This window comes from Podarcis vaucheri (genome assembly GCF_965113315.1).
Source record: "Podarcis vaucheri genome assembly, chromosome: 16".
Taxonomy (NCBI): domain Eukaryota; kingdom Metazoa; phylum Chordata; class Lepidosauria; order Squamata; family Lacertidae; genus Podarcis; species Podarcis vaucheri.
The window spans coordinates 23,334,197-23,405,334 of record NC_138754.1 but is presented as its reverse complement, the minus strand read 5'-3'; the positions used below and the strand labels follow the sequence as shown (position 1 = coordinate 23,405,334).

The following is a 71,138-nucleotide window of genomic DNA, read 5'->3' as shown; positions in this document are numbered from 1 at the left end:
AGCATCAATCGCCAGCATCTCCAGGTCTGGCTAGGGGAGACAGACCCTTGTTTAGAAACCCTAGAGCAGAGTTTCCCAACCTTTTTTGGGCAAAGGCACACTTGTTTCATGAAAAAAATCTCGAGGCACACCACCATGCCAGATGGGGAAAGGTCACTTTTTACTTATGTAAAAAAAAATAAAAAAATAGTAACAGCATAGAAGGTAATGGTTAGGCTAGCATCCCTCTTCCAAATATGCTAGGTTTTTATTTGCAGGGACTGTTCTACATGGGAAAGCATTCAGCACTGTCATTCTCCCATCTGCCATCTGAATTGGTACTATTCTGGGTCAACTTACTCTGCTGCATGTGTAGATGAAAATGGCACCAAATGTGGGGGAGGGGGCAGAACTGGTTTCAGATACAGGATATTAAGCATACACGTACTTCAGATTGAACTGGTTGCTTGCTTTGCAAGTTTTCATTTCCCAAATGACTGCCTTGGCAAGCGCAATACCTACCAGGCTCAACGCCGGTCTCGCGCTGCCGCTTCCCGCGCTCTCAAGGACCCGGGAGGAGGAAGGCGTGAAGGGAATCCCGAAGGCGCGAAAACCTCGCGCATGCACAGGCCTTCCGCCTGCGACAGCCCAGTAGGCTGGCCGAAGCGAGCGGCGATGGGATGTGGGAGGGAGCTCGCTCGCCGCCCCGCGTGTGCCTATGTGAGGCACGTTACAGCCCCGTGACGTCAGCGCCACCCAGGCAGCCAGGCAGGCAGATGGCGAGAGCCCCGCGCTGGGCGGCCTCTCCTCGCCGCCGCCGCCCTGCCTCTCGCCGCCCGACTCGCCCGCCTCCCTCCCACGGCACACCAGGCAACGTCTCGCGGCACACTAGTGTGCCACGGAACACCGGTTGGGAAACACTGCCCTAGAGGGTTGCTACAAGTTATGTGCCATTTCAACAAAACACAGTTTAAAAACAAACAAACCACTGTTTACACTGATGCAACCTCAGAGATGTAACAGAAACTCCTGACAGCCGAGAACTTACAACTGTAACATACTAAGAAATTAAGGTAAAATATTATGAATGGTGAATAAATGTTCTGATTGCTGTAAATCCATTGGTACTTTGCGGAAGAGAAAACCACTCCCAACTCTGCATGGAAGAAACTCAGATTATTTCACTACAGAAACCTCCTAATTCCATGTGAGTTTTAAATGCACGGGTGAGTTTTAAATGCACGGGGGTACTATGCAAGGCAGAACTCAATCCTGAGGATTTTAACAGAACTTGGGGCAGTACCGGGATTTTAAAAGGCAACAACAGCAGCCCTTGATTGTCGAGAGACCAAAAATTTAACAATGGTGGTGTCTGAAGAAATTTTATTTCTTGGCTAACTTCACACACCCCAACTGCAGCGTTGGGGACTCTAAATCTTGATGTGATCTATTTGGACTGGGCTGGGCTACGGGACTAAGAAACCAGAACATGAGCAATGAAATTATTTGCTTCAGATCAGTGGTTCCCAAACTTTTTCAAGCCACCATAAACTCATTCCCAGTGCCCCTGAGGGATAGCTCCATCCATAGAGCAGGAGGCTCTTAATCTCAAGGTCATGGGTTCAAGACCCAGGCTGGGCAAAAGATTCCTGCACTGGATTAGATGATGCCTTTCAACTCGATGATTCAGCACCCTATAAAATGCATTATTCAGAATAGAGGTTTGCATGACCCACTAAGGAAGATAAACAGCACAATAACATCCAAAACAGTAGCAGTTAATCGTGCCTTCATTCAAAATCCGATTTAAACTAAATTTAATTAATTCAACACAACTGATAAAACTTGATCCAGCGATACCAGCTTCCCAGAGTCTGACAATCATTTAGCAAGTCTTAGATAAGAGGCTTAGATTACCATCTTTAGTTAACTACTTCACTGCTCAGCAAACTCTTAAGATAGATGGGCTTGACGAAGGGATACCAGTTTCCCAACATCTGGGATAGGTCACTCAGCAGAGCATGAGACTCTTTTAATCTCCGGGTCATGGATTCGAGTCCCGCACTGGGCAAAAGATTCCTGCATTGCAGGGGGGTTGGGCTAGATGACCCTTGCAATCCCTTTTTCAACCCTACAATTCTGCGATTCTAAGTCACTTAGCAGGAGCCTTAAAACACCACCTCCAGGTGACTCCCTATAGGGGGCAGTATACCTCCTATTTCGGAAACAGCTGCTTTAACTGAAAGACTCAGCACAAACACAGGGACTTTCTCTCCAATTCCAGAATCCCAAAGCAAGGGGGGGGGGACTCTTGCAAGTGTGGAACTCCAGAAATATTTCCCTGTGCTGACCGACTTCTGGAGTTCCATACTTCCAAGAGTCCCCCCTCCCAATGCATTTGGATTCTGGAATTGGGGAGAAAACCCCTGTGTGTATTTATATATATTGGAAAGAGAGGGGCTGCCAGCCGACTGTGAGATCCAGTTGGAAAGGCTGATCTAATAACGCCCTGTAATTGTTTGCTTATTCTCTGCAAGGCGGGTAAGAGGAGGGTGTTAGTTAGGTTGTTTTTGCCAGCCTTTGCAAGCCAACTGTAGGAAGAAAAAGTAGAGGGGGGGGGGGTTCCATTTTCAATCCTGAGAAAAGGGAGGATTTTCCTTTTTTCCCCTTTAATTAACAAAAACACATTTTTCCCCACATTTGACTCCAAGCACAAAGTGTGGGAGTGCTTATAAGCAGAACATATTTAAAACCTTGGCCTGCAATTTGGAGGCATTGAAAGGCTTGCTTTGAAAAACAGGAGAAAGAAGCAGAGTCCCGCGGGCTCAAACGCCAGCAAGAATAGTCCGCTGTTACTACAGGAATATTACCACTTGCTCACCCAACACCTTTAGTTTGGGATAAGAGGCACACAGAGACCAGATTTGCCTGTTTGAGGCAGGGTTGGGTCTTCAGCTGCTCGTCCTCTGGGTTTTAAACAGGGTAGCACATTCTGCATTACAAGATGCTGAGCAAAGATACCTGCTGCCCAAACAAGGCTCACTCCATTTAACCCAGATAAAGAAACAGAAGTGTTTTTCAGTAATTCCCTGAGCTGAGTTTGCAGGAAAGCACCCTGCCTATCCTATAAGATCCCATGCAAAGCAAGCGTTTGGAGGCAATCCTTGCTATGTCCAAGTGGGGTCAGGATTGCATCTGCCACCACACACACCCCTTCTCGGCTCAACAGCACGACCCCTTGGTACAAGCACAGAGGACCCAGTCCTCTCCCCAAATAAGGTTTACTCAGAATGCTCCACACACTCCCTACAGCTCTCAGGTAAGTGGGCCCAATCCTGCAGTGACAAAAGAGGCTTTCGCACTTTGCACTCAAAACAATGCACTCTTGTGTTTGTGCATTCCCACAACCTCCCAGTAGACTCATATACACGCACGGAGGAACCCAATCCCTTGAGAGGAAGAATGTTCTCCCTCCCTCCCTCTCTCTCTCTCTCTCTCTCTCTCTCTCTCTCTCTCTCTCTCTCACACACACACACACACCCTTCCTTTGCTCACCAAAACAACCGCTTGGACCACATGTGCACGTGCCCCCCTACACCCCAATCCACACGTTCAATATACCATCTTGGTCCATCCCCACAACTTCGCAGCATGCACCCAATCCTGAGCGCACCTAACAAGGACCAATTCTGCCCCTTCCCCAAAGGGCTTCACCCTGCGGGTGGTCCACAACACTCAACACGCCTCCTCGGGCAATCTTCCCACAGCCTCCGTCTACACGTGCGCGGGCTTCTAAAATGGGGCTCGGCAACCTTCGCTCAATGAAGCCTTCTCCTCTCGAGACTCTCGCATCCCCTTTCCGTCCTCCTTCCTTCAACCCCTTGGTGTACACGCGAGTGCGCGTACACACGACACGCATACACGCCGCTAGGAACCCGACCCACCCCGTCCCGGTGGGTCACCTGCTTCGCTGGGGCAGCAGCAGCATCTTGAGCAGCGGGTGCGTGTAGAGCCAGAGGCCGCTGCGAGCCAAGCTCAGCACCCGCACGCGGGGCTCCAGGATCCGCAGGTCCATCGCGGCGGCGGCGGCCCGAAGCGCGTGTCTCGGCAGCGGCGCACCAAGCAAGGCCGGATCGCAACCCCGGCGCTCGGCTATAGGCGAAGCCGGGGCCGCGGCGCCGCCTCCTCTGCCAGGCCTGGCCCGGCCCACGGGGTGGAGTCTCGCCGGCCCCGGGAACCACCCACCGCCGCCTCCTTTCCGCCGCTTGGCTGTCGGCCGCGGTGGGCGCCGCTGGGAGAAGGAGGGGTGTCAGGGTTAAGGCAGCCCGTCTGCAAACGCAGGAAGCTGCCTTATGTCGAGTCGGGCCCTGACCCACTAATAAATAATAATAATTTTATTACTTATATCATCTGGCTGGGTTGGCCCAGCGGGAATCCTTTAGTACTGACACACCAATGGCTTTCCAGGGTTTTCAGCAGGGCTGGATTTAGGTTTGATGAGGCCCTAAGGTAATGGGGCCCTTTATATGCCCAGTTGTCCTTTGTCAACAACAAATTGTCGCTGTTTTTTGTGTTGAATATATGCTATATGGTAATTTATGGACCTAATAGGTATCTAAAGCCATTTGCACATAACAAATAGCAGCACAACACAACACAAAGCATTGTTGCTGTATGTAGGTTTTGTTTGCTATTTATCTTATATTTTGGGAATGTACATCCAGTTTTTTTAACCTTTAAATTTTTGGGGGGCCCCCAAGAGAGTGGGGCCCTAAGCTTTAGCTTATATGTAAATCCAGCACTGGTTTTCAGAGACATACCCAGCCTGTGCGCAAAGCAGATTCCCCCACCACTAAGCATTTAAGGACTCTTCCTTAAAAGTAAGATTCTAGTCCTCATGATCCTGTAAAAAAGAGGGCTGGTTTTCAATAGGAACCTATCAAACTGAACCATTCATCCACCTAGCTCAGTACTGTCTGCACTGACCGGCAGCAATGGTGCTCCAGGGATTCAGGTGAGGGACAGCCCTGGCTGGAGATGCTGGGGATTGAATCTGGGACCTTCTGCATGCCAGACAGGTGCTCTGGCACTAAGCTGCAGACCATCCATTAGGTAAAGGTAAAGGAACCCCTGACCATTAGGTCCAGTCGTGACCGACTCTGGGGTTGTGGCGCTCATCTCGCTTTATTGTCGGAGGGAGCCGGCGTACAGCTTCCGGGTCATGTGGCCAGCATGACTAAGCTGCTTCTGGCGAACAAGAGTAGCGTACGGAAACGCCGTTTACCTTCCCACCGGAGCAGTACCTATGTATCTACTTGCACTTTGACGTGCTTTTGAACTGCTAGGTTGGCAGGAGCAGAGACCAAGCAACAGGAGCTCACGCCGTCGCGGGGATTCAAACCGCCGACCTTCTGATCAGCAAGTCCTAGGCTCTATGGTTTAACCCACAGCGCCACCCGCGTCCCAGGCCATCCATTAAGGCAGAGGCAAAAGATTCCTGCAGTACGGGGTATTGGACTAGATGGACCCTTGTAGTCCCTTGCAACTACAGTATTATTCCTCAGTATATCTTAGGTCTGTATTCCATATTTCCTTGGCAATTGCAACACTTTATTATACTCAAGCCTTTTTTTCTTTCCCTTTTCTGGAACCTGTCTGTTGGGATTGAAATTCCATTAAAAATATATATATATATGCAAATAATTGGCAACGGGTTGGTGGTGGTTGTTTTTTACTTTTCAGCTATTCCCTGGAAAAGGGAAATCCAGATTAAATTGGGGAGGGGAGAGATTTGTGGACTGGCGTATTATTGATGCTGCCAACATCATGTAGAAGCTGCAAAAATCTTGCATCCACAAGAGTGCAATAAACACGCTTTTAGAAGCACCCTCGTTGCTCTCTTTCCCTCGAATGAAAACACTGAGCATGGAAAAAGTCGCCTCTCCCAAGTGTGGAAAATTTCAGCCCCGTGGCCAAATTTTGTGGAAAGTTACAGGCAGCTTTGATGACTGCTCAGTTATAAAGAGACCTGTTGTGCAACTGCCTGGCTACTAAGTTTTATTTCTGGTAAATCCAGGTTGTAGGATATGCTTTCTCTCCAGCATTCAAAAAGTCAAGAACAGCAGCTGTCTTTCCACTTAATCCTCAACACACCGCTACGTATCTATGTCATAAAGTTATAACAACACTGCCTTTGACAACCTGGTGCCCTCCAAGTGGCTTGCACTACAATTCCCATCAGCCCAAGTGCTGGCAATTCTCCCCACCTCTCTCCCCTATTGGGCAAGAGAGGTCCTCAGAGCAAAGCAGCTGGGAAATTCTGTTTTAATGCACACACACACAAACATCAAATAATCGTGTGTTACGAAAAAATTTAGGTGCAAGGCTGCTCAGTCACCCAGCTCGTCGGGCAGAGCCCATGGGTCCCTGCGGAATAAAGGAAGGAGTCCAGCAACCAACCGGAGCAAATAGCTGTAGACCAAAGTTTATTGCGCAACAGGTTCAAAGAGGAATTTTGAACCCCGAGGATGGGGCGACAAGGACTTTTAAAACTTTCCCACCATATCCCAGAATACAGTTCGTACAGCATCATTGCTACATCACTGACATGTCACAAAAGGGGAAGGGTAGACAGGGGTTACACTAGTTTAACCTTGGCAAACATGTCCGGACAAGTCCTTGGTACAAGATTAGCATAAGCAGACATGTCAGGGCAAGACCCAGGTATAAGATTAGCATAGGAAAACACCTCTGAAGTCCCACCACCCAAAGTACAATAGAACTTCCTTTGCATGTCTGGACTCCTTGGCAAGTCTGGTGATGGGATCAGGCTTTCCTTGGCCAACAACCAGCTCAGCAATTGTCACCTCTGAGCACTTCCTGGGGTAGGAGGTTTGCTCAGCTTAACAGACACTTGCCAGACTGTATTTGAAAAGGGAGGTGTAAGCCCCTACAGTCCAAAGACAATTGGAAAGCTTTCCCCATTTCCTTCCTCCTTGCAGAGAAATATTTGAGGTCAATTTGGGAGAGTCAAAATGGCTTCAGGATTGCTCTCCTGTGCTATTTCAGACACGTGGTTTAAATACTTATGTATGTGTTTGCCTTGCACATTTATGAATATTTATTCTGTATTTGAGACCTTAGAATTCTTATAACAGTGGTATGGAGGGTTCTGTTCTGTTCTGTTTCTATTATATATTTTGTGTTATTATCTTGTATTTTTATGCTGTGAACTGCCCTGAGATCTGTGGATGAAGGACAGTGTAATATTTATTTATTTATTTATTTATTTATTTATTTATTTAATCAATCAATCAATCAATCAATCAATAATCAAGGACCCCTTGGGCTTTCCTCAGAGCAAGACAGGAGCAAGTCAAAGCCTCAGGAGATTGGCAGATGATGGCCAGCAGCAGGAGAGCTGTGGGGGGAGCCATTTACCACATACACCCCATGTATGCCATCTGCCTAAGGCAATTAACTCAGCTTGTTGGGAGTTGGAACCATAGAATCAAAGTCTTTTCAAAGGGAGGGACCATGAGCGCCATCTCGTCCAACCCCTTGCAATGCAGGAATCTTTTGTGCAACACAAGACTTGAACCCACGACTGAGACTAAGAGTCTTGTGTTCCACCAACTGAACTATGTGTCCAACAACGTTTGGAGGGCGACAGATTCCCGCCTGCCCCGCAATCCTTGCAACAAAGCACAGGGTATTCTATAATTTGCAGTCAGCTCCTGCTGGACTGGGACGCGGATGGCGCTGTAGGTAAAACCTCAGTGCCTAGGACTTGCTGATCGTAAGGTCGGCGGTTCGAATCCCCGCAGCGGGGTGAGCTTCTGTTGTTCGGTCCCAGCTCCTGCCCACCTAGCAGTTTGAAAGCACCCCTAAGTGCAAGTAGATAAATACCGTATTTTTTGCATCATAACACTCACTTTTTTCCTCCTAAAAAGTAAGGGGGAATGTCTGTGCGTGTTATGGAGGGAATGCCTACGGGTGGCATGCCTACGGATTTTCCTCCTCTAAAAACTATGCGCGTGTTATAGAGCGAAAAATACGTTAGGTACCGCTTTATAGCGGGAAGGTAAACGGCGTTTCTGTGTGTGGTGCTAGTGCTGGTTCGCCAGCTGCAGCTCCGTCACACTGGCCACGTGACCCGGAAGTGTCTTCGGACGGCGTCGGCTCCCGGCCTCTTGAGCGAGATGAGCGCGCAACCCTAGAGTCGGTCACGACTGGCCCGTACAGGCAGGGGTACCTTTACCTTTTGCCTGCTGGACTAAAGGCTGCAAACAGCATGCACAGTTGTCTTAATAATTATTGCTATAGATTTGGAGGAGACCCCCCCCCAACCTCCAAGTGTTCATATTTTCCTGGGACAGTCCTGGATTTACAGAGGCCGACCCAGTTTCTGATTTGATCCTGGAATGTCCCGCTTTTCCTTAGGACGTCCCTATTTTCACTGGAGAAATATTGGAGGGCATGGTGTTATGAGAGCCCTGAGCCGATAAAATAAGTAACTATACAACCTTTAGAAGATATCTGAAGGCAGCAATGTATAGGGAAGTTTTAAAATGTGGCTGGGGCAGCTCAGTCAGAGGGGTGGAATATACGATACATCATAAAATTGTTGTTGTTGTATAGGACGTCCCTATTTTTATCAGAGAAATGTTGGAGGGTATGCTAAACCCTAGAAATTAATGCTAGGATTTTGATTATTTGGGGTGTGAAAGGAGAAATGCAAGCTGCAGAGGAATTCCTGGGCTAGCCTATGAAAAAAGGACCTAGCTCAGTGTTTCCCAACCACTGTTCCGCGGCACACTAGTGTGCCGCGAGATGTTGCCTGGTGTGCCGCGGGAAAAATTAAAAAATTCGAAAGATAGCTTCAGATCCGGAGAGGCGGCCTTCAGGTGAGTTTTAATTTTAATTTTCCTTCTCCCACTTAATGCCCCACGCTCGCCCGAGCAGCTTGCAGTCCTCGGTAGCCACGGCGACCCGAGGGAGGGGAGGGAACAGGGAAGTCGAGGGCGGCGACGAGCCGCGATGACGTCAGTGGGCCGCGCCGCCTCGCCCTGGCACGGTGTGAGAGCCCCGGCTAGTGGCACGAGCTTTGGAATAAGTGGGATCCGCGTGCGCGAGACCGAGATCGTGGGTAAGGAGCTCAGCCCTGGGGAGGAGGAAGCGGGGCCGCGCGTGCGGGCCACATCCCCACAGAGAGCGAGCCTCCCCCGGCCCACCACTCCGGGCAGGTCCACTCGCATGAGGGGGCGGCGATGGCGACGGCCGGCAGCTTGCCTGCAATGCCATCCCTCGAGCAGGCGAGGAGCCCGGAGGCTACCAGATGCAAGTCCTCTTTCCCACCCTGCTCGGGAGTCCAGAGCACTTGGTCGCATTCAGGATCTAGAGTGGGGAAGCGGGGCTTGTGTCTGGGCTGGACACATTGGGCTGCCTGTGCCGCTCGACCTGCGGGGAGAAATCAGGGTGGGAGTCACGACCGTGAGGCAGGGCTGCCAAGTGTGGCAGAAGAGGACACGGCTGTCGCACCTGTCCTTAGGTAGGAGCTTCTTCCGTGTCGACCTGCTGCCCTAAAGTCTTGGCTTTTTTCTTGGCTTTTTGGCGGTTGGCACAGAAGGAAGGCAAGGGGGAGGGGGGAAAATTGAAACTTACACTTTCGTGCGTCCCTCCCGGCGTGATGCTGCGCGCTGACGTCACGGGGCTGTAATGGTGGTGTGCCTCGAGATTTTTTTCATGAAACAAGTGTGCCTTTGCCCAAAAAAGGTTGGGAAACACTGACCTAGCTAAGCTAGGGCCATCAAGAAACAATACAGGGCCATTGAGGACCATTGGCAATGTGAGAAGTCCCTGCTTGCCCTGAAGTGTGAACAGAGACTGGGGGGGTTGGAAGGCTGCCTGGATAACAGGGTGTGAGGTGACAGGAAAAGAGAGTTTTTAGCAAGGTGTTCTGCAGGGAAGAAGAAAGGAGAAGAAAGACTGGGATCCATCTTGGGCAGGCTGTCCGCTTGCTGCCTGGGAGAAAGGCCTCGGACTCCAGGGCTGTAGTGAGGTTCAAGCCCCTCTTGAAATAACCATGTTGTAAGATCTGGACTCCCTCCATGTGGCCCAGTTGTGTAAATAGGTGAATAAACCATATTTCTTCAAGCTGTGACAGTCTCCACTGTGTCTTAATCCTCCGAAGGAACACAGACCCTGGGTGAGGGCCTGGAACCCCCTGAGATCTTGCTATTGCTTGGCAGAGAGTGGGTTGGCACCTAAGTTTTGTAACTTTATTATCATCGTTATTAAAGGCACTCTCACTCACCGGGAGATCTATGCCTTCTACCTAGAGGGGTTCAGGCAAACCTGGGGACTTCAGGTCAGACCTGGAGACCTGGCAACCCTTTCAAGAATGTCCTTTGTTTGCATGGATAAAGGATAGAGGAGCATGTGAATTCGTATGGAAACTACTCTAGTGTGCAAAGGACGAATTTACATCCAGTGTTGTGCCCACTCTTGCCTCTAGCTCCACCTGCCATGTGGCCCCTGGAAGACTCACCAGAAGCAAAGGTGGCCTCCGGTCTGAAAAATATCCCCTATCCTTATTTTGCAATTTTCTTCTGAACCGACTTCTTTTTCCTAATCCCTGCCACTCATTAATCATCTGGAGCCAGGGGGTTAAGCCAAAGTGGGTTACTTATTGATTTTGCACCTTTGTGTTGCCTTATCCCCTTGTCTATGATCAACCAGTTGCATTCTGACTGATGCCACCACCAGGACATAATTCATGCCCCTTAAGGAAGCAATTTCCAGAGGGGTCACTGCATTAGACTGCTGCAGCAAAAGCAACCCTCCAAAAGCATTGGGATTTCCTTGAAGACGGACACTTTTATTATAGCATAAGCTTTCCCGGGCTCGACAAGCTGCGCTCACGCTCCCATTCATTGGGCACCCCCTGAGTTTCCAGTGCTGAGGTTTTAATCTGTGTTCACATGGATAGCTCAGGTGGTGCTGACAACAGCAAGGTTGCAAGTTTGATCCCCATATGGGATATTTGTATTGCAGGGGGTTGGACTAGGCCAGGGGTAGGCAACCTAAGGCCCGTGGGCCGGATGTGGGCCAATCGCCTTCTCAGTCAGGCCCACGGACGGTCCAGGAATCAGCGTGTTTTTACATGAGTAGAATGTGTCCTTTTATTTAAAATGCATCTCTGGGTTATTTGTGGGGCATAGGAATTCGTTCATTTCCCCCCCCCAAAAAAAAAAAAATATAGTCTGGCCCACCACATGGTTTGGAGGATGGTGGACCTGCCCACAGCTGAAAAAGTTTGCTGACCCCTGGACTAGACAATCCTCAGGATCCCTTCCAACTCTACAATTCTTTGATTCTATGACATCCTCCAAAGAGTAAATGTATCCTCACTTGGTTAGAAAACCCTCGTGTCTGGTGGGTTGCCTTTCAAACCAGGTTCGCACCTTCACAGGAAAGTGGAACCCAAATGGATTCAGACACTCCAAGTGTCCTTATTTTCCAGACACAGTCCTGGATTTACAGAAGCCGTCCTGGTTTCTTATTTGATCCCAGAATGTCCCGCTTTTCCTTAGGACACTCCTATTTTCATTGCAGAAATGTTGAAGGGTATGCCCTGTGGGGAAAGGTTGCAAGTTTAGAGAATAGGCTGAAGTTAGACATATCCATCATTTTCAACAGGTCTCTATAGGCGGCCTATTGTTGGATAAAACCCTTACTAACTGTAGGTGCATGGAATGGGAATGATTTGGTGATTTAACAGGGAGCATTAAAAGGGGAAAGAGACTTGTCCCTTAGAAACCAGTTGGACCACGTGCAAAATACCACAAGTAACTGGATAAGACTCCTATATAAGATAAGACTGCAATCCAAAGGGTAACTGGAGCCCCAAAGTACGCAAGATAAGACTGTGATCCAATCATGACAAGTGTGTCCCGTTTGACAATGCTGTCTTTCTCCTTACCCTTTGCTAATCTAACACCTCTGTGGGGAAAGAGGAGCAGAAGCAGCCCTGATTATATCAGAACTGAATAGAGAGGAATTTGCTGACACATTTTCGATTCAGCATTTCTACCCCAGAACCTCCCTTTGAAGTCTTTGTGCTGAGGCACTCCCACTTTTGAGGTTGCAGAGGTTGTCATAGCAAATGTCATCATTTCCCCCTCTGCTCTCGTTAAGTTCCCTTTTTGTATGTGTGCATGCTCTTAAAAAAACCTGAAACATAATACTTGAGAAATTGAGTCCACCACAAGTTTTAATTTATTCAAAAACCTAAGATGAGCCCTGCAGGATCAGGCCCATCGAGTCCAGCATCCTTTTCTCACAGTGGCCAACTAGATGCCCATAGGAACCCCGTAAGGCGTAAGCAGGATCCAAGGGCAAGAGTTATTTTGGGGTACCACACAAAATACAGGGCAGGGCAGGGGGTTGCGGTGCAATTTATTTCCTCACCAGTTGCTGAAATGACTTCAAAGCAATCCATTACAATCTATTGCAGCCTAACAGGATGGCCCCTCTGGAATTTCACACAGACACACGAATTTGCAAATTTGTCTGTGCTTTGCTACCCAGAGCTTAAATGCATGACCTCTCACACACATACAGCAATATACATTCCTCCCATCAGATGTCAAGGAAATAAACAACTCTCTGACTTTTCGAAGGCACCTGAAGGCAGTCTTGTTTAGGGAGGTTTTTAATGTTTGATGTTTTATTGTATTTTTAATATTTTGTTGGAAGTCGCCCAGAGTGGTTGGGGAAACCCAGCCAGATAGTCAGGGTATAAATTATAAATCATCATCATTATTATTATGCAAGCAACTGTCATTCAGAAGCCTCACTGTCTCCAACCATGAAAGAAGCAGTGTGTAACCGTTATGGCTAGTAGTCATTGATAGCTTTCATGAATTTGTCTTATCCACTTAAAAAACAGACAAGCCACGTTTTTATTAAATATTTTCTTGTGCTACAAAACAAACAGATGAATGGGGGGAAAGTATATCTTTCGTCTCCACTTTCAGTGAGATACACTTTTGTCATGGACCTTCTTCCTATGCCTGGCTTAAGTTGTGTCATGTTCAGAGAAGGCAAATGGGCAAATGGGACTCTGCCCTGCCTGCCTGCCTACTTAACAGCCAGCCAAGGGGGTGGGCCTGTCTATCCATTTCCTCCTCCTCAGGGTTGCCCCTGTAGAACTCAGCAGGGCCAAGTATGGGGACATGGCAAGGAGGAGTTGCTTTGGCCTGCCATTGGGCTCTGGCGCCACCTGCTGTTGGGCTCCCTGCTTTCTGCCCCTCAAGATTTCCAGGATTCTTTAAGATCAGTAGTGTCCTCATTAGGTTTAAGTAAAGAAAAAGAAAACGTCCTTTAGCAGCAATGACTGTGAGCACGAGAAGATGCTTCCAGGAGTGAGGAAAAGCTAAACTTAGGAGTTTTCATTAAAGGCTAATGGTTCCTAGGTGCTAATGCAACGCCCAGACATGTGAGAATGGGAAGAGGGTTCTCGATGGCTTGTTGTTGTTGTTTATGGAGATAATTGCTGTTTTTTGCATTCATTCCTTCAAAACCACATCTGGGAACACAGGCAACCACACCTCAAGAGAAAGACCGAGTGTTGGAACTTTCAGGACAGACAAAATAAAGGGTCTCCTTTGCACAGCACATAGGTGAACTATGTGAAACTCGCTCCCACGAGAGGTAGCAATGGGCGACAACTTGGATGGCTTTAAAAGGTGGTTAGGCAGATTCATGAAGGAGGCTGTCAGTGGTTACCAGCTGCTGTGGCTACATTCTGACTCCATCAGGAACCACAGGAGGGGAGAGTGCTATCTATCTGTCTATCTATTGCATTTATAGTCTACCTTTTTCTCAATGGAGCTCAAGGTGCTTACATCATTCTCCTCCTCCTCATTTACCGGTAATCCCCACAACAACTCTGTGAGGTAGGGTAGGCTGAGAGTGAGTGACTTGGCCCAATGTTGCTCAGTGAGCTTCATGGCTGAGTGCGGATTCAATCCTGGGTCTCCCAGGTCCTAGTCCAACACTCTAACCACTGCACCACCTTGACCGTCAAGTTGCTCTTGTGAGAACAGGAAGCCTGGCAGCAGATCTAACACCTTCCCTTTCCAGCTAGGGCTGGGTGACTCCAACTGTGGATTTCTCTCACTTTCCCATTTTCCTAATCTTAAAGCTGAGCTCACCACATTTCCGCATCAGTTTGCAATTTTTCTTCAATGGCCTCGTGAAAATTCACCAGCATTTTTGTGCAAACCTCTCCTAATAGACACATTTTTGCATGCAATTTCCCTGGACATGATGCAACTCGCAGGATTTCCCTGTCTCCTTTTATGCACGTGACACACCACCAGCTCTGCAGGCCTGGACTGACGCTAAATTACTTTTGTGTGCGTGTCCTATACTTACTTTCTTGCTGGGCTCTGCAGAGGCAGATACCTCCTTCCTGTTCCAACCTGTCTGCTGGCATCACTGCAAAGCTTCTCCAAGTGCTGCTAACCCTCATCATCCAAAGTCTGCCAGGTGAGAGAATGCTTTCTCCTCAACCGTCAGTGGTACGGAAAGCGGGTCTTGTGACAAGGGCAGCTTTCAGCCAAGGTGCATCTTCCAGAGAGGAAGTAATCGCAAATGTCGATGAAATCTGCCTGGTGTCAGGGAATGGTCTGAAGACAAGGACTGGGGAATGCATTCTATGGCAGACCAGTTTCTCTCCAATGGAGCGCTGGAGAGGGAAGAGTCACTCCTCTTATTCACAGCGTGTTCAGAAGCAGAGACACAGAAGCTGAACACCTTAGGGAGGAGTTATCCAGTTTCATTATACAGTGGTACCCCAGATTACATACGCTTCAGGTTACATATGCTTCAGGTTACAGACTCCGCTAACCCAGAAATAGTAACTCAGGTTAAGAACTTTGCTTCAGGATGAGAACAGAAATAGTGCTCTGGCGGTGCGGCGGCAGCAGGAGGCTCCATTAGCTAAAGTGGTGCATCAGGTTAAGAACAGTTTCAGGTTAAGAACAGACCTCCGGAACGAATTAAGTACTTAACCCAAGGTACCACTGTAATGACAACAGAACCAGGAGGGAGGGGGCAGAAAAAAAGCACTGATAAATTCAAAGTTTTGATGGTTGTTATCTAAATGCTGCCAATGTTTTCAAGTGTACACAATTTCCCCCATATATTCAATAAACGTTTTCCAATCTTCTCTAAACGTATGTTCTTCTTGTTCTCTTATTCAGTATGTTAAGTCTGCAAGCTGCTTGCAATTTCTTCATCTCAAGACTCAACAGACGATATCCTCCAAACGCCATTTTTGGATGTCTATGTAGCATACAGCCCTTAAATAGTTTAGTCTTTGGAAGAAGATAATAATTGTAATGTCTTTCAGCCTTTTTTGTACCACTGTATTGACGCAAATCTAGCTGGACCACAATGCTAAACTGCTAGTAGGGAGCAGGTTTTGGCTCTGCAGTGCATCACCAAAGCTGCAGTCAGTATTGCTGGTGTGATAGATTTGCTTCATGCTTTCACCCTTGGGGGGAGTTTTGGAGGAACTGGGTTGCCGATTACCACCAGGAATTTCTTCTCATTAGATCACAGTTAAGAAGAAGAAGAGTTTGGATTTGATATCCCCCTTTATCACTACCCAAAGGAGTCTCAAAGCGGCTAACAATCTCCTTTCCTTTCCTTCCCCACAACAAACACTCTGTGAGCTGAGTGGGGCTGAGAGACTTCAGAGAAGTGTGACTGGCCCAAGGTCACCCAGCAGCTGCATGTGGAGGAGCGGAGATGCGAACCCGGTTCCCCAGACTGTGAGTCTATCGCTCTTAACCACTACACCATACTGGCTCTCAGGTTAAGTCCTGAAGTGATGGCTTCTTCAAGGTTTTGAACCCAATGACCCTGGCTTCCTGCCTAAGGCTTGTCCTTGAACAGCAGACGAGTTGCATTCATCTCCCAAGTAACCTTCCAAACAACCGTGGACTGATAACTGACCTCCCAAATGTTATGTACTAACATATGTAGTGAGTTACTTACTTCAAGCTTACATACCAGGCTAAATTCAAGGTCCTGGTTTTTGTGTATAAAAGCCCAATACAACTTGGAACCAGGAGACCTGAAAGATCCTCTCACCCCGTATATACCCAATGCATAATTTTATAAACTTGTCATGTCGCCTCTCGCTTGCCTTTTCTCCAAATTATAAAGCTAGTAATGCATGAGACCATTGAGGGGCTTCAGAATGCAGGTCCAAATCACTTCATCCAAAACCCATGCCCCTTAACTTTGAAAGCTAGCATCACACAAGGCATCTGGGTCAAGCAGAAAAAAATGGATGGGCAAATCCCTTCAATGATTTACCCATTTGCCACATTACATCTTGATCTCCAGCTTCACATTAACCAGCCATCCGCACGTCGAGTTTTGTTGACCAGAGAACCGTCTTTTTGAAGGAGGAACCAACGCAGTAGTTCTTACTGCTGGGATTTCCCACCACGGATTTTGCTCTTAACACAAGACGTCGGGGACCTCCAAATGTTGTTGGACTACAACTCCCATCATCCCTGACCGTCAGGCCATGCAAGCTGCAGCTGATGGGAATTGGAGTCCAACATCTAGAGCAGGGGTGGCAAACCTCAGGCCTAATTAGCATTGCCAGACTCACAAGGTCATGGTCACCTATTCTACACCACCTGGTGTCATACGTCAGGTATGGAGCAGGTAAAAACTTGGCACAGCTGACAGGCTTGTTTGTAGGCATTGCTGTTCATCTGATGGGCAGTGCTTTCACAGTGCAGCATGAGGTAGTGCTATGAGAGGGGCTTCTGAAAACACCTCGCCCAGCATTTTGAAAGAGGACATCAGAAGAGCTTGCTGGGTCAGGTCAATGGCCCATCTAGTCCAGCAATCCTCTTCTCCCAATGGCCAACTAGATGCCCCAGTGGGAAACCAGAAAGCAGGACCTGAGCACAAGAGCACTTGCCCCTCCTGTGGCTGCCAGCAGCTGGTATTCAGAAGCACTATTGCCTTTCACCATGGATACAGAGCACAGCCATCAGGAGTAATAGCCATCACTATCCCTCTCTTGCATGGATTTGTCCAATCCTCTTTGAAAGCCCTCCAAGTTGGTAGTCATCCCTATCAGGAGCTCGTCCTACACTTGAGTAGGACCCTGGCAGAGACATTTGTCCCACTTCATGGAACACAGTAACACAAACATCCTGTCTCCGTCTTTGTGGAGTCAAAATATACACCGTCATGTGAAAGACAACAATCCCATGACTGCAATCATGGAGCAGGAATTCTAACAATCCCTGCCTCCTGGGGAAGTGAGTTCCACAGTATATATATGTGCTGTGTGAAGAAGTCCTTTATTTCGCCTGTCCTGAATCTTGCAACATTCATCTTCACTGGATGGCCACAAGTTTTAGTGTTATGAGAGAGAGAAACATTTTTCACTATCAACCCCACCCAGGGTGTGTGGAGGTAGAAAAGAAGTTTCCCTATCCAGATTCTACAGGGGCACAGGTTTTCCCTCCAAACCCTAACTAAAGAGTTTACTGAGAATACAAGGCAGGGGAAACCAAGGAAGGGTTTGTGCAAAACCCTTTGCTTTTTTTCTTTAACTGTCGAGGCTCTGCAAAAACACTCAAGATTTTGCTTGCTGCCTTGCAAAGGGCTTTCAACCAATCTAGCAAGAGGAGATGTTGCAGCGTGAAGAACTGCGTGGGGAACACACCCAGTCTCAAGAGTCTGTTAGCTCTACAAATGATTCCTGGTGCAGGAGTCAGAAAACATTAAAAAAACACAGACACACACAAACCAACAGAAAGCTGGTTGAGGGTGGGAAAATGATCTACTAGCATGAAATACATGTGAGTTACAGAATAGCCTATACATGTATTTAGCCAGATTCCAGGGAAAGCAGACTAAGAACTCCACCGCCATCCTTTCACTCACTTCCTTAGCAGAATGTCACTTTTGACGCCCCACTGCTCTGGATTAAGGATTAAAATGTGAGTGGAATTTGGCAGACAAGGAGAAAGCAGCTCCTTTCTACCTAAACACATCACTGGAGCGTCAAAACAGATCAAAGGTGATGGGACAGAGCTTAATTTTTCCCCAAAAGTCCCATGCTCGGTCTAGACTCCGACCCAAGGTCACGTTAACATGGATGCCATAAAACGAGTAACCTGCTTTCCAATGATGACCGCTAAGTCGACAAGAAGTATACATAGATCAGGGGTCAGCAAACTTTTTCAGCAGGGGGCCGGTCCACTGTCCCTCAGACTTTGTGAGGGGCCGGACTATATTCCTATGCCCCACAAATAAGCCAGAGATGCACTTTAAATAAATGCACTCATTCTACTCATGTAAAAACACACTGATTCCCGGACTGTCAGCAGGCCGGATTTAGAAGTCGATTGGGCCAGATCCGGCCCCCAGGCCTTAGTTTGCCTACCATGACATAGATGCGTAGGAAAGCAACACACAGGGTGGGCTTTTCTGCAGCAAAGGCCATTGAGGAGAAAATCAGAATGGAATTTATAGAAGTGGCTGCAGGCTCAGCTGCCAAAGACACTCACAAAGGCTACTTGCCAGGCTACCAAACACTCACTTCTTTAACCACCCCGCCCCCCCCAATACCCAACAGAAAGCCACTCAGACAATGCAGACCATTTACATAATTATGGTTTTATTTTGCCTTTTGTACAAAACACTTTCAGCTAATGATTTCCCGTTTTTTTAAAAAAATGCACAAAAATAACTCCAGACCCATCAGTAATAACCGAACATTGGGGGAGAAGGAAGACAAGCCTCCACCTCCCCACCCAACCTGGACATACAACCCCCTGGGATGGGACGGTGCAGGCGAGGTCGGCTATCAGAAAAGATGGCCTCAAGTGCCACTGCGTCACCCCATCCTGACGGATCTGTGTTGAAGGAATGAAAGGGGGCCTGTGGAGAGGAGGGAGGGGCCTCTCCTTGAGCCTTCTTAATAAACTGCAGTCTCCCACTTTTTTGCTTTGGCCAGGAATTAAATTGTTGCCCACGGGAGCCTTCAAGAACAGGGAAGGTTCAACCTCAGCCTGCAAAGGGGCTAGAGAGAAAATGAACAGTGGCAGGGGTTTTGCATTTCGGAACCAACCATTCTATGAACAGCACCATATTAGTTGGGAGGCAGGGCCACAGGCAGCAACCAATGGTCAGTCCCTTCTCTCTGGCCATTCAGGGTTCCAGCTTTAATTCCATCAACTGGGGGAGGTTGTAGGTGAAGGACCAGGACAGCCTTCTGAAGAACGAGAGGATGGGCAATGGAAGGGATTAATGCCTTGGAAACAAGCTGTCTCATTTTCCAGGGTGTCACTGGCAGAGCTGGACTATATGTCAGCTCAAGCCAATGCTCAAAGACCCAAATCGCACACACGAAGCAGCAAAAGCTAACAGATTTCTGCAGCAGTTCCTTCTATAAAGAAAATTGGTCCAGAAGTGAATAGTGATTTCAGTACTCCCGATTCCAGCATGGAAAACCCTTTTGAGAATTTTGGTCAAGACAGCAAGGGAAGGTGAACGTGTTAGTTCTCTGACCTTCACAAAACTCTGAACCATGTATGCACAGAACAGGTCACCCGACTGTTCTGGCGTACAGGGCAGAAGACACTGGGGTAGGAGGGGAAGAGGTCGGGCCCTCCAGGAGCAGAAGGATTTTCAGATCCAGGTCAGGGCCACCAGAGTACTGGCAGGCCCCTGCAATGCTTGGGCAGTAAAAGGAATAGTTTCATCAGCTGATGTGAGGAACCCAAAGGGAAGGGAAGAAGGCCCAGAGGGGAATGTTGGGAAGGGAATGTCAAAACGATACAAGAACACATAGCTGCTCCCATGATTGAGGTTGGAATGCAAGTCCTGCAAGAGGCAAAGTCTCGACCACAACCCTGATTGAGCGAGGAAAGAGTGACAGATGGCTAATAGGAATGGATGCAAGTCCCATCCGCCAGAACAGCGAGGGCCACCATCAGCCAGCCAACCTGGCTCCTGCCAATTCCCCACAGAACAGATACTCGCTGGGCTGTCCCCAGCACTGCCAAAGCAATGGTGGTGGGTGCATAGCAGGAATTAAACCTGTATCTATACCTGCGTGATCCTCAGAGACCAAACCCTGCAGGTGCACAGCAAGGGCAGCACCCCGCCCCATCCTGTGAAGACTTCGCAACAGAAGGCAGAACAGCAGCTACTTGCTTTAGCCTTTCCCACGGAGACACAGAGGTGCACTTGTTGTGCCTCACCTCCGGGCCACTGGGGGGCACTGCTGCATACAGTTAAGATCAAGCTAGAGAGCCCCTGCAGTCCTAGCTCACCTTGAGTGCAACAACAGAAATTCTCAGACTCCCAGCTACCCACTCACCCCCACCTATGGGTCGCTGGCTCCCTCTGGCTGCAGAGGCTACTAAGACAGACGGCAGAGCAGGCCGGGGGGTGGGGGTGGTCTGGAGTGTTCAGCCACCCAGTTTACAGGTAAGTGTCCTCGCTCTCCTGAGAGCTGAGGCTCTCCTTGGACTGGTGGAGGAGAGAGGACTCTGGCTCCAGCAATGTCCGAGTCCCGTTTTCTTCGGGGATGGGGCCGTTGACCGGGGTGCTCTTCCCTTGGCCCCCTCTCTTGTTCCCCTTCAGCGGTTTGGTCTTGCGGCCCTTGGGCGAAAGTGTGGTGCCGGGGGGCAGGATGATGGAGGGCGAGGGCTCCAGGGCTTTGCGGGAGTAGGGCTCGGCGTCGCTGATGGCCTTGGCACCGTGGAAGCGGGGAGGGGATTTGCATTGCAGCTCCCCGCGGGTCTCTTTCCACTTCTTCAGCTGGATCAGGTGCTCTCGCTCTATCTGACGCTCCGTCACTGGCAACTCTATGATCTAAAGGAGGACCAAACAAATACATCAATAGCCAGTTCCTCCTTGGGCATCATGCCAGAACATGGTACGGAACAGAGGAATGCCAGCACCCAAAGTTTAAGGGTATTCTGTCCCCCTCCCCAAATATCCACCAGGTTCAGCTTCTTAAACATGGAAACACATCAATATCCACATCTTAACTTCCATTCAATAAAAAACGAAAGAATGTTGACTTCTGCTCTTAAGACGCAAGCTGAATTTTGAAGGGGACCAGGCTTACTCAAAAGATGAAAGAGTGCCTCTCTTCTTGAACTGGGGGCATATTTGTCCCATGGTTACAAGGTTAGCCGCCCCTTGCCTAGGAGAGTCACTAATATACAAGTGACTAATCTTCGGGACAGATCGTGAAGCTGAGGCTCCAATACTTTGGCCACCTCATGAGAAGAGAGGACTCCCTGGAAAAGACCCTGATGTTGGGAAAGATGGAGGGCACAAGGAGAAGGGGACGACAGAGAATGAGATGGTTGGATGGTGTTCTTGAAGCTACTAGCATGAGTTTGATCAAACTGCGGGAGGCAGTGGAGGACAGAAGTGCCTGGCGTGCTCTGGTCCATGGGGTCACGAAGAGTCGGACACGACTAAACGACTAAACAACAACAAATCTTCGGGATACAACCCCCTGCAGAATATTGATTACACTTTGTGCTTCTTGAACAGTTAAGGCAAAAAGCAAGGCCTGCCTGTATAACACAGCACAGCGGCAACCAGGAAAGACTCTACTTTGCCCTTTTGTAAGCCAGTTATAAAAGGGCTATTCCAGCAGAGGGCAGTGTTGCCTTGAACACATCAACATCCCAACAGGAATGAAGTTTCTGCAGAGTACCCCACTGGTCTGCCTAGCCCATTACTGTCAGTTCTGGCTGGCAGCTTCTCCAAGGCATCAGGCAAGACTCTAGAAGCAGGTGTGCACAGTGAGATTGAACCTTCAGGCAGGCATGGGCTGTGTTTTATATTACTTTTACACACTCTGGGACCTTCTGCTGAAGGAATCATAGAATCGGCAGAGTTGGGAGGAACCACAAGGGTCATCTAGTCCAACCCCCCACAAGGCAGGAATCTTTCACCCAACTTGGGACCCGAACCCAAGACCCTGAGATTAAGGGGTCTCATGCTCTATCAGTTGATATAAACAAACAAACAAACAACAGGTGAGGGGTGGGTAGAAGGTAGACTTGGATCTACCTGAACATCTTGGGGTGATCTGCAGTAGATCCATAAGGATTTCCAACTCTCAACTGTTTCAGCAGGAGCAAAACAAAAAACTAAACAACATGCCCATGTGACACAGAATTCTAGTTCACTAAGCTTGACAAAGAGTTCTGTGTAGCCTGGAAACACACACACTGCTTCAGCTGACACAGCTTGTGGTATAGTCAAATCTGGTTTTTTTGGAAAGGGAAGTAGCAGTTCAAAAGCAGCACATTTGCTGTGAATCTCAGGGAAATCCAGTTTTGGTTGCACTTCTCCAGAACCACAAGTTGGGCCTTTTTTGGGAACTCTGAGCTGGTGTGGCTGCCTACTGACTTGGGGGAACCGAGGCAGTGATCAGTGCTATGAGCTGCACTGGGGAAAAGTGACTCCTTCAGTCTGATCAGGTGACCAGCTTACAGCCACGTGCAGTGAGGAAACCCACTGAACTGGCTGGGGCCAGCCCCCACTCCCATCTTACCTCTTGCACAAGGAAAGTCTCCTGCATGATCTTGGGGTTCAGGGCCCTCAGCCGTTCCATTGTCTCATACTGCCCCTGGCAGGACTTGAGCTTCTCAGAAGAGCCCAGGGTGTACTTCAGCAGCACCAGACCCACTCGGAATATAATCTTGACTCCTGGAAAAGAAGAGCAGGCTGTCAAGTTAGCCATCAATGTGTGGAACAGTCATCAAGAGGCAGAATACAAGTCAACCTACCTGCCCATCCCGATTTATTTAGAATACTTCTGTCCTGCTTTATAACCCTGAAAACAGGCATGGAGAAGTCTCAGTCCTGGGGGTCAAATACAACCCCTCCCGGCCCTCCACCTGGTTCTCAGGACCTGCCCCAGGGGCCACACACCCTCCCTAAGCCACATTGCCTTACAGATCCTGCTGCACCCCCTCCAGGTGCTGTTGCCTAGATGGAATCCCATCTTTGAACTCTTGGCTTGTCTGGATGGGGGATGGAGAGGGGTGCCGGGAGAACTCTCTGACTTTGAGGTGTGTGCTCTATACAATGGCGAGACTTTTGCCTCGGGGCCTGCCTGAGGTTGCACACAAGGAACTGCAGCCATCTGGCTGAAAAATGGTTCCCCACACCCCTGCCTCAGAGACAGAACTCTCCCAAGCACGGTTATGCTGGTAAAAACTGTGCCAATCTAGGCTTTTTAGTCACCTTCTTCAGCAGGAAATGCCCAATACCACCTGATCAACCTACACTCAACATGCACAGGGGTCTTCCACCTTCCCATTCTTCCTCAAGTAAGGAAGTGTGGCTTTACATTTAAGAGAGCCATCAGTGTGCTGTAGTAGAAGGAAAGAGTGTTAGATTTTGAGCCAAAGGGTGTGGGTAGAAATCCCCCCGTCCTCAGCTACAAAGTCTACTGGTGATCTTGGATCTCTCTCACACACAGACCCCCCAGTGTGGATACAAGGATCAAACATGCTGCATATGGATGCCATCCAGATATACACAATCTGGGAATGAAGTTCTGGCATTCCTCAATATAAAGATGCACATATGCCAATTACCAGCAGGAGGCAGCATTTCAACACAAATGAATTCTCCCAAAGTGGAAGATGAAAGTTCAGCATTGAGAATGCTGCTTGCCCCATATCTGCAGGTTTAGGAGGCCCTCACGCTTATGGGACCTCCCCAGATATGGGACAACCTTCCGGGGGCCACCTTCCGGAGCTAGGCAGGGCCAGAGGCAAAAATGGGAAGAGCCTGCTCTAAAGTAGGACAAATTTGTTATCAAGGAACCTGGGAACAGTAGCCCATTCCAGAAACTTTCTGCAGTGGGCTTAAAATACAGAGACAGGGAAGCTGTGGCCTTCCAAATGCTCGTGGACTCACATCAGCCCTGACCACTAGTGATGCTGGCTACTCCTGGAGTCCAGTGATATCAGGGGGGTGGAGGGCACAGGTCCCCCAGACCGGGCATAAAAAGACCCCCTCTATGGTTGTGGAGCCAGAGGCAGGAGGATGAGCTGGGATTATCCCTCATCCTAATGCAGCCAAGTGTGCCTCACCCCCTTGGTCTACCCCCCCTCCAGTTAGCAATGCGATTCAAGGCGCCCCACCCAAGACAGTACCTTCGCAGAAAAACATGTCCCAGACGCGCAGCACGGAACTCCAGGGCAACGTCCTGGAGAAGGCGCACATGAACCACTCCGTCATGTACAGAATGGGGTCAATCTTCTGCTTGCTCAGATGCTTGTAGGCCACAGGGGAGACCTTGTGCAGGAGAGAGAAGAGGATCTCCCCATCCAGTTGGATGGCCTCCTGTGCATGGAGAGAGAGAGAGAGAGAGGGAAGGAACCTGGGTCAAGGGCAGGCAAAGGGCTAAGGAAAGGCCTGGGTTGTCACAGGACCACATGCTCAACTCCTGCTGGTCACATGACAGGTTGAAAGCCGAAAGGAACATAGGGAGATGCCTTATGCCGAGTCAGGCCACTGGGCCCATGCTGCTCAGGGCTATTTACACCGACAGGCAGCACCTCTATGGCATTTCAGTCTCTCCCCAAGCTCTAGAGGATTGAACCAGGGATTGTCTGCTTGCAAGGGCAATGCTCTACCACTGAGCATGCTTTTGAGGGAATTGGGTGTGGTTAGCCTGCGGAAGAGAAGACAAAGAGCTGATACAACAGCTATCTTCAAATATCTGGAGAGCTGTTCCATAGAAGATGGGAGTGAGCTGGTTTTCTGCCGCTCCAGAGCAGAGGACCCAAACTAATGGATTCAAATGACAAGAAAGGAGATTTCAACTAAGCATTAGGAAGAACTTTTGAACAGAGGTTGGATGGCCCTCTGTCAGGGATTCGGTAACTGTGCTTGCTGCATTGTGGAGGTTTCGACTTAGATTATCCTTGCAGCTTCTTCCAACTCTACAATTCTATTATTCCATGTCCCCTTCCTCCTCCCTGCTGAATTCTACAAGGGGCAACACAGACTGAAGATCGAAGAAGTTGCCATCCCTTGGACTAGCCTGCCCCCGTCAAAAGGGGCATTCAGGATTGCTCCAGTTAACTCACCAGCTTCTCACTGTAGTAGCCAGGAAGGTACTTCTCACAGATCTGCACAAGGCACCAGAACGCTTGCTGAGGGCAGGAAGGAAAAAGGATGAAAGGCATCACTCTGAAGCACAGCACAGAGCTGATTGGAGCAACGTGCATTCAAAGTGGTCACTGTGCAGACTGATTTAACACCCACCCCACCGCTTTCCCCATCTGTGCAGTCCCATGATGGGAGGAGCTGCAACAGAGAGAATTTCCCTTTCTTAAGCAACTATTCATAGCTGCTTCATGCACCCCACTCACTCCCAATGCTCCCAGAGAGGAAACATTGTAAGTGAGCAGCACACAGAGAGCAGGAAGCTGCAGTCATTGGGACAGAGCAGATGCCTGGACATCTCCAGCTGTTTCAACTACATCGAAGCGGGGGGGGGGGAATGCACAAGGGGCTTCTTCAGCTCACCATGTGGAGCTGTGCCTGACATGCAATACCTTGTGTGGATATGGATAAGTCTGGCTAAAGATTCCAGGGAGTTTGGGGTGCAAATCCAGGGCCACGGTTACTAGGTCCCAAATTGCTTTCAAAGCCAGATTCCAAATAAGAGAAATGTGAAGTACCACTGCAGGAAGAGCTGCAAGGACCATGTCAGACCACACAGACACCCCCCCCCCCTTTTAAGCAAATTTTAACGGACAGCACAGGATGTGTATGGGGGCTGAAACACCTTCTCTCCCCAAGTGCTGCTGACCCAAACAAATTCAGAGTCCTATATGCCCATTTTACAGTTGTTGGTTTTCAAAAGCCAAAAAAATCCAATTGTGATCATGCGGCCCTTCAGAAAAAAATTGGGCTGATGGGCCAATCTTGGCCTGCCAGGGGGTCCAATGAGGGTCTGACCTGTGGAGCCAAAAAGGTTCCCTATCCCGGTCTTAGATGGAAGCGAGAATCAACCCAACAGATTGATTAGGTTGAACTATGAGGGGAGAACTATGAATCGCACCTCAAGCTCCTTGGAGGTAAAAGTTGGCATACAAATGTAAAAAATCAATCGGGGAACCTCTGTTCCAAGCAAAGCATCACCTACCTCTGCAGGCATGTGCATCAACAACACTGCAGCAATTGGAGCTTGGGCCTGGCAGTAACCTTCCTCTGGCCGATAGAGTGTGTAGGCCTTCAGTACCCGGAATAAGTCTTGCTGCCTGAGGGAAAGAGCAACCCATACCACAGGCATGAGAACTAAGGGAATGCAAAGTCTGCTGCTCATAAGTGGAGCCCCCAAGGACTCAAAATTGCACGCAAGCCAGGAGAGAGATGACGTCCACAGTAGGGATCACAGAACGAACTTCAGCTTACAGAGTCCTGGGTTCAAATCTTGCCTCTTTGCTGCTGCACCACCTCATCTGCCACTCTGGGGAGGCCTATTTTGCAAGGTTGTTTTAAGGCAAGTGTAGGAAACCTTGGCCCTCTGGATGTCACTGGACCACAACTCCCAGCATCTCTGACCATTGACCATGCTGGCTGTGGAGAGACAGGAGCCCATGAACATCTGGAGGGCCACAGGCTCCCATGCCCTGTCCAAAGAAGGATTGCTTTTACTGAAAGGGCTCTGAGTGATTGAAAAGCGGTGTTAAAACAAAAAACAAAACGTCATGTTTGGCTACCTGAAAACAATCATGCTTGTGGTTTGCTTAGTAGAATTTCCATTCCCTCGGCAGAGCCTTGGAGAATAGCTAAGCTTGGAAGTTCTCAATGAAATTTCAAAGCGGTTCTCCTTGTCCCTCACCATGAGCTGAATTTCAGCTCTCCAAAGAGGGAAGGAACCTAGCGATCAGAGTTGAGACTTTGGCCCCTTGCCCTTTTCCATTACTAGCAAAAGCAGGGAGAGGGAGGTAAGAGTACAAAGTTGTAGAACTACAACCGATGTAATCGCACCAAATCATGATGCAAGCTTGCTTATTTGCCTGAGCCACGGAGGCAGCAGGATTCAGCTGCCCTTGGTGCCAAAAGGTAACCTGAAATACTGCACCAAATGCTCACAGCCCTGTGAATATCTCTAACAATAATAAAACAGATTGATGGCAGCTGATGGCTTCCATGGTCTGAAAGGAAAGTGAACTGCCTCTATTTGCCCAAGGGTATTGTTTTCTTCCCTCCCCAGGCAACCCTCCCACCCCAAAGATTTGTCAGGCATGCCCAGAACTGCATCTCTTTGTATGCCAGACGTGCCCAGGTGGTCAAGGCAACCTGAATACCTGGCAGAGAGAACTTCCTTATAGTCACTGCCCTCTGCTAATCCACTTTCCTCAGCCCCTGCCAGCAAGACAAGAGGGTCAAGTGGGGTTGCCAAAGAGATTTCAGACAATGCCAACAACGCAACGCTAGGCAACCTGCAACACACACCTAAAGAAAAGCTGGGAAGCCTGCCCAACGCTGGGGTCACCAAGCCACTGGGCGGGGAAGGTGGGTGCCCACGTGTTTGCCTTGAACAATAAGGATCAGCTGGTATTTGACAAGAGGAGAGACATTCTGGCTTACCCGTGTCCTCCACGAGCAACAAACATTTCGTGGAAGGGAAACTGCCTGTGGAGATCCCGCTCGATCACATCCAGCCACTTGGGGTCTCCTGGCGCCAAATCCAGCTCCTGGGGAACAGACAGAGTAACCACTTTGTTAGCTGCGAGACTGTGATAGAAAATGAGTTGTTGGGAGAGGTTTTCCCCCCAAGTATCCAAGGTGATCTCCTCTGGATTGATGCTGTTAAAGATACACCTAAGTGGATGCTTAGAGATCCTTGTGCAGGGGGAAATAGTAAGATGGGCAACGACACGACAGACTCTCAAATGAGGGAGTGTTGACATTGTGGGTTAAAGGTGAGGACAACAAACACCACCTCCCTCCACGACTGAAGGAGGAAATGTACAGCTCAATAAGAACATCAGAAGAGTCAGATGGATCAGGCCAATGGTTCCTCTAGTCCGGCCTCCTGTTCTCACAGCGGCTACCCAGATGTCTGTGGGAGACCCTCAAGCAGGACCTGAGCACTTTCCCCTGCTGTGGCTTCCAGGAACCGGTTTTCAGAAGCATTACTGCCTCCAACTACGAAGGCAGAGCATAGCCATTGATAGCTTTATCCCCTGTGATTGACACTAGAGGGGTTGAAGCAGAAAACACTCTAGTATCCCCTGAACTAGGGTGCACATAACAGGATCAGAGAAAGCTGCCTTACAGCAGGTCAGACAATTTGTCCATCAATGGCTATCAACCCTGATGGCAGTGTTTACCTCTTGATCTTTGCGTCTGCCCATGTTTGTTCTCATTTACATATGCATGCACAATGCCACAGAGAAGGAACCCCTTTTCGTTACTTGCGCTAGAGAAATTATTCAGCACCAAAACAACATGTTCAATTTTTTGTTAAGGGTGCAATGTCCAGAGACTTGGTTACATTTTAGCGCCTTTTTGCAGACTTTGCCCTTTTTAAAAAAGTGAGTTGCCTCACAGGATCAGAGCAGGGTCCGAATTACACAAAATGTTAAATGCATCTTTACAGTCCTCCTAAGTCACATGGACTTTTCCATCTAAGCAACCGAGAAGTCAGCACATCACACGGTAGCAGATGCCCTTGAATAACTCTGCACTGTAGGAATGGGGGCAGAGAGGTCGTCTTATCCCGCCTCGAGAAACGCCTTACATCAAACTTCCCGGAATTCTGCTCCAACTTGACTTTGCCTCCAGAGAGGTACTGCCAGGCCCTACCCCGCAGCGATGGTGGGATCCCCTTCTGGCATCGCAGCCGGATCTGAAAAGGCAAAAGAGTTATTGCAGAGGTGTGAGAAAGCCGTATTATACACAGCATGCAAGAATTGCACACGAACACAGAAAGCAGGGTCAGGCATCCCAATGCGTGACTGGGTTGCTTGTAGAATGAAACCCAGAAGGCAGCTGTGTGTTTAGTAGCTCACAGGCCCATACAAAGGCCCCTATCTCTTTACCATGAACTCAGGGCCCCCTCTAGACATCTGTTTTATTGTGCATTGACAGTACTGGAAAGGTGACATATGAACTTGTTCTCAATACTGCTTGCACTTACAAACACTGAGTTGGATGGACTGCTTCATTTCCAACAGTGCACATCCCATAGCTTCCTGCTAAAACCTTGTAACTTTTCATGCCACAAAAGTTCAGAGGGGTGGCGGTCACCTATTTTCATGGAACTGCAGTGCTACTTTTCTGTGTTTGTCATTTTATTTAGGATCTTTTTAAGTAGCTGTAAATGGCGTAAGAGATTTTCTTTGATATAGGAAGCAGTGTATATCAATCCCCTAAATCAAGCACTATAGATTTGCATGGGGGTGGGAAGCTAAGGGGTTCCTTAGAAAAAAATCAAGGACAGACACTCCAGAACAGCAGAGCATGTTGGGATATGGATGGGGGGGGCTGTGGGCAGGCAGAGAGAAAAGTCAACACGGGATGCAGTTGCATTCATGGGAAGGCGCCAGAGATTAAAGCTGGAAAACAAAGGAAATCTGAAGGTCTAGTGCAGACAGAGGAGTCAGCAGTCTAAGGCAGGGCCTGGCCACAAGAGTCCACATCGGCAAAAACCAGTTGCAGGCAGACCTTTCTCTTTCCCCACCCCACCCATCCCAGGGTCTGTGGGAAAGGCAGCTTGCACTGCTAGTGCCAAAGGCAACTTCGGATGCAAACTCCTACCTCCTGCCAGACTCTTTGATGTTGGGGTGGAGGAGGAGCCAGGGAAAGCACAGGAGAAGAAACAGACAGCCTGAAAGGGGGAAGCATTGAAAAGTTTGCAGTTGTCAGGGCCCCACAGGGAGCAAGGTTCAGCCCATTCTAGGAAAGAGCTTGAAAACACAGTCGGTAGAGGCGATGGGCTCCCTGTAGGGCTGGCACATTGACAGAGCAAGTGCTGCCAGGAATTTGCAGTCACAAAGGGAAAGGCCTCCTCTGGGACGTGCCAGGTGCAAATTCAAAAGCTGACCTGGGGAAGTGGGCAGAACTTGCCAGGGCCAAGGAGGCTTCAGAGAACCGCACAGTCCCTTTAAACCCACCCACCCCGTGCCCAACAGAATTGGGGGCAGGCGTGATTTGGCACCATTGATTCAGGTTGCAAAATCCAGCCACCTTTTGTGCTGGTGAATACAAGTTAAGTTGGGCACAAAAATAAGAGGGGAAATGTATTTTCCATTGGAATGGTACTTGCAACATGCTTTTATTTATTCTGGTTCTCCCACCCAGCCACCCATAACCAGGGAAGTTGGCCTGACAGGTGCCCCCGAGGTACTTGCATTCTAACTCCTCTCGTTACTTAAGAGGGAAGTTGGGGAAAGGGGGTGGGGCAGGGCTGTGTCCAAGGCATAGCTGTGCCCCGTATGATGAAGCATGGTGTCTGTTTCAATAGTTCCTACAAAATAGTTCCTAAGCAGCATGGGTTTTTAGGACAAAAGTTCCTAGTCTTCATGGTTGCATGGAAAACCAGGGACTTTACCAGACGAGCCTTTGGTATCGTGTAGAAGCTACTAGTTTGTGCCCTACACACTTTGACAAGGCATGTCAGACACTGATCCAGTTCACCAATCTGATTACACTTCAGTTGGGGTTTCTATCTCCGTACACTCCCACCTTTGATCTCTCCAGAAAGGTGGCGGCGGGGGGGTGTTGGGCTGCACCTCCAAAAAATACAACAGAGGGATTTTTGTGTAAGAAGTGATCAAAGTATTTTGGGTAAGACAACCTGCTAGAATGTTTATGGCTACTTTCGCTACCTTCCAAACTCTGGCTCCGTGGTGAGGCTTACCCTCATCAATCCCAAGTTCCTAGTTCTTCCAGTTTAAGACTGCACTCTTAAAGCACACTCTGATCACCTCCAAGGGAGGTTCTGCAGGGGGAGCTCTAAGCCTGTCCTATGCCACAGCTGGTAGGACAGCAGGCTCAAAAGTGCCAGGGAGTGTCCCAAAATACACACACAGCAGTGCTATCCTGCTTGGTGACTTCACAGGCAGGAAGGAAACAGACAGGAGGAGTTTAACTGGATGCTGCTTGTTGAAAGCTCTGTCTCAACAAAGCTGAGCCAAGCTCCTCTCGATTAGGGAAGCAGATGGATTCCAGCTTTGCATGGGGGTGGTGCAGGGAGACAGAACAATTAAAAGGCCCAGCAGGACAAAGGATCCCTGGGAATTTCTGGGTACAGAGTCACTGATCTTGGCAGGGATGGCAGATTCTGTCTGCACAAAGCAGAAGCTGTTATCATGGGAAGAGCCGACAGTGTAAACAGGAAAAAATGGGGATTCCCAGCCTGTGCATACAAGGGATTTGATGCAGGATAACAAGTCCTGTTGAGAGATCCCTGTCCACAAAGCCTGTATGTTTAAGCTGCCCCCCCCCCAATGATTGGGTTGAGGAGGGGGCACTAAGACCAATAATGAAATGTTAACAGGAAATGCTTAGCCTCACCATCAAGCCACAATTATTCCTACTGTTTTTGATTTTGCTTTTTTTAAAAAAAATATTACTATTTGAGTCCAGAACAGGAAAAAACTTGGAAGACCTAAGAAGCACATTAGGGCCAAGCTCCGTCTGACAAGTATCTTGAATCACTGCAGGTTGCTTAATGTCACAATGGATTTGTGAGGTTTATCAATGAGTTTGCTTTACTTGGCCAAGTTGGTCAGCATACCGATTATGAGGGACTGCAGTCACTGCTATGGAAGTCAGTGAGGATTATCAACCAGTAGAGATGGCTCTATTTGGTCACCAAACCACAATTCAGAAGTCATGCAAGTGAAGGCCCCCGATTCTCATTCTGCAGGCTACAATTGTGAACCAGAGTTTGATCAGTGGAGGCTGGTTCACGAGGGTGAATAAAATACTGCCCCATTAACCTCAGCCAGCCCTCACCAGCTCTGCCAGCGGGTGGCAAACCTTAGCTTCAGTGTTACCTTTGCAGAACTCAGTAGGGGAGAGAATGCCATCAAAACCAGAATTAGCTGGCTCTGCTTGTCTTTGTCCCTGGCTCCCTGCCTTCTATCCTGCCAGCCACTGCAGTTTGATCATGGCTCAGATGTTTATGGTGAAGTGTGGTTTGTGCTAAATAGAAAAAAATAGAACCCCAGAATTGTAGAGTTGGAAGAGACTTTGAGGGTCATCTTGTTCAATCCCTTGCAATGCAGGAATCTCAGCCAAATCATACATGACAGACAGCCATCAAATATCTGCTTAAAAACCTCTAAGGAAAGAGAATCCACCACCTCTCGTGGTAGTCTGTTCCACTATCAAACAGCTCTTACTGTCAGAAAGTTCTTCCTGATGTTTTTCCTGCAGTGCAAAGGGAATGTGAGGGTATGAGCTTTCAGTATGTCCCTGATCATGAGTGTTGTATCTGAACCGAACTTTGAATGAAGGACGGTATATAAATTTAATAAACAACAACAACCTAGCAGGCAGGACTTAAGCATTCTCTCCTCGTCCCCCTCTTTCATCCAGCATATGGAGCTACCTAACAGGGGTGTTTTACAAATCAGATAATCAAAGAGTGCTCTATACGTGTCATGCATTAGTAGTCCATATAGAGAATGGACAGGGGTGTGAGTTACCGATTCCGGCAAGGTTAGGAAGACTCTTGCATGCCCATGCAAGCACAAATCCAAATGTTATCATCTTGGGACAAACTGACAGTATAAAGAAGCCCACAGCGGGTTAAGTACATCCTGGGATTCCCAGCCTGTGTAAACAAAAGCTTTGATTCAGGATAATAAGCCCTGCCAAGAGGCTGACTGGAAGCCTTTCCCAGCAATCTGCGGCAAGCTTTGCAGCATGGCCAAGTCAGATCAAAGCAGAAAGGGTTTCGCTGACACACAGAGGCAGGGCAACACAAGCCCTGAGCCCTCATCACAGGGAGACATTTTGCATCAGGAAGCCTGCCTTGGGTAGAAGTATAGTTCAGGCCGCCTTGCCTGTTTGAGTGCTCAGTATGCTCTCAATCAAGATGCTGAAATGCAAGAAGCAGAAAGGGGAAATTGTGGGAGGGCAAGGCAGTCTGATTGCCCTTCGGATACATCATCATGATACGCTGCCAAAAGCCCTTGATGTGGAAGATGTTATGAAAAGCAGGATGATCTGCTGCTAAAACGGACCACCTGGGAAGGTGGAGTCCTAAGCTGGAGCGCAGAAACAACACTCCCCCCCCTAAAAAATATGGTGCCATGACTTTTGCATCATTCATGTGATTATCTCATGTTGCAAATTATTTTGCTTTTTAACATTCTGGCAAAGAAAGGAAAAAAGAGCACAGGAAACAGAGGAAAGGTAAAGTCTGTAGTGACTGGGTCACAGCATGTATCGCCCTGCCCAAGAGTGGCTCTACACATCAACTGCTGCTATAGCAGAAGACAATGTGGCACAGGAATGTTCAGCAAGTGTTAAAAAAATAAAACGGTGAAAGAAAGAGGAAGAGAGCAACAGCCATCACCCGACGCTTGGCCAGCGACTCACCTTTTTGTGTTTCTTTGCCATCCACTTGTCCCAGTTGTTGAGCATATCTAGCCACTTGGATTCCCTCTGCCTCAGCACCTCCAACGGCACCTCCTCCAGCCTAGGAAAATGAAGGTAACAGACCAATTTACCCCTCTGAAGGTGATCAGTCTATCACAGTAATGAGAAAGCTGTGGGCCTCCAGATGTGGCTGGGCTACAACTCCCAACGCCAAATGTGAGAAGCAAAACAACAACAAAACCACACCATTGCCAAACTCCCATTTTCTCTCTGATCTATTTGCAAGCCCCATCTGGAACCACCCAGTTAACAGCCACCCTTCCCAGGCTATAGGAATCACTTCCATGTCTAAAAACCTTGGGCTCTTCCAGAAGACCTGTTCATTCATCCTGATTTGGTTGCACAAAGCTTACATAGCGGTTGGACTATGTCTGGTATTTACTGAGTTTTTGCTTGGGTCTGTTTACGGGGCGGTTATGCAAAAATTAACATTCATCCCAATTTGCTGTTAATCATCCATTTGTTCCATACTTTTCAATGTCTTTCAATGTGACTTTCCAAGCTGTAAAAAGCGAATTGCATACAAGAGATTCCTCAGCACTCCCCCATCCAGGTGAGACAAAAACTAGGCTCTGCTAAGTTTCAAAAATGACTTACACACTCATGGTTGTAGCCAGAATTTTTGTTAGGGGAGGGCAGAACCTCAGGTATGTATTGATTTCCCCCGAAAGGGTTCTTAATGAATCACCCCTCTAGTCTAGGGAATAGACAGGGTGAAGCAGAACAATTGAGTGTCTTGTGACCCTAGACAGCCTCACTCATGTCCTTTTTAAATTTATCCCACGGATTTGAAATGTCTAAACTTGTAATGCCAATAAAGGTATTTGTATGGTATGGTATTGTATTCATTTTTATTGATGGGGGCAGCTGCCCCCCCCCCCGCCTCCCTTGACTACGTCCATGTACACACTGAGCTTCTTTGGATCATAATCCGCTACCTCCTGCACTTCCATCACAAAGCAAGCATCCTCTCTCAACTGTAATCCGTGAGTCACTCTGCCAATATGCAAACTGCAATATTAATATTAATAATATATTTACATGCCACCCATCTGACAGGGTTGCTACATTCTGCCAAATATTGAAGGCACACCCACCACAACAATGGGACTGCTATAATCATAGTCCTCGCTCCGTAGGGATTCCTGGGAATTGTAGGCTGGAACTCAGCTTGGGAATTCTCAGCAACCTCAAACCACAATTCCCAGGATTCCTTAGGGAAAGAAAACAGATGAACCAATTGTAAGATGCTGCATTCAGCAGCAGATACAGTCCCTGGAACAACCGCAAGCATAGCCTCCCTCGCCCCCCACAGCACATCACAGTAATTGGCTTAGTATACATGGAAACCTGGGAGAAGGGGACCATATTATCCTGCACCTCAGGCAGCAAACAGTCTTGAGCCAGCCCCAATAAACCCCATCTGTGCAGCACAGGAGGGGGGTAGCAGAGCTGGAGCACCCCATAAGTGAGGAAAGCAACCGCCAACACAGAACAGGCACCAGCTACGCAACTCCCTAGGTTCAGCAAGCACAACTAGTTACCATACAATCTGCAAATCAGGGTCAGGCAAAGTTTTCAGAAGCTGGGCCAGGGAATCAGGAGGCATTTTTTTAATAGAAAAAAAAGGAAGTAGACAAGGCCAAACCATCCCGCCCACCTTGGAACTGAGCTGGCTGCTCCCACTTTCTCTGCCGGAAATGTGCATTTATGGAATTTCTAACGCTGAAAAGCCAAAGCCCAGTCCACTCACTTCCTCCCCCCTCCGGGCCTCTTGCAATGCAAGAAGAGTAGCAGAAGGGAGAAGCCAGCACAGGCTGCAGTCAAAAGACTGGGCAGATAGGAGTGACAGCAATGCACAGAGAATGGCTGGTGAAGGAAATTGAGCCCTAAACATCACGTCCAGCAGGCGAGGGAGGCTTGCTTTAAGTAGGGCAAAACTCTGTCCCCAAGCAATACCAAATACTGGTGTGTGTGTGACCCCAGTAGGATAAATCAGACCATTTTTTCCAGGTCACAAGGTCAAAAATTAAGAGGATTTTTTGGCCTGGAGAATTTTGTACAGATCCTTTCAACTAGCAGGAGCTTTTTCCAAGAGCACAATTAGGCTTGGCAGTGGTGACTGAACTCAATGCACGCCCTGTCAATGTACTATGAAATGGGGAGGGGGGATTTCAAGCACAGAATAGGAGCTGAACTCTCACCACTTTGTGGCTAACCTGGGACCCTCCAGATGTCAATAGACTTCATCTCGCATGAGCAGCAGCCAGCATGTGGTAAGTCATTATGGGAATTGTAGTCCAGCGAGGGCCAAATGCCACCCTTGGTAGGAAGAAAGAAGGTGGGGAGAAAAATCTTCTTGGGGCAATGCACAGATGCGCTTGCCCATGATAAGTCTTAAGTCACCCTTTACAGAGAATCAGCCCTAAACCACAGGTGGGGAACAAGGGCCACATTCCCTCCTAGAAAACCTTCCAAGGGCCACAGGCCAATGCGGGCAGAGCAAGCAATGCAAACTTTAGCTTAGTACAGCAGGCTAGTTCCCACACACATTCACACTTCCCTCTGCATCCTCCATCCATGGAAGAAAGCAGAATCAGAGTTCAAGGACAAGCCAAGCCAAGCCAAGCAAACACATTTCAGGTGTGAAGCAGAGCCAGTAAGTGGAGCAGCCTGGAAGGCCACCTTTTGTTCACAGGATTGAGGTTCTCCACCAGTGCCCTAAACCTTCTCTAGGTGCTTATTTTAAAAACACATCATCCCCAGAACTGGAAGGGTTCCCTCCCCCACATCACACAGTTTCAATCTAGATTCCATTCTGCACACCTGCAGATGCAAGACATAAGCCAAGGCCTGTCGATAAGCATGGTAATCGGGCAACAGTGCCTCGATGTATCAATAGGCAGAAGTCACCACCAAGGCCAGTTTCCCTTGAACAAGTCTCAACAAGCAGCCAATAACTGTATAATCAATAACTGTACATGGTTTATTCATTTTTTACCCTTTTGAGTCACTTGCATTCTCACAGTACTAGAGAATGTACATTTTAAACCCACTTACTCCAGCAAAGGCTTAAGGTAGGCAACAGAACTAAATGCCAAGAATTCCTTGGCTGATTGTGCTGAGATTGTGCCAAAGCACCTGGGATTTTTTTTTGGGGGGGGGGCGGGAGAGAAGAGAGAATCAGCTCTGTGCCTGGCTTAAACATGCAATTCAGCTGTGGGCACTGAGCAGTAGGGAGCCTATAATGCACTCCTTCAACACATTCTGAGCCAAGCATGAAGGAAATGGGAACCATCCATTGCAGAAAGCCTCAAACATTCTCTACAGATGGCCAGCATTGGAAGCTGCTTTACTAAGAAGTCCAGCACCATCTGGAGGGCCACAGGTTCCTCATTCTTGGTGCAGGATGAACAGGCGCTCTAATGTTTTTTCCTCCTGAATCATTTGGCTGAGGCAGTAAGGCTTGCTCATTGGAGGGGGGTAGAGAGGAGGGGGCTAGGGATCTTTTAATCTGATGCTTGGAATGGACCCAACTGCTTGTGCTTGAGGCTCTCAGGGCTGCCTAAACAGGCCTTTGTGTACCTCTGTGAACAGGCTAGACGATTCATTAGGAGTTCGGGGGGGCTGGACAAGGTCCCCTTTGTTTTCACATGGGGGCTGGAAAAAAGCCGGGATGCAGAACGGCCTCAAGAGGAAGTAAGTGCACAGCTCACTGCCAGCAGACACACCAGGTTGCCTCTTTGATGGCCTTCTCATGCCACACACAGCAGGAATGCCACCTAGGCACATTTTGAGGCCCCGGTTCAAGTGTGCCAATGAACTCACATCAAGAACAGCCCACTAGGGCCAATCCTCTGAGTCTACAGTGATGCTAGGTGAAAGCACAGGAACATAGGATGCTGCCTTATACAGAGCCAGTACTGCCTCCACTGGCTGGCAGCATCTGCCCAGTGTTTCAGAAAGTGAATCACTCCAAGCCCTACCTAGAGATGCCAGGGATAGAACCTGGGAACTTCTGCATTAAAGCTCTACCACCACTGAGCTATGACCCTTGCCCAATCTTTCTAGGAGAGCTAGCACACAGGTGATGAGACAGGGCTGTGAGCCAGCAAAGTCAACTCAGTTCACATCTCCCTGGTGGGTTCTGTCTGGTGCCACCATTAACCACCTTTCAGTGCCAGGTAAAAAAAATTCTCCCAGGTATTTGGGGGATTACTGTGATTGTGCTTTCTATTAATGGCGTGTTTTTGCTGTTGAAATCTTCCCTGTTTTTTTCCATAGGTTATTGTATGGCTCTTATTGCAACAACAGTGGTACCTCTAGACACGAACGGGATCCGTTCCGGAGCCCCGTTCGCATCTAGAGGTAAACATAACTAGTGATGGCACGTCTGCGCGCATCGCTTTTCGCTGCTTTTGCACATGTGTGTGACGTCATTTTGAGCGTCTTTGCATGCGCAAGCGATGAAAAGCGATACACGCTCCGTTACTTCCGGGTTGCCGAGGAGCGCATCTCGAACGCGCTCAACTCGAAGCATATTTAACCCGAGGTATGACTGTAACTGATTCCCCAGCCCCAATTTTATGTCAAGCTTTACGCTCCTAAAATGTTTTAAGTCGCTCAGAGACTCTCACACACAAGCAACTAATAAACTGAATAAACATTAAACAGATAAGTGCCTCTGTCCAGTGGTTCCAGCACCACAGTCAGCAGATGGGGGCCCCTAATGGAGCAGGACTGGCTCACCACATTTTGGTGCAAGTGAAATAATTACCAACAAAAGAGGGAGGGTGTGGGGGGTAAGGTAATTAGGCTCTGGATTTAATGGTTTAGCTGCATGACTACCTGTTACAGACTTGCCTAAGGCAACTTGTTTTTGTCTCAGCCTCAATTGCTTTTGGCCTTTAATTTGGAGGGTGCTAGACATCATAGTTTCTGTTAGCAGGCGGGATTTGTTAGACTGCTTTTTATGTATATCAATGTTTTCAGCTTTTGTTTTGGTTTACATTGGTTTTAATGGTTCTTTATATTATATTGTATGCCATAAAAAGTGACCAGTAAGTCCAGTAAGTAATTAATAATAATGATAAACTTAATCTAGAGAAAACAGCCATGTTTTTCTTATACCTCCTGACCTAGATAGCCCCATCTTTTTAATCCAAAATGGATATAGACCATCTGCTGTGGCCATAAATCTCTCTTCCATCCACTCATTCATACACACCCCATATGGGCAAGTCAAGAAATACCACTGACTCACTCGTAAGGGATCATGAGGAGACAGTTGAATCCCCTCCAGAGAGCAAATTCACTCATCCCAACCATGGTTAAGGGGTACATCAGCAGCAACCCTAACCACAGTTAACATCAACCAGGGTTCCTTCTTCTGAACCCTGGGCACAAAACCTACACTCAAACTGCTATGCTTGCACCAGGTCCACAGAGTCACCAATGCCAATAATCCAAATCTGACTACTTGTGTCAGATAAATCAACTGTGCTTGCTTGACCTTCCTGAGAACTTGAAGCCTGCACAGGTTGATTTAATAATACAATCTGCACTAGCTTATAAACAGTTTGGCGACACACTGCCTAGCTGCATTGGCCCTATTCCAGGCTAGATTACAAGTTTCAGGCTAGGGAGAAGGAGTAACAGACAATAATAATCTATGAATGTGGGAGAGGTTCTAGGAGCAGGAAGCCAAGCAAAGTTGCACTGACAGATGCAGTCTTAGTGCAGGAGGGTGACTGGAGGCACAGCTAACAGAACCAGCACAACTCAATTTTTCCGGGTGTTGCCGAAAAAGGAGACATAACTCTAGAAACAAGCAATGCTGCCAAACCAGACAGAAATTAAAACTGGGGGCAGCCAGGACAGCACATTCCACAGAGATCTAACTGGCTCTTTGAACAGAAGCGCGTGGCCTTACTAAATCGAGAGTCTATGATGCAGGGGCTTCCCCCCACCCCATCAGCAGTTTAGGGGTTTCGAGAGCCAACAGGTCTATGAAATTCCTGGAAATCCAGCATGTCTAATAAAAACTGAAGCTAGAGTGATAAGCTAGGCAGCTTTCATCCAAGACTTGCCCATTTTATTCCCCAGTGGAAAGCTGCTTCAGTTTCTGTTAGACCTGCTGGGTTTCTGTCAACTCAGAATTCCCTGTTTGCTCTTCAACTCCCGGCTGCTGATGGAAAAGCCAACATTACACCTACGTATGGGGTAAGAAATTTGGGTTGGTATGAATCTGAAAGTGAACCCTCCTAATTCATACTTGCTGAAACAATATGCAAACTTTAAAGCAGCCACCCTTCAAAACTCACATTTCTCTAAATTTTGCAATGCAGTTCTCAAACAAAAAAAATTAAAAAATACAAAAGTACAGTACAAATATTAGGGGAAAGCATACATAAAATGCCCATATTAGTAGAAAACCTAACAAAAGGCATTTAATATAAGGCAAAACTGCTAACAAAAAAAAGCATTATCAGGAGATTGTACACAGTAAAGGGCTGATGAATTTTTGTGAGAACTATTTATACAGTCGTACCTTGGAAGCCGAACATCTTGGCTCCCGGAAGTGAGTGTTCCGATTTTCGGAAGCCGAACATCTGGCACGGCTTCTGCTTGGCTGCCGTCAACTGGAAGCCACATTTTGGTTCTCGAACGATTCCAGGAGTCAAACGGACTCCCAGAATGCATTCTGTTCGAGAATTGAGGTACGACTGTATTTTTAAAAATCAGAAACTGATGGAGAAATGTAGAGAACAGAACCTTTAGGGATGCGGAAATGAGAAAGTGAAATTGACAAATTCATCCATCCCTAGTTACACCCAGCTTCTACCTACATAAAGAATTGACTGCCATAAAAAACAGGCCCAAATATGAAAATCTCTACAAAGCACTTCTGGAAAGATGCTCAGGCTCCGACTTTGGCAAACCTCCAAGGAAGAGCAGTAGCCACGAGATCTATTTATTTATTGGATGTGGTTTAAAACTCCACCTCTCCGAGTGCTCAAAACTTCTTATTAACAAAAATACACATTAATTCTATAACCAAACCATTCTGGGAACACCCACACACAGCTGCAGCAGTATTTTATTTAGACATTGGACTGAGTGAAGGATTCTGACTCCGCTCTTAACTGGGGCTGGGGAGGGAGAAAGGGGACTCCGAGAGCAGCTTACAAATATCAATCCCACCAACAGTTAGCGCCCTCAATATTACGGTCTAAGAGACACAACACAAAAGGGGAAAGTGGCAGGAAGGGAAAAAGAGAGAGATGAAAATCAGCTCAAACAGTTCTGTCATTCCACCAATCCTTACTTAGTAGAAGCCTTGAAAAATATGGTAATTACAATTTTCTTCAAGGAGATGTACCAACACATGGAGTATTATTGCATAATTTGAGATTCCAGTGGCGTAGCGTGGGTTGTCAGCACCCGGGGCAAGGCAAATAATTTGCGCCCCCTAACCCGTGGATTTGCGCCCCCTAACCCTAACCCCCCAGATGTTGCGCCCGGTGCGGCCGGCCCCCCCTGCACCCCCCACGCTACACCACTGTGAGATTCCAAGAATTTTGCTAGCGATGTTTCAGTCTTCTGTAAAGGGATATATGGAGTCCTATGACATCTGGAGGGCCATAGGGTCAACACCCCCTCCTAGTATAGAGGGTGTGATCCTCTCCAAACATTACATCTCAATCTGCTTGCTGGATTTCCTCTAGTGGACAGATCAGGATGAATTTGCACTCTCCCACCACCTTAACACTATTCAGGGCTCCTTGCTTCCTCTCTACTTACAGAGCAGAGAAGAAAGCAAGAGACCTGGGCATAAGAAGCATTTGAAATATTTTCTTTGGGAGGGTGGGAAATTAAGGTCCTAATCTGGCTGTACTGGGAGAAGCATTTTTAGTTAAGGTATTCTCCCAGCCTCCTTCTCCGGGCTTGCTCCTTTTTAATCCTACAACCACCCTGTGAGGTAGGTGAGGCTGAGAGAGCACACCCAGCAAACTTGGGAGCTGGTGACAGAATTTGAACCTGGCCCTCTCTAGTCCAAACTCAACCTTCTAGCCTCAACAACACACTGGTGCTCCAAAGTAGTTCTGAATATGCACTGGCCATGCATGCACCGGGAATGCCAAGTCAGTGCTTCAAAGCTCCCCACTCTCTCTGCACCTCAGTCCCTGCTTATATACGAGCTGCCATTTTACAGTCAATGACAATTATCTCAAGAAGGATGGGAGGCAGTGTACAGGTAGTCAGCCTTGCTCTTTTGCACAAGAACTGCCAAGTGTGAACTCCTCCAAAATTCACGGGCGAGCTTTAACAGCAGGCTCATCCGCAGCTCCAAAGTGACACCCACCCACTCTTTTCACAAAAGCGAGAGATTTTCCCATTCCTCCTGTAGGAAGGAGATTCTGAAGGGAGCCAGATAAAGCTGCTTATCTGACAGTGCTTAAGCCAAGTGCACATCAGTGTGCAAAAATCCTGCGCTTGAATGGAAAAACCAGTTTTGCAGCAGACAAGAATCTGGCATGGCTTGACGGAAACGGAACAGCAAGATCCTGGAGCCTGGAATAGCTGCCAGAGATTCATTCCCTGCAGATTCTAAAAGCACTGGGCCTTCTTCTAGCCCACTTCATGTAGCTGGTGCTGGCTAAACTTCTATTACTGGTGGTGGAGCAGATGAGACATCTAAGCCATGTGCCTTTCCTAACTATCAAGGCCCAGCTGAATCTACATGCTCAGACCCATGCTTCACTAGATAGGAAGCTGCCAAATACAGAGTCTGACCATCTAGTTCAGTGTTGTCTACACTGACTGGCAGTGGCTCTCCCAAATTTCAGGCAGGGGATCCTCCCAGCCCTACCTGGAGATGCTGAGGATTGCGCCTGGGACCCTCTGCATGCCAAGCAGAAGCTCTACCAGATCAATCAGGCCAGCCCAATTTCCACAGTGCCATTGAACACTGATGAACAAAGCTAAAATTTGCCCAACCACTTCAGTAAGAGGTTATTCAAATCTCCCTACCATCTTTTATACAGTGTACCTCTGGTTGCGAACGGGATCCGTTCCGGAGGTCTGGCTGAATCCCAAAGTTTTCTCAACTGGAGAGACCGCTTCTGCACATGCGCATGCGGTGGTAGACCGCTTCTGCACATGCACGAGCGGCAAAACACTACCAGGTTTGCTGCTTTCGCAAACGAAGTTTATGTTACCCGAGGGTAACGTAACCCAAGGTTCCACTGTATATAACTGTAACGTATGCATGAAGAAGCTTATTAGTTAAACTGATTAGGCAGGTATACCAAAAGGTGGGGTGTACTTTGTGCTTTAAACACAACATTGTGCACCAAAGTAACTCAAACTTTAAGAAGCACAACTTGTGAGTCAAGTCAAATTACACAAAGCATGTAATGTCCAGTGGCAAAGCTCCTGGCAGTGATCGGCAGAGCTGCCCTGAAGTCTCTGGCTGCCACTGGCTCAGCTGCTCTGACTCTTAAGAGGTCATGCTGAGATGCTCTTACCCTAGAGAAGCAGGGCACATGGATGGGCCTAGGAAAGGAGATGTAAGCAGCATGAATATAAAAAAAGAAGGTCCGAGAGGAAATGGTCAGAATGAGGGCAGAGGGGAGAAAAACAGAGGAAGGAGTCAGAGTTGGAAAACTAGGAGGCCACATAAGTCAGCTTAAGAGGTGAAGAGTCAAAGGATATAAGACTTTGGCTGCAGGCCTCTGAGTAAATCCCCAGCCGGTTGTTCCGACCACAGGCCAACAACACAATGAAGTTTGGAACACTTCAAACACCAGCATAATAAACCACCTCCTGCTAGCCAACTGCTCTCAACCATACCCATCTCAGAAAATGAGAAAAAGCCTTCAAGCTTTTTACTCTGGAAGGCGGCCTGCCACCATGCTTAAAATGGACTGTAAACTACACAACGTCCCGTGCCAACCCCTTTAGTCACTAGCTTCTATTCTCAAGTTAAGCCCTAGGTTTCTATACTCTGGACTCATAAGGCTTTACCCCTTCCTTCATTCTGATCCCTTGCTCTCAACAACCCATTTTCCTTTTAACTTCCTCAGGTTCCTGCTTTCCTCTGCTCCGCTTAACCTAGGTGTGAGGAGCCTCTGCCCCACCCCTTTGCCCCATATGTTCCTGAACTACAACTCCCATCAGCCCCAGCAAAAGCGGCCAATGACCAGGGATGATAGGCACTGCAGTTCAGCAATGTGTGGAGGGCCAAAGCTTTTCCATATCTGCCTTAATACCCACACACAGCTTTTAATGACCAAATATTGGGAAGTGAGATAATAAAAGCTTCTGCTTCCCCATCAATCATGCACTGGCTCTATTGAAGCGTTTTCTAGCTTGATTTACACACTAGATTTGTTCCGCTTCTTTGTCAGAAAACAAACCAGTGGCACCGCTTGCTTCATTGCAATAAAACAGCTCAGTTAGAATGTGGCACATCTTTGGTGCAGGCCACCCCTAGGCTAATCACTTTTGCAACAGCATCCCAATCCCACCACTCTGCCTAGTGCAGCGTTACTTTAGGAACTAGATGGGATTTTAATGTGGAGCAAAGGCCCTGCTTTGACCTAGTTTTAAACGCACAATTCACACATCCCCCTCACCCTTCTTTTCTTTTCTTTTTTTAAAAAAGAGCAAACCACCAGATTCAGTAGGCTAGATCTTGCTTCTGATGCTATTTGTCAGCACAGAACAGATGAGGATGAGCTGCTAATAAATCCAATTTTAAAAAGACATGTTATTTACAGGCAAGCTGTACAAGTATTGTCAAAACATATGGGGAGGACAGCTCCCCACATTATAATTTAAATGACAGATGCCCAGAACCTGACATCTCACTCTGCCCTTAGGGTGCAGGAAATGGTTTACCCAACTCTGAAGGCATATTAGACCTGCACCATTTGCAAACAACCACTGAGGTAAAAAAATGGGTCATTGCAACTTAGCATGAAGGAAGTTCTGCTTCTCCAAGTTCAGGAGCGTGTTGTCTCAACAATTCTGAGTCAACCTTTCATAGGTGCGGCCAGTTTTAGGGCTATAATGTCCACTTGCAGAAAGATGATGACTCAATAAACCTAGGCTTTAAAAAATAGCTTCTAGTTAAAGAAGGTTTTCTACATGTACAGTGGTGCCTCGCAAGACAAAATTAATTCGTTCCGCGAGTTTTTTCGCCTAGCGAACTATTCGTCTTGTGAAGCACGGTGTCGGGAAAGTTTTGGAAAAGCTTCAAAAATCACCAAAGTCTTCAGAAACCTCAAAAAAGGCTACCACACCGCGTTCTATGAGTTGCTCCTCGAAGTCAAGTCGCAACTGTATTAACAGTGTTAAGAAAAAGGAAACAGAACCCTCTTGAAAGAGAGGGAACCTTTTTCTCCCATGCAAAGATGACCTGGACCAGAATCGACCAAATCTGGGTTACTAGTGGAATGGCTCCGAAGATTAAGAAGGTAGAAATCTGCCCAAAAACCTGTTCCGACCATAACGCCGTGAAGATGGAAATGAAATCTACAACAACTGGTCAGTTTAGATGGAGAATGAATGACACCCTATTTCGAGATAGAGAGATCCACATGAAGGCCCAAAAAACTCTAAAGGACTATTTTGAAATTAATCTAAAGGGCGATGTGGAAAAAAGAGTGATCTGGGACGCAAGTAAAGCTGTGATGCGAGGATTTTTGATTCAACAAAACTCAATAAAGAAGAGAAAACAGAACGAGAAAAAGGAAAAAATTTTGGAAAAGATAAAAGAAGGAGAGAAAAAATTAAGATCAAAACCAAAGTCCCAGGAGATTTTGAGGGAGATTAAGTTGTATCAAACACAATATATGGAATTGATGAACCAAGAGATAGAATGGAAAATAAAGCAAATGAAACAAAAGACATTTGAGTCGGCAGACAAATGTGGTAAACTTCTGGCATGGCAACTTAAGAAAAGACAGAAATTAAATACAGTCACAAGTCTAGAAGTGGATGGGAAAAATATATCTAAACCCAACGAGATAAGAAATTGCTTTGTGAGTTATTTTAAAAAACTCTATTCCCAAGGATTACAAAATGAAGAGGACATAGATAAATTCCTTAATAAATATGGATTACAAAAAATCTCTCATCATAGCAAGGTGGAGCTAAACCAGAGAATAACAGAACAAGAGATAGAGGGTGCCATTCAGGATATGCAATTGGGCAAATCTCCAGGGCCAGACGGACTGACTTCCAGATATTACAAATCTTTAAAGGAATGGTTAATACAACCGTTAAAGGAAGTTTGTAACGAGATCTTAGAGGGAAAAAAGGCACCCGAATCGTGGAAAGAAGCATATATCTCACTCATACCAAAGACAGAGACTGAAAAGACTCAACTGAAGAACTACCGCCCAATTTCGTTATTGAATGTGGATTACAAAATTTTTGCAGACATTTTAGCAAAAAGATTTAAAAGAGTATTGATGGAGAAGATTCACAGAGACCAAGCAGGCTTTCTCCCAAAAAGACACCTCTCAGACAATGTTAGGAACATAATAGACATTTTGGGAAAGTTAGAGGTGAATATAAATACTAAAGCAGTTTTGATATTTGTGGATGCGGAGAAAGCCTTTGACAATATTTCGTGGAGTTTTATGAAGAAGAATCTTCATGGGATGGGGGTAGGACAAGGATTTGAGAATGGTATGGGTGCAATATATTTCGAACAAAAAGCTAAGCTAATTGTAAACAATGTAATAACTGAGGAACTTAAGATAGAAAAAGGAACACGACAGGGGTGCCCAATTTCCCCATTGCTTTTTATTTCGGTCCTGGAGGTGTTGCTGAACATGATTAGAGATGACCAGCAAGTTAAAGGTGTACAGGTCGGAACTAAACACTATAAGTTAAGAGCGTTCGCAGATGACCTTGTATTGACTTTGCAGGAGCCAAACACTAGTACAAAAAGAGTGTTGGAAATAATCCAACAATTCGGGCAGGTAGCCGGATTTAAATTGAATAAACAAAAAACTAAAGTCTTAGGGAAAAACCTAACAGATATGGAAAAGAATAAGTTTCAAGAAGAGACAGGTCTGACGGTGGTTAAGAAGGTGAAATATCTAGGGGTTAATTTAACATCTAAAAATTTGAATCTGTATAAGGACAATTATGAAAAATGCTGGTCAGAAATTAAAAAAGATCTAGAAATATGGTCAAATTTGAGATTGTCAATGTTAGGCCGAATTGCAGTGATTAAGATGAATGTATTGCCTAGAATGTTATTTTTATTTCAAACTTTGCAGATTATTGACAAGATGGACTGTTTCAAGAGGTGGCAGAAAGATATTGCGAAATTTGTCTGGCAGGGCAAAAAGCCCAGAATAAAATATAAAATATTAACAGATGCAAAAGAAAGAGGGGGATTTGCCCTGCCGGACTTAAAATTGTACTATGAAGCAGCGGCATTCTGCTGGCTGAAAGAGTGGATGCTCCTCGAGAATACAGATATCTTGGACTTAGAAGGTTTCAATAATGCATTTGGCTGGCATGCATATCTATGGTATGACAAAATCAAAGTGCATAGTGCCTTTAAAAATCATATTGTAAGGAAAGCATTGTTCAATGTTTGGATGAGATATAAAGATCTGTTGGAAAACAAAACCCCTAGATGGTTGTCACCCTTAGAGGCTAAGGCCCACAAGAAAGTTAATATGGAGGACGGATGGCCAAAGTATTGTGAGATCTTAGAACAGGATGGAGAGAAACTGAAATTAAAGAGCCATGAAAAACTAAAACCCAAGGTACAAGATTGGCTCCACTATTATCAAATAATGGAGGTTTTCAAACAAGACAGGAAAATTGGCTTCCAGGTGGAAAAATCAAAACTTGAGACAGAATTGTTAGAACCCAATACTAAGAATTTGTCAAGAATGTATAACTTGCTGTTGAAATGGAATACACAAGACGAAACAGTTAAATCAGTTATGATTAAGTGGGCGCAGGATATTGGTCATAATATTATGTCTGCTGACTGGGAAAGGTTGTGGAACACTGGTATTAAATTTACGGCATGTAGTGCTTTAAAGGAAAATGTTATGAAAATGGTCTATAGGTGGTACATGACCCCAGTTAAGCTAGCAAAAATTTACCATTTGCCTGATAACAAATGTTGGAAATGTAAGGAAACTGAAGGTACTTTTTATCATCTTTGGTGGACATGCCCGAAGATTAAGGCTTTCTGGGAGATGATATATAATGAAATGAAAAAGGTATTTAAATATACCTTCCTTAAGAAACCAGAGGCCTTTCTCTTGGGCATTGTCGGCCAATTGGTGCCAAAAAAGGATAGAACTTTTTTTATGTATGCAACAACAGCAGCAAGAATACTGATCGCAAAGTATTGGAAGACACAAGATTTACCCACCTTGGAAGAATGGCAGATGAAAGTGATTGACTATATGACATTGGCGGAAATGACGAGCAGAATTCGTGACCAGGGAAAGGAGACTGCGGAAGAAGACTGGAAGAAATTTAAGATTTATCTTAAGAACTATTATAAACTTGATGAAGCTTAGAATGTCGAGATTTTACAGAGAGAAAGGGTTGCAGTAATATAAGATCAGATTAAGAAAGGACTATGAGGAATTAGGATGGGAAAGAACATTTATAAGTTGCTATAAAATTTGGACATGAGGATGCAGAAAGGGGAGGTATGGGGAAGTCCGAGGAAAGAAGTTTATGAAAGGACATTTTGAAATTATATTTGTTTGTTTGTCTGTTTTTTCTTTTATGTTTGTTTGTTATAAAAACTTTTGTAAAACTAATAAAAATTTTATAAAAAAAAAAAAGAAAAAGGAAACAAACCTGCAAGACGTTTTCGTCTTGCAAAGCAAGCCCATAGGGAAATTCGTCTTGCGAAGCAGCTCAAAAACTGCAAAACCCTTTCGTCTAGCGAGTTTTTCGTCTTGCGAGGCATTCGTCTTGCGGGGCACCACTGTATTTGGCTCAGCTGGAAAAGAAGAGCCTGGTCACTGGTCAGGCCAGTGGCCCATCTAATCCAGCATCCTGTTCTGGCCAATCAGATGCCCCAATGGGAAGCTTGTCAAGCTGGAACTGAGTGCAACACATCTCTCCCCACCTGGATTCCTGGTAACTGGCATTCAGAGGCATTCTGCCTCCTGATTGTAGAGGGATAACACAGACAAGGTGGTAGGAGGGAAGAGGGCTCCGGACATCTGCTTTTGGGGGAACAGATGCTATTCTTTAAAAAAAAATGAGGATATTTAAGAACTGCCCCACACCCAATTTGCAGGTATGCCCCACCCAGTATGTTTGTATGCAAACATAATATTACATGACATCTCCCCACAAGGAGACCTGCCCTGTCCAGGTCTTATTATTCATTTATTGTGGACGGTGATCTCTCAAGGCTGCACGCCTTTTGCAAAGATATTGCTTAGGTTTATCTCATTTACTGAAAGGGCAGGGAGCTTTCTTTCTATTGAAGGCTATACTCCTTTCAAAGGTAATCAAGTGGGGGTCGTGCTGGTAATGGATGGGGAAAGGTTTGACGTCTGGGGTGAAATACCTTGACTTTTTCTCTCTGCCACCCCCTTTTCCTTCCCTCCTCCCTTGAACATAAGAAGACCCTGCTGGATCAGGCCAGTGGCCCATCCAGTCCAGCATCCTTTGCTCACAATGGCCAACCAGATGCCTTTTCTGGGAAACCCACAAGCAGGACCTGAGCACAAGAGCCCTCTCCCCTCCTGTGGTCTCCAGCAACTGGTGTTCTGAAGCATTATTGACTGCAGCTAACTGACCAACTGTGTTGCAGATAACTCTGTTTTGCCCCCGAATATAAAGCCTGCCCCCCTAAAATAAATCCCATGTCTCCGGAACATAACCCTTATGCAAGTTGAAAGTGTCTTGTACTTTGCCTCCTGCATCAACCTAAGGACAAAAGCAGATGCACAGCCCCAAACAGGCAACTCCCAAATCACAAACAAAACTAGAAAAACAAAACAAAATCTCTTAATTTTTGTAGAAAGTGGGTCTGGAAAGACACCTGAATGGGAAAGGCTACATTAAGCATACTTTCAATGTACCACTCAAAGTGCTTAATACAGTCTGCTGGTCAACCTCCCAGCTGCAGAGGTCTTCCAGGTCTTCCACTGTTTGCCCCCAGGCACCCATCCAAGCAGGATGTATTTGCCTCCTACCACAGCTGCATCTGTTCTCCCTCTAATCTTTGTTTTTCTGTTCTCTAGCCCCTTTGTCACCATCTTTCCTGGAAATGAGAGACTTTGGACCAAAATAATATTTAAAACTGCAGCAAAATCAGAGAAATCTGGAAAAGGCACCAAACTGCTTCTCGCACATTAACAGGATGTGTATTCGGTGTGCGTGCATATAAATTATGTAGCACGGTCTCTCAATCCAGGCCTCAGGCCTCTCCCTAGCTATGCCTCCTCCCCAGGCTTCACCTCTCAATGTGTCCTTAAACTTTGATCAATGCTCTCTCCTACCTGTATGGGGGGGGCGCTGTGGGTTAAACCACAGAGCCTAGGATTTGCCAATCAGAAGATCGGCAGTTCGAATCCCCTTGATGGGGTGAGCTCCCGTTGCTTGGTCCCTGCTCCTGCCAACCTAGCAGTTTGAAAGCATGCCAAAAAGTGCAAGTAGATAAATAGGTACCGCTCCAGCGGGAAGGTAAAAGGCATTTCTGTGTGCTGCTCTGGTTCGCCAGAAGTGGCTTGGTCATGCTGGCCACATGACCCGAAGCTGTGTGCCGGCTCCCTCGGCCAGTAAAGCGAGATGAGCACCGCAACCCCAGAGTCGGCCACAACTGGACCTAATGGTCAGGGGTCCCTTTTACCTTTACCTGTATGGGGAGAGGGGTGTGTATAGAACCCTTTGATGTTTGCTTGTCTGGAAAACAGAGTAATGTACAAAGGAAAGAGCCATGTGTTGCTCCAGCCACTTCTGCCTCTGATCCCATCTATTTTTTGCCCTGCCCACACCTGGCAGTGGCCCCTGAAAGGTTGCCCATGAGGGAATGCAACCCTCAGCATGGCAACTTCCTAGGTTCTTGACTCGAGCTATGGAATGAAGCACTCCTTTAGCATAAGCACACTTTTAGCATGCCCCGTGGCATATGCAAAGTGCCTGTAGCTACAGGGCAGTTCATGAAACAAGGATTAGGCAATGGGAATAAGATGAGAGTGTCGCTTTCACAACAGCCACTTGCTGCTCACCTGCAGTGTGGAATAATTGCCTTCCTGGCCACCAGGTAAGGGAAGTCTGATAAACAGGAAGAGAGAGACTGTTGTTGGATCATTCAGTTTCCTTTCAGGCTGTTGTCGGGTAACAAGCAACACTACAGCATTATGTGTGGGCTAAAGGATAGGCTATTAAATGCTCGTAAGCCAAAAATAAGTAATAGGTTAGGTTTGTGGATTTATCTGCAAGCCTGAGATAGCAGAAGTCTCAGTAACTGTTTGTTCCAAGTCAGTGGTTTCACTTGCAACCTTCGTGCCAGCAACCTAGGAATGTGAAGAGATCTAAAAGCACCACAAACAGAAAGCAGGGGGGGGGGGACCTACAAGCCTCTAATCAAACTCTGATAACTGCCACAGAGCCGTGAGAGAGTAAGTTGGTTTCTTTAGACCTCACAGCTGCAGAGACAGACTCTGGGCCATTTGAGAGCTTCTGAAATGCTTTTGAAAAGTTTAGTGGAAGGTAGATTAAGATGCAAGAAACTTACACCCTTATGCTATTTTAAAGCAGAGGTTGGATGGCCATCTGTTATGGATGCTTTAGCTGAGATTCTTGCATTGCATGGGGTTGGACTAGATGACCCTTGGGTCCCTTCCAGCTCGGGGATTCTATGATTTTGTTTCTTTTGAATGGAGCTTTAAATCCATCCATGGCTACCAGGATAAGGTAGGACAGTAAAAACTTATTCTGCGTCTCAGATTATTATTGCATTGTTTTGTTTAGAACAGAAACTCCAAGCAAAAATGATCATGATGAAAGTTCCTAAGAGATGCATTTTGCATACAGTTGCCTTGACTCAAATGTTTGTTGCCCTCTTTTAATATTTCCTTGTAACTCAGAGATAGAGCACTTTGCATGCAGGGGTCCCAAGTTCAATCCTTGGCATCTCCAGGCAGGGCTGGGAGAGAAACCCACTTGAAGTCCTGGAGAGCTGCTGCCTGTCAATGAAGACAATGCTAAGCTAGATGGGCCAATGCCCTCACTCAGTATAAGGCAGCTTCCTAGGGGTCTTTCCCTTAAATTGCTACCTGATTTTTTGTTGCTGCCAGTTCCTTAAGAGGAGCAATTTTTGTCAAGGCTCCAGCCAGGGAGGAAAGCCCCCTCTTCTCATTCATTTCATTTCAAGTGGGGAGAAGTAGAAGGCGGACTCTTATGTTCCAGATCAGGCATCCCCAAACTCGGCCCTCCAGCTGTTTTGGGACTACAACTCCCACCACCCCTAGCTAACAGGACCAGTGGTCAGGGATGATGGGAATTGTAGTCCCAAAACAGCTGGAGGGCTGAGTTTGGGGATGCCTGTTCCAATTGTCATCTTTCAAGTATACTTATGAGATGCACATAGGTTTTCCTGATCACTTTGACCTGGAACTCTTCTTAAGACTGCAAAATAGCCCAGTTAATATTGCCTCCAAACCTCTGATCATACCCTCTGGATCAGTCAGTCAGGACTCAGGGATGTTCCCTAGCTAATGGAGATGCTAGGGTAATGCTGTGCCCATCCACAGTAGTGCAGCAGACTGCACTGTAGAATCCTGATACATCCTAAGGTCCGCCCTCAAGTTGATGTCACTGTTCATATGAGCAGGAGACAGGATCAATCCCACATGGGGCCTCTGAGCTCAAAGAGGTAGTGGGGGACACAACACCCAGTTTGGGAGTCACTACCACACTCATGGGATGCGGGTGGCGCTGTGGGCTAAAGCCTCAACGCCTAGGGCTTGCCGATCAAAAGGTCGGCGGTTCGAATCCCCGCGGCGGGGTGCGCTCCCGCTGTTCGGTCCCAGCGCCTGCCCACCTAGCAGTTTGAAAGCACCCCCGGGTGCAAGTAGATAAATAGGTACCGCTTACCAGCGGGAAGGTAAACGGCGTTCCATGTGCGGCTCTGGCTCGCCAGAGCAGCGATGTCACGCTGGCCACGTGACCCGGAAGTGTCCCCGGACAGCGCTGGCCCCCGGCCAATAAATGTGAGATGGGCGCACAAACCCCACAGTCTGTCAAGACTGGCCCGTTCGGGCAGGGGTACCTTTACCTTTACCTTTACCACACTCAGAGAAGCCAAGGTAACAGGGACTGATTTCCCAAATCTCCTTTCATTGTTGCAACCTTTTCTGGGTGTTTTGCGCAACAGCCATAGCCTCCCAGCGAATGAAATTCATGCTCTCACACATACAATGGAGCAACAAGAGGGAGTAGCTCTGGCACCAGCACACTGCAGTACTGGCTGCTTGCTCTCTCCTTCACTCTCACTTATCTCCTCTGCTACATATTCCAGACACTCCTCCTGCATGTTAAGGAGCTCTCACAGTCTGGCAAAGGCTCTCATAAAAAGCAACATTCACTCAGTCTGCATATCCTCCAACAGCCCTGAACTTCAACCGTTTACTATGTGTGGGTGGCAAATATTGACTCCATGAACTCAACCAGAGAAACCCACACTCCAATCCCTACACCTCTTTGATTCAGCGTACTATTTTCTTCCTAAACACACTAGATCTCCTCTCAATACTAGAAGCAACTGAATTACATCAATTGGGCCTGGTAAACAATGGCTTATCTTGGAACCCCCCCCCCCAACAGGAGGTAGCATGTTCTTAGATACCTCAGTCCATTTGGGGCCACAGTAAGAGCTAACAGGTCTGCTGTGATAGGATGATCAGGCTGTCCAGTTGTGCCCCTGCTCCTTTCAATACAAGGTAGTCAGAAAGTGCTGGACAATATTTCAGACCTAGGTATATTCACACCAAAAGCAAGTATCCAAGATGTATTTCCTCAATGAAGGCAGTGCTACAATTTTATTTTTAGTTGCTAGGAAAATACCAGTTTCTCTCCAGGTACCACATTCATTGAGATTCCTACCAGAAGAAGGAAAAGCACAGACAGTGCAGGCACCTTTTAATAAGTGGCAATATCTAATACTGTACAGTATAAGCCATGGGTAGAAAAACAAAGGCCCGGGGGCCGGATCTGGCCCCATTGCCTTCTAAATCCAGCCCACGGACAGTCTGGGAAGCAGTGTGTTTTTACATGAGTAGAATGTGTCCTTTTATTTAAAATGCATCTCTGGATTATTTGTGGGGCTTGCCTGGTGTTTTTACATGAGCAGAATGTGTGCTTTTATTTAAAATGCATCTCTGGGTTATTTGTGGGGCATAGGAATTCGTTCATCCCCCCCCCAAAAAAAAATATAGTACGCCCCCCCCCACAAGGCTTGAGGGACAGTGGACCGGCCCCCTGCTGAAAAAGTTTGCTGACCCCTGGTATAGGCTAATGCTGCAGGCATGAGCAGAAAGGGAAATCAGAGGGATACAAGTTGAGCAACACAAATTCCTCTACCATCCCATGTCCAACGCCTACACTGTCAGTAGATTTTGGATATATTGTGTAGGCTCAGTGCTCCCTCGCAGTATAGCCCCAGTTTACAAGTTCGAATCCGAATCTATGTGTTTTTTTAATAAACAAAAACAGGGTGTTTTCACTGCTTTAAGTCTATCCTCCTCTCTCTCTCCCTACCCCCCAGTCAGGGAGTGCCTCACCCATTCTGTGAACCTCTTGCAATTTTTAATCTGCCTACTGGCATACTGTTTGAAGGCCACCCACTCCCATTGTTCCAGGGTAGTGAACAGGATGTGTCATTTTCACTTCCTCATTTCTGACAGCAAAAGTGAAATTGACAAGCCCATTTGAAAAAAACAAAAACAAATCAATTCTGCGGAACTCCTTTACAGCCAACCAGGATCCACCTTCAATCTCAGGCTTCAACACAGAGCCCACAGCTGTCTCTGGGTGAACTTCCACCACCAACCTTCCAGTTAACAGCTGGTCACACTGACCCATTATGTCATAGGAGGTGCTTCTATTTCATATCTTTATTCTTTTCTGCTTCTCCCCCTCAGGTGGTCTGAACCATCATATTGCTTGCTGGGGTACAAAAGTAGCCAAAAGCAGCTTCACTCCATAGTGGAGTGTGGCTATTTCTGCATCTAACACCTGCTTTTACCCTGAAAAAGCAGCTACCGTATTTTTCGCTCCACAAGACGCACCAGACCATAAGACGCACCTAGTTTTTGGAGGAGGAAAACAAGAAAAAAAATATTCTGAATCTCAAAAGCCAGAACAACAAGAGGGATCGCTGCACAGCAATCCCTCTTGCTGTTCTGACTTCTGGGATAGCTGCGCAGCCTGCATTCGCCCCATAAGACGCACACACATTTCCCCTTACTTTTTAGGACGGAAAAAGTGAGTCTTATAGAGCAAAAAAGAGGGTATTATAAGTTGGGAAATGAGACAGTGGCAGCACCACTGATACACCCCACCCAAGGTCCATTTGCAAACCACTTGTGAGTCACAGCTCACTGAATGAAGCTCAGTAGTTTAGGTTCTGCAGTTAAAGGACCCAGTGCTCCTATCCTAGGAAGAGGGGGACGAGGCTCAACAGTACTGTTTCCCCCTTCACAGCAAGGCATCTTGTCCCTATAACTCACAAAGGTTAGACATGGCAGGCTACTCACTTGGTCACCTGTAGGAAAACAAAAAACAAAAACCAATCACCTCTCCACATGATCCAACAGGGAATCATTTGGGAAGCGGAAAAGACAGCATCTCCACTTCAGCATGCATTCAAGTTTTTAATGTGCCACAAATGACTATATATCCATATGCATTGGCAAGCAGGGTGATAAACTAAACCAGGTATGAGGAAGCTTTGGCCCTCCAGATGGCAACTCCCACCATCCCTAAACACTGGCAGTGCTCTCTAGGGCTGATGGGAGCTGAATTTCAGCAACATTTGGAGGTTGAAAGTTCCCCACACCTGATCTAAACAGCCATGGCTCCTCCTTCCCCCACCACAGGTGCTTCTGAAGCACCCCTTTGTCCTGAGGGTAGCAGAAAAAGAAGCCGAAAAACAGCTGCTTCAAAACTCGTCCCCCCTTTGCATGTATAATTTTTATTGTCTCCTTTTGTTGTACTAATATTATTGTAAACTGCTTTGCAGGATCCATCTGATAAAAAGTAAATAAATGCCTTATAGAAATATAATAAATTATCTGCGGGTTTATTTGTAAAGCTGGGTTATATTTTAATTGCTGGGTGGCTATGAAAGGAAGGCTGCCCTATGGGAAATATCGCTATCGAGACATGCTTTTTACAGCGTCACGTGGGTAAGTGAACAGTGCCAACTGGCTGGGATGGGCCAGGGGTTGGATGCTAGCCAGCTTACCACCTTTCCACAGTGACCCTGCTCTCACCAAAACAGGTATACTTACTCTCACACAAGAGATTTTGGAATGCAATACACGTCTCATTTGCAAGGTGTGCATTAATCATTCCCCAGGCTCGCCCACCCCAGAGTGTCACGGGTTACGTGGCTTCTCCCCCCCCCCACCTTTACTTCAGTTCAGAGGATATCATGCTCTTCAGTTCCAAAAAAAATCATGCTGAAGGGAATGTTTCCTCCTGGATCAATTGTCTTCTTTCAGAATGGGGAGGAAGCAGGCCACAGAGTCAAAGCCATACAAAGCAAAACAAAACAGTTGCTGCTTCTGTGGCGCAGCAGAAAAAATGCTTTACAATGATTAACCTGCCTCGCGGTCAACTGAGAGAAGGGTAATTATCCAAGACAACTGCCTAGTGTCTTTGGACATGATCATCTATGCTTTACAGCAGACCAGCCCCTGAGAGGGAAAACTGCTTTGGGGAAGCACAGTTCCGGGCTGGCTCAGATAGAGTAAAGGGACACAGACTGCAACTTAAGGAGCTTACATAAGAAGTCAAAACATCCTACGATGGAGGGCACCCCCTCCAAAACAGTGCATGAAGACTTGGGGAAAGAGGTTGATTTTAAGAGGCCCCATATAGCAAGTTCTAGCCTACTGCCACCACCCACCCAGTGGAGACTGGGATGAAGGTATCCCAGAGAAGGGGGATTTGGCAATCAAGATCCATTCCCCAAGCCACAACATCTGCATTCCTAAAGCCTGCCTTACACCGCTACCCTCAGATAAAGCTCCTCTTGAATTCAAAACAAGAATACTCCCTGCACTGCAATTCCCATGTCATCCACGATCAGAAACAATGAGGTTGTTTTCACTCTGGTCACCCTCAGGCACTTGTGGCCCAGTTGCTCGTAGACTGGGTTTGCTGCCTAAAGCCTCCATCCCTCAGTTGTTTCAATATCTCAGAAGGGCTCTGGTACTATTAAGAGGGGAAGTTCAGCAGCAGCAACTTCTCACTACTGTTGCACTGAGACAATTTCCATTTTTCCTCCACCACTCACTGGGAAGAACAGGGGAGGCCTCCCCTAAATCTGGCAATCCAAAATCTACACATCCTCCCCATTCCATGCCTTAGTACTCAGTCCCTAAACCAGTTTCCAGACTCGAGAGCGCTAAACAGAGGGAGGGAGAATAAAAAGTGTGAAAACCTAAGCTCATGAAAAGTGCCTTCTACGCAACCATACCCTGGGACATCCCAGGGAGAAACTGGATAGGAGGCTTCAACCAAGTAGGCTTGGCTCCATTTTATTCTGGACCACAGTGGAGTTTAGAGTAACAAGAGGTCCTCAGAATCCCTTTAATCACACATCCCTCCAAGCCAGGTGGTGGGACACACCCCAATCTAGGCAGGCTGGAGCCCTGGCACCTCTCTGAAGGCAACAGACATCTGTAGCCAAAAGCGATATTCTTCAGCCTCGGGTCATCCTCAGACACAATTAGACTCCAACTCTCAAAAGCAAAAGAACCTCTGCCCATGGGAAAAGCTTCCTCTAGCCCATCTGAGGTTACATAAATAGGAAGCTCTTTGTGCTTTACTACCAAAGCAATTGCTTACCCACCTCTCTTCTGCCTAGAAACAACTTTCAACACAGCCCACAAAAGCAATACTATCCCTGCCCATGGACAGAGCACCCCTGGCCATCAGGGTTACATATGCATATAGCTCCCACCGACCGTTCTACCTTCACAGGGCTCCCCGTCAGGGCTCACCCCTTTGGGATGCAAACAGCACCCCTCCCCACCCCATGAAAGAAGTGCCCCCTTGCCCTGGCTGCTGGGGATTACAGAATTTTACAGCCACTGGTTGTCCAGCCTCACCCACCCAGCCTGCCAGCAAGACAGGACAATTCCCAGAAAGGCAAGAGTGCTCCTGCCCATGGCAAAAATGCCTCAGAGAAACTTGCCCTCACCACTCCGGGAAGGGAGACAGGCCAATTTCCCCAAAAGGCAACGGGGGTTGTAACTCTTGGGTGCAAACCCCAGCCCATTGGGGGAGGGGTGTTACAGAAACTTAAGTCACCAGCTGTTCACCCTCACCCACACCAGGAGTGACAGACGCCAGCTCCCAAACAGGGAAGAGCACCCTTGCCCACAGACAGAGCGCCTCTACACCACAAACATATAGCTACCACTTGCAGTTTCCCTTCCACAGGGTTTTCCTACCACAGCTCATCATTCTTGGCACAGAGAGTGCCTCCTGACCATGGCAAGAGTGCCCTGCTAAGTGTGTGTGCGTGAGTGTGTGTGTGAGAGAGAGACAGAAACTTCCACCTACCACCCTCCCCAGGAACATGGGATGCCAACTTGAATAAAATACAGTGGTACCTCGGGTTAAGAACTTCATTCGTTCTGGAGGTCCGTTCTTAACTTGAAACTGTTCTTAACCTGAAGCACCACTTTAGCTAATGGGGCCTCCTGCTGCCGCCAAACGATTTCTGTTCTCATCCTGAAGCAAAGTTCTTCACCCGAGGTACTATTTCTGGGTTAGAGGAGTCTGTAACCTGAAGCGTCTGTAACCCGAGGTACCACTGTATTGGGAGAGGCAAGCCCCACCCCGTATAATCGATCGCATGGTGCTTTGCACGCGCACACCATTCGAAAGGCAATGTCCATCAACTCTGGGGGTGGGGGCGGCCCCCTCAAAAAATTTACTGGGAGAGGCGGCGGCGGCGAAGGAACCTATGCCAATAACAGAGACAGGCCAATCTCCAGTGAATGGCAACAGTGCCCCTGCGCATGGCGAGAGCGCCTCTGCCGCACTTGAGCCTACTACAAAGAGGTGGGAACCGAATACCACTTTCCTCCTGATTCTGGCCGGCCACTCCCGGGCTCGAGGCGAGCCCATACCCACCCACTCCCGAAAGGGGCAAGAGTGCCCCTGCCCATGGCAAGAGTGCCCAGCGCGCACCCCCTCCCCCGCCGCCACTCACGGCGCCTCCTGCTCTGGTCCGTCTCCGCCGTCGGCGACGAGGAAGCCGAACTTGTCGACGCGGCGCTCGCCGTCGGAGCTGCTGCCGCCGCCGCCCAAGGAGCTCCGCGAGTCCATCTCGCTGGCCGCCGCCGCCGACGCCGCCTCGTCTTCGGCAGCGTCGTCGTCCTCCTCCGCCTCGGCCAGGGGTCCGCGGGGCGCAGAGCCCATGCCGCCGGCCTGGGCGGCGGAGGCAGCCTCCCCGTCGCCGCCGCCGCCGCTTCCACCCGCTCGGCTCTTGGCCATACGCGGCCGCCTCAGCGGGAAGGAAGGGGCGCCGCCATCGGACGAAACCCACAGACGATCCGACCGGGCCGCCTCTCCCTCAGCCGATTCGGCCACGCCCATTGGCTGAGCCATCGCTCCCGAGCCCGCCCCTACGCAGCCGGCATTGGCTCTCAGGCGCGGGCGAGGGCCGGCGGCCTCGCAGGCCTCTTGAATGGAAAATGGGCGGGAAAGGGAGAGCGAGCCGGCAAAGCTCTTGGCCGTCCGAGCTGCCAATCAATTAAACGCTTAAAAGAACCCCCCCTCTCCTCCTGCTTCTCACCCGCCAATCCAGTTGACCAGGAGGAGCGCGGTGTTTCCTCCTCCGCACCCGCCTCCCCTCCTCCACACTCCTCTTCCATTCACTTTCCACGTAGGACAAAACTTGGAGAAACGCGGAAGGGGCGGGCGGTGCAGGAGAGGAAGGAGGTGTTTTCCAGTGTTACGGGCCTGTGGAATATATGCAGCTCAAACGTATTCAACAGAGTGGATTCAATTTAAGGATTACTTAGTTAAATATGTTAAGTTAAATTAACTAAAAAATGGCTTGCAGATACTTAATTGGTTTAGGATTTTATTTATGTTAAGTGATGAATTAATATGTTTAATTTCATAATGTGAAGATCTAAGGATGTTAATGTTTAAGTTAAATTTTATAAGAACTGTGATTTGGAAAACTGTTAAAAGGATATGCAGTGAAATTCAACCAAGGCGAAGCGAGGAAGTCACTTAACAATGTTAATAAGTGTAATTTTCAATAAGGCTATGATTTATGTTTGTTTGCTTTATGTGTTTGTTTGTTTGTTTGTTTGTTTGTTTATAATGTGAAAACCAATAATTAAAAAACAACAAACGTATTCAACAGCAGGCTGCAATCCTATATCCACTTTTTTGGAGGGGGGGAGAGTAAGCCCCATTGAATTCAGTGGAACGGATTTCAGGGTAGGCATTCATGGGATTACTTTGTCCTGCTTTGGACAGGCGGTTATGTAGAGGAGATGCAAGTTCTGTTGGGTTCTGTATTACAGCAGCGTTTACAAACCATCAAAAACATACAGTATACTACTGTATAATCTCGAATGGTAAAACAAGCCTACTCAGCTATGTAGAATGCTGGTGTGTCTTTTGATGTGTCCCCCTCCAAAAAATATTTCAATGTTTTCACTTTTTTATTCAAGGATCACCAATAAGCATTCAACCATCTCCCCCACGCCACCAACCGAAACACCAAACGTCTATTTGATTACAATAAACTTTCACATCATTTCAGTTTTTAAACAAAAGTATCATATGTTTTATTTCACTTTTAATTTTTCTGAATGTTTTACAAAGTTGCTTTCAACTGTTTTTACCAATAATTTTATTGTTTTATTCTCTTTGAGGGTTGTTGTTTTTTAGAAACGGTTTATAAATTTAATGAAATAAATAAATTAATTAAAAATAAAAGTGTGTACATTTCCTATCACCTGGGAGCATAGAATACTACCACTTCTCCTTTAACATAAAAAGCCTTATGGATGAGTTCTAATCCTACTGCTCATGCCATGTCATAGAAAGTTTGGAGGACAGTCAAGAAGCTAGACAATAACTTTCTGGTCTGTTTCAGGCAAAAGCAGAACAGATACAGGGAACTCCAGACAACAGCTAAATTAAAGTAAGTCCAGTGCCATCTAGTGGCTAAATCGTATACCAACTATATATATATATATATATGTACCCAGCTAGGTTTGGCTGCCACCCCCACTTTCAGTAGGAAAGCTTAAAGGTAAAGGGACCCCTGACCATTAGGTCCAGTCATGACCGACTCTGGGGTTGCGGCGCTCATCTCGCTTTATTGGCCGAGGTGGCCGGCGTAGAGCTTCTGGGTCATTTGGCGAACCAGAGCAGCGCACAGAAACGCGTTTCTACTTGCACTTTGACGTGCTTTCAACCTGCTAGGTTGGCAGGAGCAGGGATCGAGCAACGGGAGCTCACCCCATCGCAGGGATTCGAACCGCCAACCTTCTGATCGGCAAGTCCTAGGCTCTGTGGTTTGACCACCCACGTCCCAGGAAAGCTTAGACCATAATAAAATTGGTAATTTCTAAGGTGCTGCAAAACTCTTTGTTGTTTATGTACAAATGCACCACACCAGTTGGCACTGCCACCACCCCCTAACTGGCATGGGAAAACCTCCTACAAAGGGCACATTAAAACAATCTGGAGCTTGGGGGGAAAGGGCCATAGCTGAGTCAGAGACCATCTACCTTGCATTATGCAGAAGGTCCCGGGTTTAACGTAGGAATTGGAGAAGCCCCTTCCTGGGACCCTGGACAGCTACTGCCGGTCATTGCAGACAGGACTGAACTAGATGGGCAAGTGGGTCTGACTCAGGGTGAGACGCCTTCCTATGTTCCCAGCCCAAACAAATGTCATTGCAATTTCCCTTTATATTCAACTTAGCTGGCGACATAAGAACATAAGAAGACCCTGTTGGATGAGGCTGGTGTCCCATTGGCATCAGCATCTTCTTCTAACTGTGGTCAGCTAGATGCCTTAGCCCAGTATACCTGAAGGAGTGTCTCCACCCCCATCGTTCACCCCCATCATTCAACCCTGAGACACTGAGGTCCAGCTCCAAGGGCCTTCTGGTGGTTCCCTCTGTGCAAGAAGTGAGGTTGTAGGGAACAAGGCAGAGGGCTTTCTTGGTAGTGGCACCCGCCCTGTGGAACGCCCTCCCATCAGATGTCAAAATAAACAACTATCTGACTTTTACAAGACATCATCAGGCAGCGCTGTTTAGGGAAGTTTTTAATGCTTGTTGTTTTATCGTGTTTTTAATAGTCTGCTGGGAGCCACCCAGAGTAGCTGGGGAAACCCAGCCAGATGTTGTTGTTGTTTAGTCGTTTAGTCGTGTCCGACTCTTCGTGACCCCATGGACCAGAGCACGCCAGGCACTTCTGTCCTCCACTGCCTCCCGCAGTTTGATCAAACTCATGCTGGTAGCTTCAAGAACACCATCCAACCATCTCATTCTCTGTCGTCCCCTTCTCCTTGTGCCCTCCATCTTTCCCAACATCAGGGTCTTTTCCAGGGAGTCTTCTCTTCTCATGAGGTGGCCAAAGTATTGGAGCCTCAGCTTCACAATCTGTCCTTCCAGTGAGCACTCAGGGCTGATTTCCTTCAGAATGGAGAGGTTTGATCTTCTTGCAGTCCATGGGACTCTCAAGAGTCTCCTCCAGCACCATAATTCAAAAGCATCAATTCTTCGGCGATCAGCCTTCTTTATGGTCCAGCTCTCACTTCCATACATCACTACTGGGAAAACCATGGCTTTTACTATACGGACCTTTGTTGGCAAGGTGATGTCTCTGCTTTTTAAGATGTTGTCTAGGTTTGCCATCGCCTTTCTCCCAAGGAGCAGGCGTCTTTTAATTTCGTGACTGCTATCACCATCTGCACTGATCATGGAGCCCAAGAAGGTAAAATCTCTCACTGCCTCCATTTCTTCCCCTTCTATTTGCCAGGAGGTGATGGGCCCAGTGGCCATGATCTTCGTTTTTTTGATGTTGAGCTTCAGACCATATTTTGCACTCTCCTCTTTCACCCTCAATAAAAGGTTCTTTAGTTCTTCCTCACTTTCCGCCATCAAGCTTGTGTCATCTGCATATCTGAGGTTGTTGATATTTCTTCCGGCAATCTTAATTCCGGCTTGGGATTCATCCAGCCCAGCCTTTCGCATGATGAATTCTGCATATAAGTTAAATAAGCAGGGAGACAATATACAGCCTTGCCGTACTCCTTTCCCAATTTGGAACCAATCAGTTGTTCCATATCCAGTTCTAAATGTAGCTTCTTGTCCCACATAGAGATTTCTCAGGAGACAGATGAGGTGATCAGGCACTCCCATTTCTTTAAGAACTTGCCATAGTTTGCTGTGGTCAACACAGTCAAAGGCTGTATACAAAGGCTGTGGTCAACACAGTCAAAGGCTATATACAAAGTATAGGTGGACCTAACCTTCAATTGCCTTGGAAACCCATGTGTGAGTTAATCTGTCTTTGGTGTGTAGTGCATGTACATGCCATGTATGTTACACTTCAGCAAGGATTCAGTTTTCAAACTTGAATTCCTATGCTGAAATTTTGCTTGGAAACATTGGATGTATTTAATATTATTAGAAGTTATGTCTTAAGTTTTGTAACTGCCTTGTAAGAAGCCAACTTGCAGAAAGGTGGTGCAAGATGGGCAGGGTATAAATAACATCATATTATTATGTGGGTTGCCCACAGGCATCTGTGAGAAGTGAGGTTATAGGGAACCAGCCAGAGGGCCTTCTCGGTGGTGGGGCCACCCTGTGGAACGCCCTCCCATCAGATGTCAAGGAAGTAAACAACTATCTGACTTTTACAAGACATCTGAAGGCAGCCCTCTTTAGGGAAGTTTTTAATGTCTTAATATTTTTATTATGTTTTTATATATGTTGGAAGCCACCCAGAGTGGCTGGGGAAACCCAGTCAGATGGGTGGAATATAAATATAGCAGCTGGAGGAGGAGGAGGAGCAGCAGCAGCAGCAGCAGCAACAACAACAACAACAACAACAACAACAACAAGCCACTATGAGAATAGGATGCTGAACTAGATAGGACATTGGCCTCATCCAGCAGGCTCTTATGATGTTCTTCCTGGATTTCCTATTAACTGGAAATACTTAGGACTTGCATATATTTTATCAGGGAGAGAGGATATTGAAAGGTGAGGCACAACGTGAATGCAGCTTACAGCGGGATAGTTTTGTCAGTCCTTTGCCGCATCCAAACGTAGGAGTCCGCCGGATCAGGCCAAAGGCCCATCTAGTTCATCCTCCTGTTCTCACACTGGCCAGTCAGATGCTTCTGGGAAACCTGCAAGAGGCACATGAGTGCAGGAGCACGCTCTCCTCCTGTGGATTCCTGCAAGAAGCATTCCGAGGCACGTTGAAGGAGAACATGGTCATTGTGGCTATGAATTTGACCAATCTCTTTTTGGAATGAGCACCCAAGTTTTCTTCTTGCTTTCAGGCAGGGCTCTTGCAACTTTCCCAACTGCACCACAGCCAGAAGTTCAGCACGTTGAGCTTTTTCCTGCAAGTGCTCTCCCCAGCCTTCTGGCACAGGGATGGTGGCTGTAGAATAGATCAGTCCACTTTTTGAAAGAAATACAGTATTAATGGCTGCTGCCACCTTCTGGTGGCAGGCTAGCATTGGGTTGTGGTAGAGAAAGGAAGCAGGGCTCATTCCATCAGCTGAATTTTTTCCAGCTGCTCCTTATAAGAGTAAAATATACTCGGAGTCGAGAGTGGATTTCATACTCTTTATTCAGCTCATAGTGGTGAGGAGGAATGGAAGTTCCCCCACAATATCTGCTTTATATACATTATTTACACAATGGGCTGCACGTGATTGGCTAATTCTGGGATTCTCCTGTAGGCCAATCAGGTTGTGGATTCACTTCCACCTGGAGCTGGATTGGGTGGCTCCTGCGGATCAATCATACTGCTGCATTGTTCTAGGACAGGGGTCTGCAACCCGCGGCTCCGGAGACGCATGTGGCTCTTTTACACCTTTGCCGCGGCTCCAGGGCAGATACTAGCGAGGGGAGGAGGCGCATTGTGCGCCCCGACACTCCCCACTGTGGCAGGCGCTGTACTGGCTGTGACGTCGCATGGGGGCGGTGCGTGCGTTAGTCACGCACCGTCCCGACGTCACCTTCCCGCTCACTGTCAGATCGCGGCTCCGGAGATATATTTGTTTTAAATGTCGCAATGGTTTTGTGGCTCCTAGTTTTTTCCCCCTTCGGAAACGGGTCCAAGTGGCTCTTTTTGTCTTAAAGGTTGCAGACCCCTGTTCTAGGACCAATCAGACTGCTGCATTCTGAATCCTATTGTTCTGGGACCAATCAGACTGCTGGATTATGGATCCTATTCAACTCAGTACATAACAAAGAGCTACTATTTAACTTTAAGAATGGGCACCTGACTTGTTTCCCCCCCTCTTCCCTCCATGCCCTTTTCCTTTTGTGCTATGGCTTTTAGAATGCAAGCCTGAAGGCAGAGACTGTCTTGTTTTTAACTGATTGTATGTGAGTTGCTCTGGGAGCCTTTTATGGATGAAGAGTGGGGTACAAATGCCCTAAATCAGAAATGGGGAACCCCAGGTGCAGTGTCTCTGTCTGCCCCATGGGCTTCTTGCCAGCCAACCGCCTTTCGTCAACCCAGCTCACACAATCATTTAGTGTTTTTCTCCTGGCTAAGATGTATCCTTCAACTCTGAAGACGTCTTTGCTTGCCTCAAGTGCAGTGGTACCTTGGTTCTCAAACTTAATCCGTTCTGGAAGTCCGTTCGACTCCCAAAACCGTTTGAAAACCAAGGCACAGTTTCCGATTGGCCGCAGGAGCTTCCTGCACTCAAGCAGAAGCTGCGTCGGATGTTCGGCTTCCGAAAAGCTTTCACAAACCGGAACACGTACTTTCAGGTTTGCGGCATTTAGGAGCCGATTTGTTCAGCAACTAAGCCATTCAGGAACCAAGGTACCAATGTATATAGAGTGGTGTATAGAAACTAACATACTGTACAAAAGTAGCATTTGCATATGTTGCTCCACCCACTTTTCTCTCTGGCCTTGCCCACCACTGGAATGCGGCCCCTGGAAAGTTTCCCAGAAGGGGCTGGGGCCCTCAGAGAGCCAGTGTGGTATAATGGTTAAGAGTGGTGGACTCGTAATCTGGCGAACCGGGTTCGCTTCCCCGCTCCTCCACATGCAGCTGCTGGGTGACCTTGGGCTAGTCACACTTCTCTGAAGTCTCTCAGCCTCACTCACCTCACAGAGTGTTTGTTGTGGGGAAGGAAAGGAAAGGAGATTGTTAGCCGCTTTGAGACTCCTTTGGGTAGTGATAAAGGGGGATATCAAATCCAAACTCTTCTTCTTCTTAACTGTGATCTAATGAGAAGAAATTCCTGGTGGTAATCGGCAACCCAGTTCCTCCAAAACTCCCCCCAAGGGTGAAAGCATGAAGCAAATCTATCACACCAGCAATACTGACTGCAGCTTTTTCTCCTGCTCAGGGTGAACAGGGTACCCCACCCCTGCTACAACCTAACCACCTGGAGACTTACGATGCTTCTATAATATCTGGATTTATTTACTGATATGCAAGTTGAGTATCAGACACCTTAAGATGCCAGCATGGTCTTGCACATGAGATCACCACCAAGAGGCACCCCAGCCACTCCAGGTGCTTTTTATTCACCAGAGGCCAATGCTTCCCCCCTGCCAGCTCTGTCTGCAAAACTGCAGCTTCTAGCTGGGCTGGCCCTCCCATTGGCAAAGGGAAACAGCTGCCTCAGGCTGCAGATACAGCAGGGTGAGCAGGGACAGCAAGATATTGGAGGGAGAGTGTGGGCCACGTAGCCTGCTCTGTACTTCCCTAACGCTCTCGGGTTAAGTGAAAGGTGCTGTGCACCACCACTGCTGAAGTAAGATTCACTGCGTGGTTTAGTCAGCTTGAGCAAAGTTCTGCAGCAAAACAGGCCTGGGTTGTACTACAATGAGGCAGAGTGAAGCAGCTGCCTCAGGCGGCAGATGCTGAGGTGCGGGGATGACTGCTATCAAGTGCAGTGGAAGATACTGTCACCAGTATGGAAGGTAAGATTCGACTATCAGCCCTGCTGGCTTCCGCATCTGCAGGGACGCGGACTTATAAAAAATATTGGGGGGGCCCGGGAAAGCTCGTGAAATGTAAATAAGCTCATGAATATGCAAATAAAGTGGCGCCGCCCCCTCGTGAGCGAATAGGGGAGAGCGTGCGCCTATTAATCAGCTCCGGAACAGCTGATATGCGGGAAACCTGGGGCTAGAGGCAGGAGCCCCCGCCCCCGGGGATTCCCTAATCTCGCGGGGGACGGCCGGGGCTCTCCGGCTAGGGCGCGCGGCTGGCTGGCTGGCTGGCGAGGGAGCAGGTGGGGAGGAGGCGGGGGACGGCGGCGTCGCTCTGCTGGAAGGGCGCCCGAGATTATTGGGGGGGCTGAGCCCCCCAAAAAAATTTTTTGAGGGGGCTCAAGCCCCCTCAAGCCCCATGGAGTCGGCGCCTATGCGCATCTGCTTTGCAGGAGGAAGACATCTTGCCCTTCGCCTCAGGCAGCAAAATGTATTGAGCCGGCCCTGGTTCTATTGGTCCTTTCTCAACCACAGATCCTGTTTATCTCATCCTTAGTTGAGAGGGGCAGGGGAAGATGTGGCATTGCAGGGAGCTGTGATTCCTGGATTGCAAAGGGTTGGAGTAGATGACCATTTGGACCCCTTCCAACTGTACAATGTTTCTATGATTCCTCCAAATGGTTATCACCTGCCAGCAATTTACTAACCATTCCTGCGAGCCTTTAAACTTTCATTTCCCTAGCAAGAGATGGCGCCTGGTAACTAGAGAAGGGAGATAAATTCAGCTCAGTTTGCCAGAGTCTTTTGAAATTCGCTTTGCTCAAAATTGTGCACTGCACACAACGCTTTCAAAAGTGCATCTTAGGGGGAAATGTGCATTGGTGAAAGATTTAACCTGGGACTCTCTGCATGCAAGAGAGATGCTCAGCCACTGAGCTATGGACCGTCCTAGGTGATGAAGGGCAGGTAAGACATGCAAAACACTACTAAACCTTAGGTTACATAAATACAATCCTGGTAACAACACACCCAATGTAACAGGCTGTTTTTGACTATGTAACTTCCATTTCAAACACAACTCAACATATAATATCTCACAAAGTGTAATTCTATAGACCAACACATCATGCAAACAGAACATATGATGAAAAATTTTGTTCCATAATAATAATAATAATAATAATTTATTTGGCGGCTTCTAAAAAAATATTAAAATACTGTAATACATCAAACATTAAAAGCTTCCCTAAACAGGGCTGCCTTCAGATGTCTTCTAAAAGTCTGGTAGTTGTTGTTCTCTTTGACATCTGGTGGGAGGGCGTTCCATAGGACGGGTGCCACTACCGAGAAGGCCCTCTGCCTGGTTCCCTGTAACTTGGCTTCTCGCAGTGAGGGAACCGCCAGAAGGCCCTCGGTGCTGGACCTCAGTGTCCAGGTAGAAAGATGGGGGTGGAGACACTCCTTCAGATATACTGGACCGAGGCCGTTTAGGGCTTTAAAGGGCAGCACCAACACTTTGAATTGTGCAGTGTTTCCGTCATACAAGAATATGGTATGTAAACTTGTTGTTTAACTGGTATGTTATGTTACTTAGTTTGTATAAGGATTATGTTATATTGTGTTTATTTAATTTAGAGTATGCACGGCTGATGAAGTCTGATTGGGTGAAACAAGGTATTATCCTGGAATCCTTGTCGTGCCATACCTTCAGGTTTTCCATCTGATCCGATATCTACATACAAGGAATGTTAGAATCATCAAAGCAGCGATACCATAAGATAAGCTCTACCTCTCTTTTAAATCAGAACCAGTGAAGGCGGTGAAGGTCCTGCGTGAGTGTCTGGAGGCGGTTGGAGGATGGATGGCGGCTAACAGATTGAGGTTGAATCCTGACAAGACAGAAGTACTGTTTTTGGGGGACAGGAGGCGGGCAGGTGTGGAGGATTCCCTGGTTCTGAATGGGGTAACTGTGCCCCTGAAGGACCAGGTGCGCAGCCTGGGAGTCATTTTGGACTCACAGCTGTCCATGGAGGCACAGGTCAAATCTGTGTCCAGGGCAGCTGTTTACCAGCTCCATCTGGTCCGTAGGCTGAGACCCTATCTGCCTGCGGACTGTCTCGCCAGAGTGGTGCATGCTCTGGTTATCTCCCGCTTGGACTACTGCAATGCACTCTACGTGGGGCTACCTTTGAAGGTGACTCGGAAACTACAACTAATCCAGAATTTGGCAGCTAGACTGGTGACTGGGGGCGGCCGCCGAGACCATATAACACCGGTCTTGAAAGACGTACATTGGCTCCCAGTACGTTTCTGAGCACAATTCAAAGTGTTGGTGCTGAACTTTGAAGCCCTAAACGGCCTTGGTCCAGTATACCTGAAGGAGCGTCTCCACCCCCATCATTCTGCCCGGACGCTGAGGTCCAGCGCCGAGGGCCTTCTGGCGGTTCCCTCATTGCGAGAAGCAAAGCTACAGGGAACCAGGCAGAGGGCCTTCTCGGTAGTGGCGCCCGCCCTGTGGAACGCCCTCTCATCAGATGTCAAAGAGATAAACAACTACCTGACATTCAGAAGACATCTTAAGGCAGCCTTGTTCAGGGAAGTTTTTAACATGTGATATTTTACTGTATTTTTGGTTTCCATGGAAGCTGCCCAGAGTGGCTGGGGAGGCCCAGCCAGATGGGCGGGGTATAAATAATAAATTATTATTATTATAATAAGCATAGCATATTGTGGTTATTGCCGATATTGCCAATTTAGGAACCGAATGGACTTTAATCTCCTGACCATCCATCGGACTTTAATTTATCTTGATATGTTCTGTTTGCATGATGTGCTGGTCTATGGAATTACACTTTGTGAGATATTATATGTTGAATTGTGTTTGAAATAGAAGTTACACCGTCAAAAACAGCCTGTTACGTTGTGTGTGGGCAGGTAAGACAGTCAGCGGAGGAGGATAACCTAGGAGTGCAAAGTCCCTCTGCAACTTAACAGAAGAAAGGACGTGGGTAAACTGCCCTGTTTTTCCCATCCCAAGGTGGAGCGGTACATTTTCTCCCTCGCTCCCATCAGTAAGTGGAGACAAATTGATGCTGTTTAAAAATTGATCAATTTCCTGCTAAGTGGCTGCATCGCATCATTGGCTTTGAAAAGTGCTTTATCAGGCACATGTGTGAGATCCCTCTGTCTCTCCCTCTCCTCTCTGAAACCCCTTGATAACAAGAATGTCATTTCTACCAGGTCTGGTGTCACCATGCATTATTTTTTAAGAGCTTGACACCCCAGGCAGACTTACTGGAAAGCGATGCCTACTCTGTCCTAGGTTTGGGCTTACCTAGGGTAGGCAAAGTGGTAGAGCAACTGCTTCACATCCAGGTTCAACCCCTGGCATCCCCAGGTAGGGTCTGGAGAGATGCTGCCAGTCGGTGTTGGCAATACTAAGCAAGATGGGCCAATAGCCTATCTCAGTACAGTGGTGCCTCGCAAGACGAAAAGAATTCGTTCCGCGAGTCTTTTCGTCTTGCGATGTTTTTCGTCTTGCGACGCACGGTCCGTTGCAACTGCGCCTCTTCAAGCGGCTTAAAAAAAAGGCGCAAGACGTTTTTGTCTTGCGAAGCAAGCCCATAGGGAAATTCGTCTAGCGAAGCAACGCAAAACCGGAAAACCCTTTCGTCTAGCGAGTTTTTCGTCTTGTGAGGCATTCGTCTTGCGGGGCACCACTGTATAGAATTCAATATTAGGAATGGTGTGGATCAATGGGTTGAGCATCTGCTTTGCATGCAAAAGGTCTCAGGTTCAACCCCCAGCTTCTCCAGGTAGTGTTGGGAGAGATCCCTTGGCTGAAACCTGGGACAGCTGCTGCCAGTCACGGTTGGCAGTACTGGGCTAAATGGACCAGTGGTCTGATTTAGTAATAAAGCACCTTCCTATGTCCTTATATGCAACTAACTGGCTGTCACAGAGT

The 71,138-nt window shown here is 47.5% G+C and overlaps 3 protein-coding genes across 22 annotated transcripts in view; 1 reads left to right on the top strand and 2 right to left on the bottom strand.

Annotated features, from left to right (window-relative positions):
* CASTOR1 (cytosolic arginine sensor for mTORC1 subunit 1) overlaps window positions 1-4,129 on the bottom strand; it is a 29,174-nt gene extending 25,045 nt beyond the window's left edge. Inside the window, exon 1 of the mRNA XM_082203399.1 lies at window positions 3,942-4,129. Coding sequence (XP_082059525.1) covers window positions 3,942-4,054 — 113 coding nt within the window. The 5' untranslated portion in view covers window positions 4,055-4,129. The remainder of the gene's footprint in view (window positions 1-3,941) is intronic.
* Window positions 1-9,762, top strand: part of HORMAD2 (HORMA domain containing 2) — a 236,046-nt gene extending 226,284 nt beyond the window's left edge. For 9 of the 20 annotated variants that reach the window (XM_082203299.1, XM_082203300.1, XM_082203295.1 and 6 more), the window contains one exon: window positions 8,944-9,757. In XM_082203299.1, coding sequence (XP_082059425.1) covers window positions 8,944-9,564 — 621 coding nt within the window. In that variant the 3' untranslated portion in view covers window positions 9,565-9,757. Of the gene's footprint in view, window positions 1-8,943 lie in introns of all 20 variants that reach the window. The other 11 variants (XM_082203281.1, XM_082203280.1, XM_082203287.1 and 8 more) reach the window with 5 other exon arrangements.
* Window positions 9,763-18,692: 8,930 nt separating this feature from the next.
* TBC1D10A (TBC1 domain family member 10A) lies at window positions 18,693-59,610 on the bottom strand. Its single transcript, XM_082203279.1, has 9 exons — window positions 59,198-59,610; window positions 33,661-33,760; window positions 28,847-28,954; window positions 27,691-27,797; window positions 26,240-26,354; window positions 25,176-25,241; window positions 24,237-24,426; window positions 22,622-22,776; window positions 18,693-20,913 (listed from the first exon to the last, which is right to left on the bottom strand). The coding sequence occupies exons 1-9, from the start codon at window positions 59,593-59,595 to the stop codon at window positions 20,521-20,523; spliced, it is 1,632 nt and encodes a 543-aa protein (XP_082059405.1). The 5' UTR covers window positions 59,596-59,610; the 3' UTR covers window positions 18,693-20,520.
* Window positions 59,611-71,138: the final 11,528 nt, after the last annotated feature.

Bases quoted from the DNA above. Each gene is read 5' to 3' on its own strand.
- TBC1D10A (XM_082203279.1), bottom strand. From the start codon at position 59,595: ATGGCTCAGCCAATGGGCGTGGCCGAATCGGCTGAGGGAGAGGCGGCC. The intron at 26,355-27,690 runs GTAAGCCAGAAT...TCTTTCCCTCAG, and splicing joins GTTGCTCGTGGAGGACACGG to GCAGCAAGACTTATTCCGGG. The intron at 20,914-22,621 runs GTAAGATGGGAG...GTCCTCCTTTAG, and splicing joins AGACTTTCCTTGTGCAAGAG to ATCATAGAGTTGCCAGTGAC.